Source organism: Pezoporus occidentalis, unplaced genomic scaffold (genome assembly GCF_034315485.1).
Source record: "Pezoporus occidentalis ecotype Australia unplaced genomic scaffold, CSIRO_AGI_Poc_V1 ctg4, whole genome shotgun sequence".
Taxonomy (NCBI): domain Eukaryota; kingdom Metazoa; phylum Chordata; class Aves; order Psittaciformes; family Psittacidae; genus Pezoporus; species Pezoporus occidentalis.
In genome coordinates this window covers 4,657,761-4,729,474 of record NW_026915724.1, presented here as the reverse complement: position 1 = coordinate 4,729,474, position 71,714 = coordinate 4,657,761, and the positions used below count along the sequence as shown (strand labels likewise).

The window sequence follows — 71,714 nt, the reverse complement described above, 5'->3', positions numbered from 1 at the left end:
GATCCATCAGGACTGTCTGTGTCCAGCAACTGTCAATAGAAAATCAATCTTTAGGGCAGTAGACCTTAAAAAAGAGGAGGATGTAGGTGTTATTAGCTTAGATGTGTAACCTGAATACATGGAATTCTCAATGGCAATTACTGTGAATAATTATCTGCTTTCTGTAGTGCTCTGTCAAATACAAATTGAAAGAACGGTACAATCCCATTACACTAAAAGATAAATGTCTCAAAATAAAACAGGTTGAGCAACTAACACACACACTGCCACATTGATTTGTATGTTCACAGCATATGCACAGTCCCTGATCTTGGCAGCTGTTAAAGGTTCACTTAAATCTATATGACATTCACATGTATTTAATTGTCCCAATTTACTGTCTTGTCCTTAGTGAAGTTCTCTCCACAAATACCCAGTTTAGTAGAGAAGAATTAACAGCCATTTCCAGGACAGGAGAACTCCCAAGTCAAGGATGTAAACGGATGACAAAGATAAGGATGCTTCTTACAGAGAACACATAGCAGTGATGCCTTTTTTGTGATTATGCTTAAAGTTGGAAGTGTTTGACAGGTGGAGAGCCTGTATTTTTCAGAGTTGAAGACATAGGAGACAATCTGGTACACAAATATGAAATGGTGGAAGTGAATCCATGGGCTGAAAACAACAACAAACAAAGCCACTCTATCCTCAGATTTTTCTCCTGTGGGTTTTAACCTAGGTGTTATTACAGTTCAAACATAAAGTAGATGAACCCTTCAGACTGGTTTGTTGCCCTGTCCTATTGAAATAAGTGAAAAGGAGGTTTGTTTGCAGAAACAAAGAAATAGGTCACTACTACTGGCCAGGAATTACTTTGAGAGGAAGCTTTTTCCTGAACCTGATGTAAAATCATTCACAGGAACAATGAAGATGTATCATCTACTAAAAAAAATTGTATATATTTATATATATATATATATATAGATATCTTTTTTTTTGCCTTTAAGAAGTATTTGCTTCTAGCCATAAACTCATTAGCTTCTATCATGGAAAATGCATAAAGTGACTTTCAATTAACTTTTGTCCTTCACTAATTTTACAAGAAAAATAACAACAAAACCCCCCAAATTGCTCCTGAAGACTGCCCTTTCTGATCTGTATTCCTCTTATTTCCATAAAGCTATGTCTGATGTTATCTCTTTATGTACAATACCGGCAGCCCGAATCCAAAGCTGCATACCATGAATCATGTCGGGACAATGCCAAAGCCTTTTCCTTTATAACTTTGCTGCATCCAGCTCTGGCAGTAGGTGTCAGCAGAAGCTAACCGAGTGAACCCAGGAACTGCCATGCTACACGGATGAGACATCAGTGCTACAAGGCACAATTACTTTGTCACTCTGCTGCCTTTTCTCTGACGAATCAGAATAAAGAAAAACACAAGGTCCAGCTGCTGAACATCCCAGATGATTGTACACGCCTGAGCAAATAAAATAAGCAGGACAAGTTTTGCATATGTGCTGTTTTATTAGCATAGCATGGTAGGGTAGTTCACAGGGCACATATTGATAGAGAGGAACACTGCGTGCTAAAGAATGATGGGGAACCATGATGTGCACATGGGGAACATGAGTGTCTGCTCTGAGGTCCAGAACTCATCAGGAGATCTGCTCAAATAACCACAAAAAAATAAAAAATAAAAAAAATGGGGGTGAAGAGAAAGCAGAGGGAAGATCCCACTGTGGTGTGACTTTACCACAGAGCTCTGCATAAGGTGGGTTCAGGGGATATAATTTTAAGGGGAGGATTTCAAATTAAATCAGACCAAGGTCCTTCATTACCACCAAGTTCACTACTTAAATTAACACATACCCCCTGGTAAATGGGTACAGTGGGAAAAAGATGGCTAACAGGTAGAAAGTTTATGAGAGATTCTGCTGATATAGAAGATGTAAGACATCCTGGGGGGAAAGCTTTCTAGATTTGAATCTGAGAAAATGTAGCTGAGTGAACAGAAGTGGCTAACAAGTTGCACAACTGCTCATGATTAATAAGATAGATAAAGAAAGACAATGGACTTTACTAAAGCTCTTCACGTTGCTAGGTAAGTTTTCATGGGAACAAAGCAAAAATCAAAAATAACTCTGAAAAAATCAGAGGTTACGTGTGCCCAAACTATCCCGATCCAAGGAACAGTGAAGTACAGAAAAAACAACTTGATTAAACGATGACATTGACCCTCAAACTCAAAAAGAACCATACAAAAAATGAAAAACTAAATCAAACTACCAAACCAGAAAAATGTGGTAAAAAATAATCCAATGTTACCAAAGCAGAGAATAAGACACAATTAAGGGGATATAAGGACATTCTTCAAATGCATTATTACTACAGAGAACGGTTGACAGTGCCAAAAAGTAGCCTCTTTTCTCTCTGTGAGAGCAGGGCACATGCATGAGAAGAAGTGATAACTGTCTTATCTTGGCATTTGTGAGTTTTGGTATTCTCTCATTACACCTTACAGTCAAGCTAGCAGAAAATGCACTAATCAGATGCTGCTGTGCTAGACAGAAAAGACATGATTGTAACCATGGCATGTGCAGAGCAGCTGGTCACCGCCAAACTGTAGAAGAATATCAGATGAGGTTATGCAGGCATCTGTCCTTCATCTGTTCATTAATTACATGCAAGATTATACTTATTAAACTTGTGGGAAACAGTAAGCTGGAATGGTTGCAAGCAAGCACGTTGAGGGGGAAATATATAGTTCAAAATTATCTTGATGAGCCGGTGAAATCAATAGGATTAGAAATCAGCATATATAATATTTCATTCCCACTTACAATCACAAGATAAGGGAGTAAATTTATTGGAAGCATGCTTCAGAAAAGCTCAGTGAATCACAAACCAATTGTGAGTCAGGCGTGTCATACTGCTATGAAAAAGAAAGCCTTTTAAAAGATTTGGAGCATGAGCGTTAGAGGTAAGACATAAGGATCGACAGACAACTTGCAGCAAGTGCAGTGTGTGTTGGTACCTTACTTCAAGAAGTATGTGAACCATCAGGGAAAAAATCTAAGCTAGATGAACAAAAAAAAAATCACGGTCTAGAAAACAAAAAGACACGAGAGAAAGAATGGATGTCCTCATGTAAGCATGCAAGAGCTAGGTAACTGTGGCTGGTAGCATGCATAGACTGGAAGGAAGAGTCAGGATTTCAGTGAAGAAAGATGACACAAAATTAGAGGATAGGAGAAAAAATATGACAGAGCTTATATTGTTTCATGATAAATAATCTGCTTTATTTCCAGCCCCTTTCTATCTTTGCGTCTATCACTGATGAACCCACTCCTCTGACAGTTGCTTACCTCCTGTTTACACCAGGAGCAGCCAGCCCAGCGCTCAAGGTGAACTGTGAAATTTAGAGGAATGTTCCTGATGAACGCAAAAGCATGCTGACTATGTTGAAAACTAGCAAAAAAAGGCAAAATGAGAATTTGAGAAAAAGAGACTGAGAGCTTACCTTCTGTATGTGAGTTAGCAGAGCTGAGAGTATCAGCTAGTTTTATAATAACCTACAGCTCAAAGAATGTTTGACTAAAGCCATTACTCCTCCCAAGAGCATTAGTCCCAACTCATCTTCCAAACCACTTCACTGGCTCTATGAGCTTCTTCCCATGAAGGAAAAATGAATTAAAATATGGGGTGGACTAAACAAATTCAGTGAATCAATGAGGTAGTGGAGAAGGAAGGAGATGCACGTGGGACCTCTGGTATGAGGAGACAACATAAGCAGTCTCTGGCAGGGTGGAAAACCCCAGCTCTGCAGAAAGGGAGTCCCAGAAACCCCTCTTCCTTGTGACAGTATACTAGACCTCTGGAAGAAGGCCTCAAGCAGGTATTTTTCCTACAGTTGCCTGAATAAGATGGAGAAGAAACTAACTGCACCCAAGACTTTGCTTTTCAAACCTAGGTATAGGAGAGACAGTGGATAGTTTCCCCAAATAACTCTTTAGAAGCAGGCAAGATCTGAAAATATTCTGAAGCTAAGAATGTGGCATTCTTAACATTGGCTTAGGTTTATCTTATCCCTACTTTAAATATTATGCCTCAGTCACTTCCTAGGACTCCAGACACTTCCTAAATAGACCTGTTGTGAGCAGCTATCTCCTACCACATGTGCAAAAGGATTTCTCATAAACTTCCAGCAGTTCTGACTAGGAAAGAAGCTACCTCACATGTAGATAGCTACCAGTGTTTGAAACATGCTCTGCTATACATGTACCAGTTGGTTAGCACATCTGGGACATTCACTGTGTTCTTGCTGCTGGAGCTCTGCAGGAGTTGATTACAAAATGGATGCATTTAGAATGGAGTTACAGCACATTACAGACCCCAGGGCTTACTGACATAGGTATCTCTCCTTAATTTGCCCCGTTCAAGTATCCCTTTGTTGTACACCCGCTGTATTTCACTATGCTTATTTCTGTGTGCAAGTTCATAAAAACAGTGCGTAACTTCAGGTCTTTCCCAGTTTACCCTACAGAAGAGATTTCATCAGTCTCCTTAATCTGCTTTCATCTGTACTGCATTACAGTGCAGAAAAAATCACAGAACAGAAGGCAGTAAAAGATGAGAAAGCAGAACAACAAAACTGAAGGAAAAAAAAACCTTATTTTAAAGGTGTACTGTCACTATCAGCTGGGCTGAAAAGTGTGCCTGTGTTGATAAAGAGTGAGCACTGAGCAACAACGTTTCTGATTTATGCATATGTAAAAAAGACTTCTCATCTGTAAACTGTATTAACCCCTCCACTTCACTTAGGAATTGGTAACTTAGTTTACTTAAAGCCACCTACTCTTGCCCACTCAAAAGGCTCATTCTCTTCTTTTAAAGACTTTACACCCCAACTCTTATATTAAGACAATTAAGAACACACCCATTCATTTGTGGTAGGTTTTGAGATTTTATTTCTGGGAAAGCTGTTGCCTCATCTTTGGTACTTCCTAATAGCTCATGGGAAACATCTGAGGTTGGGATTTTCTTGTTCCCCAAGATGACAACCACAGCTGGAATGAAAATGAAAACAGAAGAAACAAAAAATCCCACTTCATTAAATAAATCTATCTTCTAAGTGGGATGTTTTTGTACACTGAAACTGGTAAATTAGTTTAATTTTAACTTCTTGGAGACTTTCATTGATACATCCCATGATGTGGTTTTTCCTATATCACTAAAATTAATCAAAATACCCTTTTATAAAACTATCTTTAGAAGCAAAAGTAGACTTAGGGCCTCTAAATTAATGTTTGCTTAATTATTACATGTTGCAGTGAGTAAGATGACTATATTTCCTCTCATGTTGTCTTTGCTGTATCCTTTCATTTACTGTTTAGAAGGATCTAGATATAATAATTATATACCACTCTAGTATTACATGCCCTACTGCTTTTTTTCCTTGTGTCTTTTTGTAGAGAAGTAGCTTCTAATTCTTACCCAGATATCTGAGAACTGTCATTTATTAAAGATAAATAGTTTTATTATTTTTAAAGATATTTACTACAGATTTAAATAATAGACCGTTTTCCATTACTTCAGTTAATTCTGCTTGCAGAAGCTCTGTTAGATGCTGTAGTCAACGTGACTGGTGTTTCATATGACAAACAGTTCATAGCAGCAGGGATCCTGAATGCAAAAAATGAGCTCTGCTTTGTACACAGAAATTAAACAGGCTTGTGGTATGAATGGATGAATCGTACAGTGTATCCAGTAACAAAAGCTGAAGGGCAGTGAACCTTCTGGTCTAATTAACCTTGAATTTTACACAGAACACACTTAAACATTTGTAGCATAATGTGCAGTTGATTAAGAGGATACAATAAAATAGTAACAAATTTTCATTTTGGAAAGAGGAAGAGAAAATGAATTGTGCTTAGTAGCTAGAGAGAAGATCCCATGCTTAACTGCTTACCTCTCACCATTTCAGGAAAAGAACTGGACTTACTGAGTTGAAAGCTGCTCCTAGTAAGGACCAAAGTAACAGTGGTTTGATGTCCTGAGGTATCACCCACAAACTTGGTAGTATCTTTTTCCTACTCAATTTACCAGTATTCACTTTGTTTCAGGATTAGACTGCTAATCACCATTGTTTAATAACAACTAATACTTGGAAATACAACTCTGTTTTCACTTTGGAGGTGGGCACCTTACCTGAGTATCTGTCCGTGGTGGACTCCAATTCTGCAAAATCTGATCTAGATTTATTCATGAGACTGACAAGTACAAACTACTCTTTTGTACGAGTACAAAACTCAAAGCATCCGACAGTGTAGGAAATACAACAAAGTAAAACCAACTTAAAATAGGTGGCTGTGAGAAGGGTGACCTCCACTCTTCTCTACCTGTTCTGATTTGGGTGTTGATATGAAAGCCTCATGGCAGCGCTTTGGAGAAGATGATTTTTCCTTGGAGGTGCAAGGGGAGTTAGATAGGGATCCCCAGATGTGATTTGGCAATGCAGTTTCAGGAGTTCAATAAGACATTTAAGTTGCTTTTTATTTAACATTTTCATTAAACTTTCAGCTTAATTGCTGTAGTCCATGTTTCAAATGTTCAATAAAACATATAAGTGTTATATGACCTTACTGGGGAAAAGTAAATTCAATACCTACACTTTATAAAGCTCTGCACTTATAAGAAATACAAATAGTTAGCTAACCCCCTGAAGACAAACTTTATCATCCCTTGAGGAAGTTCTTCTGAAAAATGGGTATTTCTATGCCTGAAGATAGGACCTCTTCATGAACATGGATTCAGTGGCAGATGAATGGCATGTCAAAACAAGCCTTTCTCATGGTACGTAATCATTGATTTATTTCCTTGCTAGTATGTAGCTGTGGGGATCTAACTAGCCCGAGCGTGTACTGTCAGGTCTGCTGAACAGACAATCCTAGGTGAAAGATTGCCTTATATAACTTTCTGCTCTCTCCTTTAGAACTTCTTAACTTTTTTATTCCACTTTTCCTTAGCCTATCCCTATTTCTTTTCTGCCAACTTTGGCTCATAGCCTGTAGTGCTAGAAAACTCACTATCAGTCTACATCAGCTAACGACCATTTGTCTTTGCAATCTTTCCTTCTGAAGTTCAGCCCGCACTATTAACGCAGCTTTTTCATGTGGGCGGTGGCAGAAGTAGGATGTATGGAGGCAGAGTTGCTATGGGGAAAGAAGTGCAAAGGGAAGAAAGGTGGAGACATGCAAATAGGTGAAAGCAACAAAGACAATGAAAGAAGGTAATAGCAAGGCAGAAGTAATGGTGACCTCGCAAAAGATGTTTCCCACTTTGGTGTTTCACAGTAAGGAGGAGAATACATCATCTCCACAACTACTCAGTTACCACACAAAGTGTTTACCCTGACCTCAGTCTGTGCACCAGAAGACTACTGATGTAGATAGGAGTTGTTATGCTTTAAAAGCAGTATGTTATCATCATAGTCTGTTTTTTCCCCATTTTCTCCTTGTGTGTTGCTGGTGCTCCTAGGTGAGCTGTTCAGACATTGACCCATGTGTAGTTAAACAAATAAACCTGTCTGCAAGGATATGTGTAAGAAAAGAAAACAAACGATGGAGTAAACAGATGACAGAACAAATGAGGCACATCTATTAGCTCTGTTTGTTCAGCAGCAGGACTGAGACTGACCCTTTAAAGATTTTCTAGGTTTAGTGCTTCCTGTTATGGATGAGGTAGCATTAGGGACTTTGAGTGTGTACTTATATTCCTGCAGAGGAATACCACAGTAAGAGGAAAACATGCTGCTCCTACAGGGTAGTTACAGTGGAAGAAAAGGCTTACTCCAGGGGCAGGTAGATTTTAATTTGTTCCTTTCTTTTTAAGAGGCTTCCACTGTAGGTGAAATTTCCTTGTACTGAAGGGGGGTAGTTAAGATTCTCACTGATATTTACATCTTGTGACATGGCTGTACAGGAGTGCAATAGCCTGAGTAGCAACAGAAGAGTCTGGTGCAGAGAAATGAACTTGGAAAGAGTGTGAATTTACAGTCTCCCAGGGGCTCCACCACCACAGCAATGTAATGGAGGGGCCAGGGCTGCATCTGCAGATTAATGTCTAGACTAGGAACTTTCTCTCAGGCTGTTGGCAAGCCAACCCATCACTTGCAGGAGGACCATGTCTTTCTCAAGACACCTAGTTGGTGAAAAACTGCATGTGAAGCTGGAAAAATGGTCAAAGAAAGATTTGTAGTGGTTTTACACACATGCAAAAGAACCCCAAAAACAAAACCAAAAAGGACTAGAAGAGACTTCCAGTGGTTTAGCCTCCTCTACTGATGACAGCTGCTGTTTGTGCTTTTCCTTTTGGTTTTCTTCAATGTCCTTTTTAAGTGGCAGGAAAGAGTTACATATTATTGTTAGATAACTAAGGTGGGTTTCACTTTAAGTGAATGCTTTTTATGACTTTTAATTTTAGACAAGGAATAAGCAATACAAGAATACCTTCTTAGAGCTTTGGAAGTAGAAATCCTTGTGGCATTATGGGATGAGCAGCAACAAAACTGAGTACTTTACCCGCTGTTTAAGAAGTACAGGAATGTTGTGATCAGGTTATAGGTTACTCTGGAGAAGGGAGAACATTTTTTGTTCTATTTTTGGTTTTGTCCTAACAAAGGAGAAAACCTTCCAAGACTTTTTCCTCATTCAGGTTCGGTCAGAGAAAAGGGAGAGAGTTTAATCCAATGTGGAAACAGTGTTCTAATACTGAAAGATTAATTCCTGAAAATCAGGCCTTACAGGAAAGGTTTAGTTGCGTTAATCACTTTATCCCAAGTATATCATATGGCAATAATCTCTCTTGTCACTTCTTAGCATTACTTCTGTGTAACAGGGGTGGATCTTTCGGATGGGTCAAATTGCATAACCTTTTTGTCTCGAGATTCACCTTTTGGAAGCTGTCCTGAAAACAGTTTTCTGTGTGACTGTATTCTAAACAATTACACATGGAAGATGGGTCAAGGACACCCACATAGACATAGTATTAAATGCATGCAAAACTTAAGAGAAACAGGTGGTTATGATTATCATAGAATCACAGAACAGTCTGGGTTGGAAGGGACCTTTAATGGTTCAAACCTCCTGCAATGAGCAGGGACATCTTCAACTAGATCAACTTGCTCAAAGCCTCATCCAACCCAGCCTTGAATGTTTCCAGGGATGGGGCATCTACCACCTCCCTAGTGTTTCACCATCCTCATTGTAAAAACTTTCTTTGTTATATCTGTTCTGAGCCTACCCTCTTTTAGTTTCAAACCATAACCCCTTGTCCTACTGCAGCAGGCCGTGCTAAAAAGTTTGTCCCAATCTTTCTTGTAAGCCTCCTTTAAGTACTGAAAGTCCTCAATGAAGTCTTCATGGAGCTTTTTTGTTTCCAGGCTGAACAACCCCAGCTTTCAGCCTTTCCTCACAGGAGAGGTGCTCCAGCCCTATGAGGATTTTTGTGGCCCTTCTCTGGACCCTCTCCAACAGGTCCATGTCTTTCCTGTGCTGGGGCTCTAGAGATGGATGCAGTAATCCAGGTGAGGTCTCACCAGAGCAGAAGGGCAGAATCACCTCCCACCACCTGCTGGCCATGCTTCTTGTGATGCAGCTAAGGATAGTTGGCTTTCTGGGCTGTGAGTGAACACTGCCGGCTCATATCCAGGCTTTCATCCACCAGAATTCCCAAGTATTTTTTGTCAGGGCTGCTCTCAATCGATTTATCCCCCAGCCTGTATTGAAACTGGGATTTGCACTTGGCTTTATTGAACCTCATGAGGTTCACATCAGCCCACTCCTTGAGCTTGTCCAGGTCCCTCTGGATGGCATCCTGTCCCTCAGACATGTCACTGCGTCACTCAGGTTGGTATTGTCTGCAAATTTGCTGAGGGTGCTCTCAATCCCACTTACAGAGTCACTAAGGAAGATATTAAAGAGTACGTCTCCCAGGGCAGACCCCTGAGGGACACCACTTGTCACCGATCTCCATCTGGACATTGAGCAGTTGACCACCCTCTGGATGTGACCATCCAGCCAATTCCTCATCCACCAAACAGTCCACCCATCAAATCGGTATCTTTCCAATTTAGAGAGATGGATGTTGTGGAGGAGCATGCCAGAGGCCTTACAGAAGTTCAGATGCATGATATCTGTAGCTCTTTCCTTACTGACTGGTGTAATTACTCCATCATAGAAGGCCATCGGGTTGGTCAAGCAGGACTTGCCCTTGGTGAAGCCATGCTCAAATCACCTCCCTGTCCTCCATGTGCCTTAGCATAGCTTCTAAGCTGACCCGTTCCATGATCTTCTGAGGACATCAGATTAACTATGCCAGACCATCAGACTGAGCTCTTTGTCTAGGATTCACTTTTGCCCATACTGAAGTCTGGGATTTTTTTTGCATCTCAGGATGCAAGGGCTGTTGCCTTTCTCAGCAGCCTCTTACCTTCCTCTTCTTGCCACTCAAAAATTTCACCTGCACCCTGTCTGTGCTGGGAACAGCCTCCCTCAGCTCACATCCCAACTCTGAGGCCTTCCTGACATTCTCCTTGGTTTGTGAAGACTCCAGGCTTGTGCCACCTTCTCAGGTGTGCCATGTGGGAGGACCTCCCCTGGTCATACCCGGATCCATGGCTCTCATACACAGAAGCATTTTGAGGCAGGACTGCACAATTTCAGGGCGGGGTGTGGTTTTCTGTGCTTCATGCCGTGGCAGTATGTAGAGAAGCAAGCATGGCAGGAAGCAGGGGAGAAGCAGCCAGAAAACAGACAATAAACGTTGCTTGAAACAAACTGATAACTCTATTTTTACCACATCCTGCTGCGAGAAAATGAGCGCTGAAAGTGATTATTGAGGAAAAAAGGCGAAATAACGCCTAGAAGACAGAAGGGGGACGGTCCTTCTGCGCCCAAGCTAACGGCTCCAGCGGCTCTTTCCTCCACCCAGCCCGATTAATTAGTTTTCGCTGGCCAGACGAACGAAACGCTGGCATCGAAAATCCATCCTCTCTCTGTGCCAGGGTGCGACAGCTTTGCAGTTGGCGGGGTGCTCCAGGACTGTGAATGTAGCTGAGAACAGCGCTGCTGCCAGGCACTGTCACCCCCGAGACCCGCTCCCGAGGCGCCGGCCGTGCTCCCCGTGGAGAGCCCTGGAAGACCAACGGGCGGTGGGAGCACGCCGGTGATCCGGCCCTGAATCCCGTACCGCAGCGTGCTCCGGCAGCCGCGGGCCGCGCAGCAGCAGGCGCGGCTCTGTCCCTGCCTCGCCCCGGGGCCCTCCGGGGAGCGGGACCGGAGAGGAGCGGGCCAGGGCCGGCGCCGGCCGCGAGTCCCCGCCTGACCCCGCGGCAGGCGTCGCTCGCCGCTGACCGGGGGGGCGCTGGTCGGCGGGGCCCGGCTGCGACACCCACAGCGACACCGACCCCCTCACACACCGGCAGCGGCCCCGCCTGCGCTGCGGGTGGGGCGAGGGGAGCCTCGGAGAGCGGGAGCCGCCAGCACCGGAGCTGCGGCGGGAGGAGCGCGGCTGACGCGGCAGAGCGAGGGCAGGGGAGGCAGGAGGAAGAGGCCCGACGGAGGAACGGGCGGCGGGACGTACGGACAGGCACCCCTCGGCCAGGCCCTGCCCGGCCCGGCCGGCGGGAGGGAGGTGGGCAGGTACGCGGGGCCCGGCAACGCAGGTGCCGTCGGCCGCTCGCAGACGGCGGGCGGTAAAGGGGGCGCCCGGGGCCACGGAGGGTACCCTCTCCCGGCGGCAGGGCGGGACGGGACACGGGCCCGTTTGGCTCCCTTGTGCCCCCGATTGCTTCTGTGGAGTGCGGTCAGCGTGGTGCTCCCTAGCCTTCTGCGGGGGCGGACGGACACCCGGAGAGGGATCGGGACTGTTCACGCAGAACACTGATCCATGTAGGGGGACGGCTCCAGTTGCAGGGATCCGGTCCCGGACTGGGGGCAGAGTGCTCACAGATGGATAAACAAACACAGAGAAACTTGAGCTTTTCTCCTCAGCTGGTAGAGACTTAGATACTCTATTTTTTATGCAAAGAAGTTGCGAAGTCATTCCGCATTTCGTATTCTCCTCTTTTTTTTCCCTATCCCTCCCTTCTCCAGCGGTGTTACTTGCTCCTGCTGGTACTCTCGCCTTGGTGTTTTTCTGCATTACTCTGTGTGTGTGGTTATATGTACTACGCTTCATTTTGCACGGCTGGCTGGGTGTGGGAGGGTTTGATTTCTGGGCTGCAGCTACAGACACCACCAAACTCCAGTTAACACTGCTTAATTCCGTATGGACAGTAACGCTCAGCTGGAAGCAGGCGGTTAAGAGGTAAGGGATGGCGTGGCATTGAACTCAGAGCAGCTGAAGGAGCCCTTTTGCAGAGAACCCCTTCCCCATGCCCTAGAAGGATGGGGATACTCTGGTTCCCTTTGCTTTGTATTTCGCAGAGAAAAAGCAGTTAAGACAGTTCAGGTCTGCAGTCTCTCTAGTTGTGTCTGTGCCAGAGAGGCAAGAGCTGGAACTGCCTCTTTACCTCTTTAGACGTCTTCAATGAGAGAAGGTTGGAGGCAGGGAGAAAATGAACATTTTCCCCTCCCATGCAGAAGGAGTTGCAAAGTACCGGTGCTTTGTGCACAGCGCTTCTGCAGGGAGTTAACACATTAGGCAGAAATTCTTTACTGTGATGGTGGTGAGACACTGGCACAGGTTGTCCAGAGAAGCTGTGGCTGCCCCATTGCTGGCAGTGTTCAAGGCCAGGCTGGATGGTACTTAGACCTACCTGCTCTAGTGGAAGGTGTCCCTGGATGAGCTTTAGGGTCCCTTCCAACACAAAACATTCTATGATCCTGTGATTCTGTGAAGGTAAAAACCTGTCACAGACTTGGAGGATTTGCATTAGGGGAGAACTAGCGGAGCTTGACAGGGTATCCCAAAACACCCACCTGCCTGACTTTGTATTTGCAGGATGTCTTTGGCTTAGTTCTTTCATGAGCGTTGGTCATTGCCCTTTGGCTTCCCCTTACTGAGACTTACGTGCTCCTGTAGAGCTGGATTTGGTTTGTTATTGTTTTTTTTTTGTCTGAATAGTGCCAGGCTCTTCCCCTTAATTTTGGGGAGTGTATGAAGAGCAGGAATATGCATGAGTTAGCTGTAAAAAACAGCCTGTGATCTCTGTATTTGTAGTAAGTGCTACTGCTTCTTTGTTACATGCTCTTAGTGTTGAAATAGCATTGACATTTATAATGGACACTCAAATGCTGACATCCCTTGCATTTAATTTCTTTCATGCTAATCTAATAAATTCAATATGTATTGTTATCTTAAAAGAGGATTAAACATTTCCTGAGGGGAGGGTGAGTTACGCAAACTGGTGTATACATGGGCTGCATCTCAAGTGCTGCGAGACCTGGAATTTATGGGTTATGTTGTTCCGAGGGGATCTTCATTTGATAATCAGAAACTGACAGGAGTTGTTGCTTTTTTTTTACTATTGCTGCCTGCATTTTCATCCTCTAAGGACAGGTATCTTTCTAAGAAGCATGACAAAGCTGCTTATCCAAGACTTACTGAGCAGAGGTCTTCAGAGGACCTATGGGGAACGTAAATTGTGTGGGTCCCGGCCCACTCTGCTTACGAAATAATGTATTGCAAGGAGCAAGTAGTTCAAGTTTTAAGATGTGGGCACTTTAAAACTACTACTCTGTTAATTTTTTTGACTTGTTTAAAGTGAATCCACAAGTAGGTGGATAATTTGACTGTAATGGCATGTGTTTAAAATAGTGATTGCTGGGTTTTAATATGCAGAATTGTTTCAGCCTAGCTAGCTGGAATAGCTGCAAGCCTCTGAAGCTGACTTGACCCAGCAACAAGATATTTAAATAGGGTATGCTGAGAGACAAAAATAAAGTATATCAAATAAAATGCATAGGTATTAGCAAATAAAAACAGATGCAAAGCAACTCTTGTCTCCTCTGGGATCTAGGATTTATGATGGAAATAATCTGTCATTTTATAATGCTATGCGTGCTAATTGCAGGTTCACGTTAATCATCAGTGTGTAAGAGGGTATGTCAAATCCTATTTTCCATCCCATCCATACAAGATAAGCTCCTAATAAGCTGTGATCCTTCAGCCACATCCACACATGAGCTCTCTCTTGAGTTATCCTGCCTATATCCCACGTAATTTTCCGGATGGTTTCAGTTTTATGATTTGCATGCAAGGACTAGGGCAGTTTTGTCCCACGGCTGCAGGCCATTTTATACAAAAATGCCCTTCATTTCTGTGTGTAAATTGAGATCAGCCTATACATATTTGTACTTGTAAATGAATATTTGGTTTTAGATCTCTAATTTGTCACTTGGAAAAATGCTATTTTTAAGGAGTGGGTATTTTCCCAAAGAAAGGTCAATATTGATTGGTTTTGTGACTTCATTTCTGGTCATTCCTAAATCATCGAAGACTTACATTGCTGTGAATTAGTTTTTACTGTAGACCAAAGGAATAGAAACTAGCGAAAGTAATCTATGTATTTATATAAACTGAGCTGTAGTAAAGCAATATGTTGTTTTTACTTCAAGTTAGCACTTGGAGTGTTTATATTGAAGGATTTATTTTGTTCCAGTTTGAGTAGTATGCATATGTTAAAATAACCTGCAAAGCAAACACACTTTCCAAAGTAGAGCTGAAGGCCTTCAACATACTGTGAGAACATTCTAATATGTGTTAATCAAGTTCTTGCTTGAATTCCTGACTCTAAAGCAAAATTAATTCCCTCCCCCCAGGTCTTCCAAACTACCTAACACAGTCTCTGCCTGGCTCTGGAAGTGTCTTAAACACACTGGATCTCCCTCTTTAAGCAGCAAGTTCTTAAGCGCCTTATCTAGAGCTGCTGCAGTCGAGGATCAAAGCCCTTAGGAGATGGAGAAACTAGGGCACCTGGCAAGCATGCTGTAAACACACACGGCTGTGTCTCCAAATGCAGCTGTATAGGATTTGATTTTGAAACACTGCCAGGAGAGGAGCCAGTGTTCACTTTCCTGGAGAGCTGGTGGTGGTGGGGCTTGTCTATAAACTGTGTTCTAGTAGTTGAAACCTGGGCTGCTGGTCTCTGTGCCCAAGGGGTTAAAGCCCAGATCTGCCCCCACCTCTGCAGCTGTTGCATAGGTGAAGTAAGTAACTGGGAAGACATGCTTTTCCCCTTGCGTTTACCCTGGGCCATCTCATGGAGGATGCAGCAGGTTGCCTGAAGCTGACATGAAGAAGCACCAGAACCTGACTCTTGCATGAGTTTGTGTGTTCCCCTGGGAGGAGGGCTGGGATCTATTGCTTGGTGCTGCTGCTAAGACTGCTACCAAAGGTGAAAATTCCCATGTTTCGAGAGAGGAGCAACATTTGGCTGGCTGCTCCAGGAGAAAACTGTGCCCAAGAGAAGAATGGGCTCTGAAATCTGGAGTAGGTGGTAACAGCTGTTGGTAGTCCTGGCTTAGGAGTCCAAGCTCTGAAAGTGAAGTGGGGCAGAATATCCAGTGTTTTCTACCAGAAAGCCCCATTTCCAGTGCAGGAATCTCCATCCTTAGCACCTCTCCCAATGTATTTGTGTGGCAGCAGGTGCCAGCCTGGGAGCTTTGTGTCATGCAAGGTTTTTAGGTGGTGGTGTAACCGATCCGTACCCCACATCTGGATGTTAGTGACCTGGCCTGTAACTCCATTCCCTCACCCACATCTGTGTTGAGAGTCTGCCTCCCTAGCCTTTAGGGAAGGAAGAAATAAGGTTGTATCTTCACGTGATCTTTGCACTTGGTCTCTCAGACATCCTCTAGGCATCATCTGACTAGAAGGAGCTTCCTTATTCCCTCATATTTGAAATGCTTTGCAACTACAGTGTTTCTTTGTTTTAGGGCAGGAAAGCACCTGGTTGGAGGGCGGAATGTGGACAGGCAAGATTGGAATCTAAATTTATTTCAAAACTCCTTTATTCAAAAAGATATCACATCTTATTTCTTGGCAGTCTTGTTTAAACTCTGGGGGTGACTGGCAAGCTGCTCATGCCGAGTGCCTTGCCAAGTACTATTGCAAAACACTGCCACTGCAGAAGTTGTGTAACTTTACAGACCGTTATGTTTCTCTTGGAGTAAACCAAAGGGGCATCAAGTTCTGCTCCTTTGCCCCTGCTGAAAAGCAAGACTGACATGTTTCCATTTGCTTATGAGGCACCAGCATGCTGCTTTCCTGATGCCACCTCTTCCAGTTGCTGCAGCCAATTTTCCTGCAATGGGACTTCATCTCTTGTTCACTGCTGTGAAAAAACTGAGGAAACAGAACTAAATAAAATTTTTTATTGTATTGTTAACTGCAAAATACTTTGGAACAGACACCAGACCAAGGAATGCTTTTCCTCTCATTCTGGACTCAATGTTGCTAGTGTGGCAGGTGCATCAGAATAGATTTGCAGTGTCTCATGGAGTTATACTTCATATTTGAGTCCTTAATGAACATCTCTGGAATTGAAATCACTCCCAAGCATTTCTGTTTGTCAGTATAATACAGGATGCTAAATCTGATACCTAAATATATGCAAACTGTGTGCCAATTTTTGAGATCTTGTAACTTTTCTGTTTGCTGTTAAAATAAGGCACTGGTTGGAAACAGTTCTAATTTTTCAGAAACTGTCTTGATAGCTATGTCAGGGCTTTGCATCATTAATCTTTGCTCAAATCGATATTTTAATGAGAAATTGTAAGTATTTAGAAGACTTGTGAAGATTATTGTACTGTGATGTTGCATATAACATTGCATTACAGTGACGTTTCTGGATTCAGCTAGGGTAAGATATGTAAGTGCCGCTTAGGGCTAAACATCTTAAATCATGCAGTTATTCTGGTTAGAAGGAACCTTGAGAGGTATCAAGTGTGACCTGCTTGAAACAGGGTTAACCCTGAGTTCAGACAGGGTTTGCTTAGGGCTTTGTCTAGCTGGGTTTTGAGCACCTCCAAAGGCTGAGGCTCTGCAGTCCCCCTAGGCAACCTGTCCTGATGGTCAGTTATCCTATAGTGATTCCTCTTCTTGTGCAGTGTCTCAGAGGCGCTGGGAGGTTCATGCTAGGTGCTCCTGAAGTCTTCTCAAGGCTAAGCGAGTCCAGTTGCCTCTGGCTCATCTGCTAGAGCATGTGCTGCAGCCCTTGACCGTCTGTTCTCTGGCCTCTGCTGTGCCCTGTTTAGTTTCTGCTCAGTGCAGGAATGTTGGACATCTGTATTTACTGGAAATGTACTCAGTGTGCAGGACTGACAGAATGTGTATTTAGATTATGATAGTTTAGGTTTAGACTTCTTGGCATCTTAGTGTTAGGTATTTATGAACTGGGATCACTATCAAGCCCTAAAATACGTTTCATCTTAAGTTTAGTAAATAAGTAAGGACTGAGCATGCAGAAAATGAACAGTTTTACTTAAATGTGGTGGAATTTCCAGTTTATGGTACGTGTTTTGGTTTAATGTTGGGAAGAGCATGGAAGAGGAATAGGAGGTAATTAAAAAACTTTTTGTACTGCCTTTGGATGGGATTTAACCATACCTTGCAAAAGCAAGATGCATTAAGTCTACGAGTTTGGAATGCTACCAAAACCCACAAAACAGAGAAAGCTTAGAACAGTCAGAAATAAAAGCTACCTGGCAAAAGTACCCAGACTGTCAAATGCCTGAAGACAAATGCATCAAAGAACTTCCTCCTTGCTGCAGTAGTAATGGTGCATCTTGACTATATTACAGAAAATAAATAATATAAAAAGGCTGTGTTTTCATAAAAGGTAAGTAAAATAGCACATAGCGTTAAAAAGTATAGAGATGTTTTATGAGCGGTAAGAAGTGAGACAGAAGGGGGTTATCTAGAGTCAGAGTAGATGCTGACAGTCTAGAATCCAATGTGCCTCCTCTTTTTTTTTTTTTTCTCCCCCAAATACCAGGCCTTCCTGTTTCATTTAAGTAATGAATCTAACGGTGTTCATGTAATCTAGTACTCACAGTAAATATCTTGTAAATAACTAATTTGGGTTGATCAGTTGTTCTTACAAGGGGTTCTGGATTTTCAGACTAGTATGGAAATAGTCAAGCAGCATTTTAATACTAAACCATCTGAATTTCACCCTCCCAAATGAGCCCTTGGTAAAAGAATAGCAGAGTATGGCTACTGTACTCTGAAATTGTCAATTGCCTTGGTGTGAAGTGTTTGTATCAAGGACAAACTGTGCTGTTTCAAATGAGGTTTTACATCTTGTGTATGTGTCTACACACATTATATGTAACTCTGATGGCATATGCTAGATAGATTGGTTTAACTTCACTTTTCTTCAGAATTTTTTGGAGGTTGGCTGGCTCTTCGGTCTCTTTTCATGTTAACAAATATGTTATGTGGTGGATGAATAGGATTCTTTATAGAATTATCTAAAACCAGGCACTGATTTATATGAAAACAAAGGGGTTCTTTAGAGCTGAGTTCAAGCTGGAATTGCCATGAATCCTAGAATTATTCTACATTTAAAAGAGAGAACAGTGATGCACTTGTACTTGGGCTTTGAACAGCACAGAACTGTTGACCAGAGGCTCGGTGACCGCTGAGCAAATCTGTTTAGGTTCATTTGCCAAAGTTTCCAATCGTACTTTTCTCTCCTTATACAGATTATGACAGGCAAAGCTAAAAAGATGCTGTAAGTTGCCCTGATCAGTTTGTGTGGAGGTATTCAAATTGTTCTGCAGTGTGTGATCAAAAGATTTATAAAACCTCGAGTGCTCTGTAAGCAATCTGAACACATACTTCTCTAGTTTGGTTTGGGGTGTGTGGGGTATAGTGCGTAGCAGCTAAACAATACCTCACTTGTTTATAAAAAGCCTTGGGAAGAAAGAGTGAGAAAGAAGAAAATATTTACAGTAGTTTTCTACCCAATTAAAACCAGAAGGCAGACTGACAAGGAAAGAGTTCATCTACCGTCCAAGACGGTAAGTAAGTTCTGCTGCTTGGATGTTAATTGACACATCCAAGGCAATGTAAATTTAGCCTAGATGCTTGACTTGACCTCACTAATTCAGACAAACTTCAAATTCATGATGTATTTGCTTTTGGTCATAACATCCGGGTGTTTAAGCACACTTTATGTGAATTGGCAGAGGCTATTAGAAATTTATAAACTGCCATAAAATGTTAGACTTGTGGAGTACTTCACCAGAATGTGTAAATAAAGCCTTCTTGACAGCATAGCTCTGTAACGCAAGCTGGCTAGGATCCTCAGATAAAATAACTCGTTAGGTTTGATGCCCTTAGCTGTTCTCCCATTGATTAATTACCTGGGAACAGAACCAGAACTCTGTAGCTTCTCTCATGTGTTAAGAGATATCCAGAATTTCTGTGCAAACATTTTAATTGTATTTGTTGGTATTAGTTGAGATTGTTTATGGGTTTCTTCTTCTCATGTTTCATGTGTGTTCGTTTATAAAGAATTAAAATAGAGCTGGAAAGAGGAATCTCACAACACTGACAGAAATGAAACTGTAAACTTGTCAATATGTGCAAAAATCAGTTTGCTGTTTTACATAGGAGCATCACTTGAAGTGACCTGAAAGAAATTTTACCATCAACCACCCAGTCAGAACCCAGATAACTATTCAGGGAACCATGCTGGATCCATGGTGTGCACAGAGTAAGAAACAAAACAGTCCTTACCAAGGAAACCAAAGGTGCCAGATACTTAGGAAGCTACAGAGCAGTGCCTCATAAGGAACACATGATGGCCTTGCAGCTCAGAATCTAAACAGGCATGCACACACAGATGTGCACAGTTTGACCCTTCTTTAGGAGAAGAAAGTGGCATCATGGAATTAAATTATGTTGTTAAGAAATTAGGAACGGGCAGTGAGAAACTGGGATGTTTTTTTGTCTTGGTTGTTGCTCTGTGACTCAGCAGCTGGGAAGGATTGATGGCTTGGGTGCTTGGTCCTTTGTTTTGGTTCCACTATTTTTATTTATATGAGTCAGGAAGTCCCTAGACAGGTCCTCATTTAAAGAAAAGGAAGAAAAGACAGATTACTATCAATTTATTTTAAAGCAAATGCAGTTGTTAAATGAAAACATTGTGATGGTTTGTTTCAGTTTATTCACAAACCTACCAATGACATCCATATGTCACATCAGATGTCAGTTAAAATGGTCAATATGCTGTCTCAAAAGAGTCAGTGCTTGGTATCTAGACACTTAATACTGTCACTCCAGTCATGCTCGCTGCTGCAAAGTATTTACATCTATCTTAAAGAGTTGAGACAAGCAGTGTTCTGGTCTGCTGTAGCTGTGACCCATCCTGCTTGCTCTCTGCTGTATGGATGCCACCGTCAGTCCCTGGATTACTCAGGTTTGGCTTAAGGTGAGTCTGTGTGACTGAACAGTTGAGTTGAGGAGCCTGCTTTTGAAGGACGTCCCTCACCACATTTGAGTTCACTTTGCCTAGTGATATTGGGGAACATGAGCTGGATTCTTTTCAGATTAAGTCAAGAGTGGAAGACGTTCTGCAGGAGCGCTTTTAACACCTACTGACCAGGAATGGGTGTCTGGTGCACAGTACCAGGTTAGAGCTGTTTGAAGCAAAACACACAAACCAGGCTGCACCAACATGTGCAGTAGTATGGATGCCGAATCCTCAAAATCACTTGCTTTCCCCTCTGTGCTCATTTTAAGCTCATTAGGATTGGTCTATCCATAACTGACTGAAGAGGCAATTCCCTTCTTTTTGTAGTAGTCTTCCAATGTAACAGCTACCCTCTAAGAATTACCCCCGTACTACAGCTAGCTTGTCCATCCCACCTCCCCATAAGTCACATCTTCTATACTACTTTGCATTCTTATTACTGTTCCTGGGTACCTCTCTAGTGGGACTGCATCTTTCGCAGGTGTTCATACAAGACACAGTAAAGAAAAGAATAGAAGAAGAAATTTTTGTTAAACGGATTATACTCCAGCTTTGCCCACCAACACTTTTTCTTTAAATCTCATATCTCATAGCAGCGTTTGTCTTTCTTACAACAGCATGGTATTTGTCTCTTACAACCCGCTATAGTCTGCTGCTTTGTTTCCACCCTGTACTTCTGTCTTTGATGTTTCCTGTCTGCGGGCAGTATCTTGTACGTAACCTGCTACATTTCACTCCATCCTTCCAGGTCACTACTCTGTCCTGGCAATGATATATTTAGCCTTTGTTTCTCACATCTTGAACTAATACTTATTCTTCCTGCATCTGTAGTCTGATCGTTAAAATACCTCAAGGCAGTTTCAAAGCCTTACTAAAGGAAAGATGTGACATCTTGACTTCTCTCCTACCTATCTGAAAGGCCTGTCAAAGGAAGTTAGTGATGAGATTTAACAAATCTCTTTTGGCTGCTAGTTAGGTTATGTTCCAGGTGCTAATTACTTTGTTCAGGATTGTTTTCCCCAGGAGTCTGAAGTTAAACTGACTTATCGGGTCACTTCATTTTGTTTACTTGCTTGGGTTTTTTCCATCATGCACATGTGTACACGCTTTCATTCACATTCTTCCTCTCTGCCTCTCTTCCCCCTGAGTTCTTACCTGTCATGGCTATTATTTATGCTACTTACTGCTTTAATCTGACACTCTTAGTGAAGACTGATGTCCCAAACATGATAGCCTTCTGGATGTCATCTCTCATCAGTTTCTCTGTATTGACTAGGACAGCAAGGTTTTTTCTTGCTCTTAAGCTATAAACTTATTGCTAATAAGGATTTTTTTGTTGTTGCTAGTAATTTTTTTTTAATTTGCATTCTATCTTAACCATGTGGATTCTCATACCTATGTATTTATGCAGGCTTGATACTTATTGCCAGCAGTTTGACCATGTTCTCACATTCTGTGTCTGGCCTGACAAATAAATCTCGTGCTACAGCTTCTGCTGTTTGTTTTTACAAGGCACAAGGACAGATTATCCTGCTGTGTTGTTTCCTGGAGAAACTCCTGCTGCTTTCCTATCTCTCTGTAGTGTCTCTTGTGAGGTTTCCTTTCTACCTGAGCATGTTCATATTTGTCTTCATTACATTTATGAATTCCCTCTCCTCCCATTTCATGAGGTTTAACCAACTTGTCTTTTGAACTGGTCGCTTTCCATTTATTTGTCTAGAAACAAATCTAAATGGTCTGCTGCCTTCTGTTACTTAAATTAATTTACTAAAAATTAATTTGCTAATTTCAAAATACAATTATTTTTATTATTTATAATTTTCAAATTAATTAAATTTTGCTAATATTGAAATAAGCGAGAGTCGAAACAACAACAGAGCTTCGTGTCAATTTGTGAGCCTTTGTTCTTTATACCATGTGGCTATCAAGATACCGCATGTTGTTTGTTAGATTCCCATTTCAGGCTTTTCCGGTGTATTTCCAAGTTGCTAGCAGTTTGATATGTAGATTTGAGATACTAACCAAACAACCCTGGTTGCCTTTGTCATTTAAACTGATTATCCCTGTTAGTGCAATGGCTTGTTCTTGCAATGCTCCAGGCTCTAACTGTCTACGGCACGTTGTCTGTCACGATGCACATGCCGTAGTGGGAAACATCAATTTGGAAAATAAAGGCCTTCAGATTTACAGAGCTGCAGAGCAGTTTGGGTTGGAAAGGACCTTAAAGATCATCCAGTCTGACACTGGCTCCATGTCTGATCTGCAACCTGAGCCTGTCCATGGTGGGTCTGGACTTCGTTCCACGAGCTGCCAAGACTTGTACAAAGGTCAGATGCTGAATGCAGACTCTTCCAACCATGGATTTATTTCTGCCAGTTGTTACAGAGGCAAAATTTGTTCCTGACCAGGGTCTTTAAGAGCTAGGAATAGAAGGATTTTGAAACTTTAAAGGATTACTGTGTGGTCAATTGAGCACGGTAAGAGGGGTGTGTGCAATAATACCTATCTCTATAGATATGTATATTTACATTGTTATCTTGGTCATTAGCAGCCACTAGGCACTTGAAGCTGCATCAAGTCCACACTACACTAGTTGTCTTGTACAAAATTAATAAAGATAACCTCTTTTCCAAAGAACCACTGAGGTTTATTCCTGTCTGGTGAGGTATGACAAGTCACAGCTATAGTGTGAAAAGGATCCAGAACAGAGTGGGTGACAGTGGCATTTGAGTGTGGGGAGAGCAGGAAGAGAGCTTGTGAGCAAAGAGCTGCACCTCTTGGTGGCTGAAACCCTGTGGGTTTCCTCCCATGAGGCCGGGTTACAGAGAACAGGGAAGTGGAGAGACAGGATGTAACATGGTAGACACACAATATCCTTCTAAATAAAATTTATGATGCAATAAAAAAATAGGAAGATATTTTTCCTTGTTCCCTGCTGCCTGTTATTACTCTTTCCAGTGTGCTTAATTGCCTCCAAGCTTCTGTCTGTGCTGATGGAGAAGGTGCCCAAAATAAAACACTATTTAGGGTTTAATATAATAATTAAGCAAGGCTTTGCTGGTTTGTCCTGATCACAAAATGCTTTTTAAGGCTTCTGTCTCCTTTTCTCCCATTTGCACAAACATCTCCATCCCAGTAAGACTTCCTATGATTCTAATAATTTATTTGCAGCCGTACCTATCCTGTACCTAATCGGAGACTGGCTTTAGCAAACTAATTCACTGAGCATATTGATGCGTGCACCTAGATACTCCTTGGGAGCTCTGATCTCACTGGGCTTGGCGAGTGGTCTTCCAAACATTTGCATGTAACGTGGGGGTTCTGCTGTTGCTCTGTGCAGACCAGCATTCAGTGTATTTTCTGACTTGATAGATGCTTCTGAATCAATCAATGGAGGCAGATGGGTGAAGGATGAAAATATCTGTAATTATCCCAACTTTATTTTAATGGAGGTACATGGTGAGGGTTCCGTGGCTGGAGATTTGTTGGAGGGGGTCCAGAGAAGGACCACAAAAAATAGTCAGAGGGATGAAGCACCTGTCTTATGAGGAAAGGCTGAGAGAGTTTGGGTTGTTCAGCATGGAGAAGAGAAGGCTCTGGGGAGACCTTACAGCAGCTTCCAGTGCCTAAAGGAGGCTGTAAGAAAGATGGGGAGAGACTTCTCAGCAGGGCCTGTTGTGACAAGATGAGGGGCAATGGTTTTAAACTGAAAGAGGGGAGATTCAGAATGGACATGAGGAAAAAATTCTTTACAATGAGAGTGGTAAAACACTAGCACAGGTTGCCCAGAGAAGTGGTGATGTGCCATCCCTGGAGACTTTCAAGGCCAGGCTGGATATGGTTCTGGGTAACCTGATGTGGTTGAAGATGGCTCTGCTCATTGCAGGGGGGTTGGACTTAGGTGAGCTTGAAGGTCCCTTCCAACCCAAATTATTCTATGATCCTATGATCTGCCTGCCACCCCAGGCTCCCAGGGGAGGTGACTGCACCAGCAGCGCAGGCGTTCCCTGTGGTTACCAGTCATGCTAACGGCTGCGTGCGGGTAGGCATAAATGGGTGGCAAACAAAGGAAAAAAAGAGCAGCGTAGGCCTGGGAGAACCACAGTTACATAAAGGTGAACAATGAAGCATTATTTCTGAAGTGGGTATTTTGAAGGGCTGTTACCACAACCCCTGTTATATAAATGAACAGCACATTTGAATCAGAAGCAATTTGGTGTAGAAGCCTGTGAGTGATTCATCCCAAACCTGAGGAGAAACAGAGCCTATGCAGCACGGGGGGATTTTTGAGCTCTTGCACGGCCTCTGGTTCAGACTGAATGAAAATTTTCATCAGTTATTCCAAGGGTGGAAGATAGTAGCACCCTCCGCCAACGCCACTCCTATTAGCATCCGTTAGTGTGGTGCATATTCCAGTCTGGGTATCCTCACCTCCGCTGGAATTGCATCCAAACAGATACTGATAATTAGTAATTTCCTGATCATTGTACAGATCCTGCACAGCTCCCATATGCAGTAAATGCAGTAACAGTGTATTTATTGAGTGCTTCAGTTCATGAGATGTACATCTTGAGTTCTCATGGCTTTACAAAATTCTTTATCTTCTTTCTACAGCAGAGTTTTTTCTTAATACAAAGATTTATAAAAATGTTTAATGAATTGGGTTGACACAAAGATTGCCATGTGATGAGAAAACTTTGGCATTTTGGTCTTTTGTGTTCTGATGCAAGCTTAAGATTGTGCTGTCATCTACAAAAATTACTTAAATTTTACAGCATTGTTGGAGAAAACTGTAGTTGGAATAAGATTTATTCTTGTTCTCATGCCTTAGAGAAAGAAACAGAGTAGCTTGGATTTTCATATGAACCATTTGACTAATTTGAACAAAGACTGCAATAAAATACCATGTCTTTTAAATAATCTGGTTCTTATTGTCCCTTCAAATGGCAGTAGGTACATCAAAGCTAAATGTCAGTAGATACAATTTTGTGATAATTTCTCCTACTTATATTCATGTTCCATGCTGTAACATTGTCGTGGTTTAAACCCAGTCAGGTAACTCGTTCACTCACTCCCCCCCCCCCTTCTTTTCCTCCCCCCCTACTCCCAGAGGGACAGAGAGGAGAATCGAAAAGAATGCAACTCCCACGGGTTGAGATAAGAACAGTTTAGTAACTAAGGTATAACACAGATCACTACTGCTACCATCAATAATAATAATGATGAAGGAGGTAACAAGGGAAGAGAATACAACACCTCAGCACCAGCCAACTGATAACTCGCCCCCCCAAGCCTGACCAAGCACCGACCGATACCTCTTCCAACCCTGCAGTCTCCCAGCCTTTCCGGGTAACTCCCAGTTACATCCTGGGCATGACGTGCTGTGGTATGGAATACCTCTTTGGTCAGTTTGGGTCAGGTGTCCTGTCTCTGCTTCCTCCCGGCTTCCCCTCCTCCCTGGCAGAGCATGAGGCTCACAAAGTCCTTGTCCAAACCAAAACATCCTTGTTATCAGCTCTGTTCCCAGGCCTAAAGTCAAAACACTGCACTGCACCAGCTACCAAGAAGGAGAAAAATGACTGCTACTGCTGAACCCAGGACAAACACACAGTATCTTTCCTTGTTCCCTGTGGTCCTTAACCCCCAATAGCATAATAGCTAACATAAAAAAACTGCTGACCTGAAAGATTAAATACTGCCATGTTCGTTCTTAAGACTGCATAATGGAACACTGGTCTTGAGTTAATATAGAGATTAGATGGATTTATTTAATAGTTGTTTATATGTCTTATTCAGGTTTACAATATTTTATTAACTGGCTTCTGCTAGATTGCCATATTACAAAAAATTATGTATTACTGATATATCTCTGTATTGTTGAAACCCACTTAATAGTTCAGACCCACATAAACACTTAAAGCACTGACCCACAGCTCCCAGGACTGAAAATGAAAGTATTTGTGCTTGGAGAACAAAAAGAAAACAGGCTCTGTAGCTGGTAGATGGAAATAAGTCTTCTCTATAGAACAGCGGTAGGTTGGGCATCTGGCAAACATGAGGAAACAGCTAGATAAGTAAACAAAGTAAGGACAGGAAATAAAAGACAACATTTTGCTTAAATCTCTGTCATTTTTTGATCATGAGATAAAGCTGCTTGCTTTGGTAGAGTGTTTTTTCAATTGTTGCTACCTATCTTCTTCTCCGAGTTGGTGTGTAACAGTGCTCTGGTGGGATGCATGCGTCTTTTGACATAAACAATTTGTAACAAATATTAAGATGACCAAACACTAGTTTATTCTGTAGATTTTAGGCAGCCTTTAAAATGCTGATGTTTTGGAAGAAGGCTGTGATCCTTTTGTGAGGGGACACACACTCACCCCAAACTAACACCATTGTTTAGTTTCGTTTAAATAGAATACCAGTATATAGCTTGAAAATGCAAATATGATGCTTGTGTTCTTGCTCATCTATACAATTTGAGGAAGAACTCTCAGTGTTCTGGGTAAACCCCACCTACCTAACACTGTGTGCCAGAGCACTTGTTTACCAAAGCATGTTTGTTCACCCAAGCCTGTATTTGCAATTCTAGTAGAACGTGCTGTAGCTGGGATTCAGGAGGCTGAATTAAGAAACATCCATACAGAATTACTACTTGGAGAACTTTTTTCTTTTATACTTAGCTTAGCTTTGGTATAGCTTCCTGCACAAACTGCTCAGGTCTCCTGCAAACTCAGATACTTGACCTGTTTTATAGAACTGTATTTATAAACTGAATTCCAAAGAGTCTTTGTGAAGAGAAAATGCAGGTCTTACAGTACTGTCAGTACTTACAGTACTTACACTTTATGAGCTGTACTGGATAACTTCAGCTTCACTATGTTTAACAGTGCAGTAATTTATAACTGTGTTGTATGCATGCCTGCTGAAACTAGTCCCAGAATGTGTTAGCATATACCAATAAACTGTGTATTTGATGTGTCAAGCACATATGTTGCTATAAATCTATAAGACAGACAGCTATCTTTGTCCTTTTATTATATATGTATTCACCCTTAAAGAACTTGGTGGTTAAGTCAAGTCCAATGAACTTATTTTTCCTTATGTTCTTGGAACCCATGTAAATCTTCCATGCTTCCATGGAAGCAGGTGGAGGTGGCTTGAGGCAGTATGTACACTGTTCATCTCTAAGATAACTTAAAACTATGGTAAACTAAGCTATTGGGAGCTTAGCATTCATGCTATTATTCTGCTCCTGGTAGTTGAACTAGTTTGTAGAGAACTAGTTTATGGAGATTTTGCTTGGGTTGCTGCTCCAGACTGCATGCTTGCAGTGAGTTAGGGTAGGTGTAAGGCAAAATAAAGAGATCTGGGCAATGAGTACTGGTGTATGTCCATGTGCCCTCAGTTAATGGTGCTTATCCCACCAACATGGCTGTAGCTGGATGACATCTCCAGGTGGAACCCTGCCAGCTACTGCTTGGATAAGTGAAGAGGGTGCAAACATCAGGGATTGGGCCAGAAGTGAGCTTTGTTGGACAGTTCATGTGTACTTCACCATTAACTTCAAATGCCTTGCAAAAGTAATTTTCAGAAACTAATATTACATTGCTTTGTAACAAAAGACATTGTTCAATTTGCTCTGAGAAAAAAACCTACTCCAAAATGATTGATACAGCAATAATAATACATTTTGATGTATGCATGAGGGAAATAAAGAGGAGGATGAAGTGAGAGAAATAGAGATGCATGTATTGAAAATGCAGATGTGATAATCACTGTCTGATACTGCTTTTTTATCTTGAAATTCTACTGTGCATTTATGCAGTTTCTTCCAAAAATTGCTTGCCTATTTCAAATTACCCAGGAGGTAGTAGTTAGTTACAACATAGTGTTGTGCAAAAAGAATTAATTTTCCTAAATACATTTATAAAAATATACAGAGGCCTCAGCTAATCAAAAAATGTAAACAAAGAGAGCTCTTAAAGGAAAAAAGGGTAACTCATGGCCTTACATGTCTTCATGTTTTCAATTTGTTTTCCAACTTTTAAAAGCCCATATAATGCTTGTGGTAGTAAATTGCTTTGCGTGATATGTGTTCTCTAATATTTGTGTATTTGGTTAAAATGTGAAACTGGTTATGGTATGGAATACATTGGTATCAAGCTGATGAGGAATGTCTGTGCTATGTCTAAGGTAATACATACAGCTTTGCTACTGGAATGAATCATTGGGGTTTCCTTCACACCACCACTCAGCCCATTATGCTCCATTTGCTACCTCCAGATCTTCATGAGCATCAAGTACTTGCACGTAATGAGGTGATGGCCAGGTCCACCGTTTGTCCGTAGGTATTGCTTGAAACAGGTTCCTTCTCATTGCAGAACACTGTATATGATATAACCAAACATGAAGTATATGAAGTACAGCGAGAAATCCCTGCCTTCGAAGACAGGAGCTCAGATATAGCAATCCCTGCATCTCAGGAAAAAAAAAACCTTTGAAGAAGAGTAAAATGAAGTTGTGGCAGTGTTCAAGGCCAGGATGGACAGGGTTTTAAGGAACCTGGTCTAGTGGAAGGAGTCCCTGTCCATGACAAGGGGCTGGAACTGAATGATCTTTAAGGTCCCTTCCAACCCAAACCATGCTACGATTTTATGAAAATCAGGGATGTGAAAGTGGCCTTTGTGAGGGGAAAGGGGGGCATTCCTGGGCAAAGTCTTTGATACTGTGTAAGGAATGAGGGCTGTGCTTGGACCAAGATGGGATCTGTAAAACCTGCCATAAATCTAATGTTCTCCAGATATTTCTCTTCTGCCTGGTGGTGGTACCAGGACAGAAGCTAACTGTTTGCATTTGTTTTGGAGCTCTGGATACTCAGCAGACAAGTAAGAGTCACTGTTCAGGCCAGACTGTAGGTGTTAAGAAGTTCCACATAGGTCTGCTGAAGGTTCAGACTGCAGATACTGTTTCTGGGAAGGACCAGGTATATGTGCTGTAAGCACTGACCAATGTAAATGTCAACATACTTAAGACAAAGGTGCCATCAAACTCAGTGGGACTTCCCATGTAATTGAGAGTATTTTATTTGCTACTTACTACAGTTTCTCTTGCCCAGAGAAATGCTCAGCTAGCTGTTGGCTTCATCATCCCGGCGTGTAAATGCACAGCTGAATAAACTGAAAGCTTAATGTATTTTTTAACAAAAACCGTAACTGCTCTGAAGAACACTGGCAGGGAATCTTTGTTCCAAGATACACAGCAACATAACTTGTCATACATGTTACTCTAGGTAGGGATAAACTCACCTTTTTCATCATTTAGCTTTCTCTCTTTTTCCTTAATTCCTTGTGACACTGCTGCTTTTGGCACAGTGCTTCCTTGTGTGCTATTGTTCATCTTTAGTATATGCTTCAATTGATTTAAACCAGTTTTCTTCTTAGCTTCTGTGAAGAATTTCTTTGATGTGGTGCTGCTGTCATTCTTCTGGTTCATGTTATTCATACTCTGTGATGTTTGTGAAATTATGCCATTTATTACAGTTTTCCTATAGCTTTTCATTATTTTGGCCTGTGGTGTTTGCTATGCTAAATATGAGTCCATGTAGTGTTGTTGTAGATCCTGGTTTTGATCTTCACCAGCCTCTGCGCTCCAAGACATTCTTCTTGTAATACATGGGTTGTCTTCTTTGTGTCTGGAGTGCTGGAAAACTGTCCGTTCACTGTGAATGTTGTTCAGGGTTGGGAAGCCTCATTTTACTTGCTAAGTTCTTATGATTTGTCAAGAGATTATACCGAATCTTTCAGTCATACTTGTTTAGGTGGCTTGTAGCAGTTTTGGGTGGGTTGGTTGGTTTTTTTATGAGAGGAGGTTTAAGTATATGTTTGCAATGAATTGGTCTTTTAAGTATTCATTTCATTCCTTCAAATTGAAAGACTGTAATCTGGAGACATTTTGTAGTTGATGTAGCATACAAAAAGAAGTACAGAAAAAAAAACATTTCCCCTGTGCAGCTCATATAATACTGAACCATTATTCAGACTTCTCTAATTAGCACAGGCACACAACTATGAAAATGAGTTAAATGAAAGCTATTAATATGCATATGTGCATGAAGTGTTACAAAACCAGTTTTGGTAAAGAACGGTTACCTGGTGACGCTTGCACGTGCACTGTGAGGTGTAAATCTTGTCCAGCTAGCATTTCTTCCACAGTTTTAACCCTCAGGCTTCCAGCTAGATCACTTTCCCACTGAGGAGTGTTTTCTCTTATTTGATTTTGTCCTCGGTAGCCCATGCTTTAAGGTAACCTCATGCATCTACGGAGTTTACCAGAAGACTGTTTTCTCCAGTACATGACTCTTGGGCGTCATGCTTTGCTGCACTGAATGCCTGGTCCCAGCTGGCCCATTCCCAAGCCTCTTCAAAGTCCTGTTCATAAGCAGGCAGTGGGTTATGAACATAGATTAATTAGCCTCCAGAAATGAGGCTGGGAAGCGGTGTGAAAGTAATAGATAGAAAAAGGGTGGGTGAGTATCTGTCTTCATATGTTTTATGGGGTCTTTGTGACTGCTAGAATCCTGGATATTAGGCAGTATTTGCCCTGAGTTGTGGCTGCATCTTTGTGAGGCTCCATCCATTGCAGCCTGAGGCTTTCCAGAGGGTGATGTTTTCAGACTGCTCAGTGCTGTGTAGGTGGATACAACCTGCCTGGAGCTGGGTTCTTTGATTAAAACAATTGGCACATGCAAAGTTAACTACAATGGCCATCAGTTGTTTCCCAATTGAAGTCTTAAGTTTAGGGGTTTATAGGCTAAATTCTAACAGTAATTACTTTAAAAGATCACTTCCTATCTATTGCAGTGTCACGTTAATGTCTTTTGGAGGACTTTAAACTGACATGCATGTGGTTTAACTGCAGTTTCTGGTATGTGAGATACTGTCACATAAGAGTTAGTTGTTGATTCTAAACACCGTCTCATCCTAGTGTCCAAACATGATGACTCTATTGATGGTCTCCTATGGGGTGAGGAGGTTGTGTTGTCCCTGATTGTGAGGAGTAGGACAGAATAAGCTTGGTAGGCTGAGATAGTCTTTGAATATGCAGGAACTGAAATGGAAAGCTGTGGTGGTGTGGTGTTTGAAGCTGGTAGTGAGGTAATGATTTTGAGGTGTTGCTCAATTGACCTACAGTGTTTTAGCAGTAACTAAAAATATTGGACTACTCTTGTCAAGTGGTTTGGGTTGTGCTTGTTGTGTGAATACTTGAATATATTCTGAAGTATCACAGAATATACATTCGGAACTGTGTTCACCAGCAGGGCCCCTGGCTATGTTTAAACAAAGTGGTTTGCATTCCTGCTTGTCCTTGTCTTGCAACGTACTTTATGCTGTGTTTTTGCCTGTATAGGTCTCTTGATATTGTAAAATTAGACTCGTGATCTTTGATCAGGGACAAAGTTTTCATAGTAATTTAAGGACATTTCCAGTAAAACCAGAATCTAATTGTTTGGATTGTTGCTACCTGCTTATACTAGACTTGGAGAAACATGTTAAAGGTACCATGCATTTCTGTGATGTCTTGCATTTGCAGTGGGTTGAGATGGGTCCTTCATTTCTCTTTCTTCTTTTCCACCCCTACCACCCAGTCACTGGTATTCTTCAGCAAACACTTTAAATATTTGGGATGACAGCGCAGTACCTGGATTTGTAACATTCTTTAGAAGCGAAGTACTGCAAAGCAGTGGAAGAGAGAGTCTTTGTGGGTATTACTTGCCCTGGAAACATAAATGGGATATGCAAGGGAGTTCCTGGGTACAAAAATGTCAGAGTGAATGCTGACCTTTAACTTCTGTTAAAAGGCAAGTTGAGTTCCCTGTGTTTCTGTGTGTGCTATGTAGTTAAACCACCAGGTATCCACCTCCACATTGGAACATTATCCTTTAAAAGCTCATCAAGCAAATCTGTAAATTAGGATTTATTTTTTTTAGGACCTTAACAGTGTTTTGCACAGTATGATGCACTAGGCAAATTAACATGCTGCGGAATTCAGTCAGGCAAGTAACAATTTAAGGATAGGTACCATGCTGCTGCCTTCTGATTACTTAAGATTGCGCACAGCTCCAGAACAGAGAGAGGGACTGCATAAAATTAACCATCTGACAGCCCAGTCTTTGAGTTTTTAACTGTGAGAAAGGACAGCCACTCTTTGTTAGGAAGTTCAGGATTTAGATTGTGTGGCCAGGTAGACAAGAGTTAAATCATTCTTAGGCCAAGGTCATCACCTCGGGTTTCCTAGGTTGAGGCCCTTCTACTAACTGTAAATGAGCCCAGTGGCTCCATTGAGCTGATCTACTGACAAGTGAATGATTAACTGAAAACTATCAGCCAGACAGAACATGAACCCTGCAAAACAATTGTAAAGTAAACAGCTCTTGAATACAGATTACCTGATTAAATTATTTGCCAGTAAATTCTGACTGAAGTTCAAAAGTATTCTGCTCCGGGCTTCACAAGAAGTGCTAACAAAGTTTCCTCAAAACCTGTGAATGTAAGGCAAATACCTTGCCCAATCTGAACAAGCAAGAGAAGGCTGTTGCTACAGTGCAGCGTCTGGATCTAGCAGTGTCTACCCCAAAACGCAAAACTCCAAAATCATGAAAGGGCAGGTTAGGAGAGTTCTTCATGTCTTCCTGTGCAGGCTGTACTGAAATGAAAGCTTATGATGCAGTTGACTTGTAGCCTGTGTGTTTTCAGTTACAACATGCTAATGCAAACACGTATTTTAAATAGGCTGCTTCTCTGGTTTGTTCTGGGGGAGTGCTTCGATGATTGTCAGTGCCTGACACGAGTCAGGAATACTTGTGCAGCAGGAGTGTTCAGAAACAGGATCTTCTGAATTACTGCTTGCCAGATACTTGCCAATACCTGTGATTGTTGAAATAAGCATCATCATGTCTCGTCAGGCCCTAATGCAAGTCTTGTGAAGACATGCTTGTAGAACATGGGGCTTCTCCATAATCAGTATTTCCTGATGAAAACCTGTGGGATCTTGGGGGCACTTGGGTGTTAACATCAGTTGAGACAGTGGAATGGTACAGCGTCTTTACACAGCAGTGGAAAAACTGAGAATCATTTCAGGTATATATACGGAGGAAGATAAAATGGCATAGACTTTCACCTCATCCTGAGCATTACCCTTTGTATTAGATACTGTTTAAAGACCATAGCAGACCCTCAATAAACACAAGGTTTTAACTCACTGGGCGCTGTGGCCTGCTCTGTTAAACTGCCTGCTCCCTTCTGGCTGTCCTGCACTTCTGTATCTAGTTGGTGAAATAAAGTGGGAGTGATACTGCTGTTGAAAGACCTTTTTCTTCTGGAACTTGTATTTTTATAACTGTGTTATGGCCTCAGTCTGCTCAGAAAAAACTTACCAAGTTACACTTTGTTTTAAGAGGGCTGGTTGCATTTTAACTGGTGTATTGAAACTTAGCCTCCCATTTCAGAGCATGTAGAAACACTGCCCTAAAGAGTGGTAGGCATTACACAAACCCCTCTAATTTTTCTGCTAATGCTAATTCCTTATGCACATACAGAAGAAGGGGAGAGCATTCATTACAGCAGCTGGTTGGTTTAGTGACAGCCTTGCCGGTGGGTTGTCGGCACCCCTGCAAAGCACCGAAGAGTTAAAACTGAAGGCCCGTTTGTGGGCAGGGTTTTGTTTTGGGTGTTTCTCAGACTATTTTTACCAGAGTGGCAGCTTGGCTGCTGCCCCGCTGCTGATTTTTCCAGCGTTTCTGCGGGGAGCCGCCCAGCAGAAGCGGGAGCATCCCCCAGGGGCTGCGGGGCGGGATTGAAAACTCATGTTAAAGGAAACTTAGAACTTTTCATTACAAGGGGGGGGGGGGGGATAACCTCGCCTTCCGGCCTCGGCCAACAGCCCTGGGCACTAGGGTGCCCCGGCCCCGCCGTGCGCCCTGGGGCGGTGGGCGGAGAGCCGGGCCGCAGCCTGGCGCCGCGGGGGCGGCAGCGGCCGGTAGCTGGCCCCGCGGACGCGTCCGTCAGTGGGCCGGGCCGCGCTCATTCGCCTCTCCCGGCCACTGTGGGGCTGGGTCCCGCGCCCGCTGCCCACCCTCCCCACCGGAGGAGTTAACTGGGGGTTAAACGCTGCCTCCTCTCGCCCGCCCTCCGGAGCGACGGTCGCACGTGCGGGGTGCGTGAGCGGCAGGCGGAGGGAGGGAGCGGGGAGCCGCTGCTGAGGCACGGGGGCTCACCGGGCGCGCTCGCCGCGGTGGCGGCCCCGCTCCCGGCCCTCTCTCGGCCTCCTCTCCTCGGTGGAGCCGCCTCTCGCTTTTCCGCCAGTGAGGCCGCGTGTGCGTTCGCCGGTGGGGTTCCGGGCGCAGGGCAGATGGCTGCGCCTCGGGGCGGGAGCCAGCGGGGACAGCTGCTGCAGGAGCAGCAGCGCGGCGCTGCCGCCGGACCGGGGATGTGCGAGACTGGTAACTTCCAAAGCTGAGGCGCGGTTGTTGGGGTGGCGGTGAGCAGCGTGGGGCCGCTCCCGAGCCGTGCCAGGGGCAGCGAAGCCGGTGGCCTTGCTTGCGAGGAGGTAGGTGCAGTGTGGTGGCCGCGCTGCTCTGGTAGTTGCAGGGCGAAGGGCATCCCACGGGTGTTACCTGCACGGTGTTTACTTCTCTCTCTGCGGGTGGTTCGCAGGCAGTATGTAGCCGGTGTTTTGGAACAGTGCAGCGAACCTGAGAGAGAATACTGCTTAGGTCTTGTCCTGCAAAAGTAAAACTTTTTAGGCAGTGCTGTCTTGCAGGGATTCAGGTACCACTGAGGAATTTAACTGTGTGGAGGTTAATCAAAAAGTGGTTGTAATACGTTAAGGATAAAGCAGTTCTGACAGCTCGTCTTTCTTAATGTTTGCGTGAATTTTCGTCCTCTAGCAGCTCTTAAAGGTGTAACTGCCTTGCTTCTGGATGTGCAGTAATTTTGCAGTATGTAACGTTCATTTCTTAATCCCTTTTAAACTTAAGATAACGTTTTTGTGCTGGCAGTGCATTTCGTTTCAAGACAGTAAGGTCACTTGAATGCCGTTATGGTTTTTCCAGTTACTTGGCACTGGAGGTTCCTGTGAAAATCACTTGCGGCAGTACTCTTGTGGCTAAGTTGGGTTTGTTATATATAACGCTTTTCAAACATAATCCCAAATTCTGTTTATAGACGCGTGCAGAATGATTCTGTATTCTTAAAGGCTGTTGTTACTGTGTGTTTGTGTTCTTTAAATATTGGTGGTGGTTCAGTGTGGGTGTCTAAATACGGTTCTGATTTTTTGTGTTTGTAATTTGTTTGAGTCTTCATGTGCGCATCAGTGTTTAACGATAAAAAAGGAAGGTGTGTATGGAGGAGTGATTTTTTCTGAAGGTATTAAGATTCTTCAGATTTCAGGAAAAAGTGTTGTTAGCTCTTGGAAAGCATTTTGGAAAGTTCACTGTTAATGTTGTCAAGGCAGTCTCCGTCTGTGGTATTTCTAATAAAGCTAGAAACTGACCTATTTCTTAAAAGGTATTTTGGCATACTAGTTTAGGTCAGAAATACGGCGTGCTCAGCTTGCACATGTCAGTGAGAATCGCTGGTTGTTTTAATCCCCTTGACAACTTGAAAGCTGAAAAAGTAGGCACTAGTGGTTATGTGATGATGATGAATTGTGGTACAGTTGCTTTACAACCTTGATTCCCACCTTTGTAAATTACAGCCTCGCCACATCTGACCTTGTGCACCAAATTCCGTTCTACATGCATAAACAACTGTGCTCTGAATCCTTACAGAATTGAAACACCTTCTTACTCTGTGCAGCACCGAAGTAGGTGAGAGGTCAATGTATGCTCTTACCTGCAGGAGTTTGTAAACTGTCCTTGAAGAATGGACATGAAATACTGGCTGTGGTTGCACTGATGTAATGTGAGGAATCGAGTGCCAGTGAGCTGGGCATGCAGTTTGGATATTGCTAAGGGCTCTCTTACTTGCCTTTTATATTTCAACATTTAAGTTGTTGCCTTTTCATTATCCAGCAGCTTTGTGGTTCTAGGCAGTGTGTATTCTGTAAAGCACAGACTTCAGAAGTGTGTTTTCTGGATTGTGAACTATAGCTTGGATTTACATACTTCATTATTTTAAAATCCAGAAATACTCTCTTGTACAGATTTTACCCTTTTGCCAGTTATAGTACACAAAATCCAGTAACTTCGTCCATGTTTGATGCATTAGAGTAACATCAGTCTTAAATATATCAGAACACTCCTTTGTTTAGGTAGTGAGACGGAGGATAGTTGGTGACTTTTGTTGAAGGTCATGTAAAAAAATGGGCAGTATATGTGTAAATGAAATTTGGCATTCTATCATTTAGTTTTCACGGAAGGACAAAACGAGGCTGGGATTATTTGCTTTGTGTTTACTGAAGTGTGACTGCCTTCTCATGTAGAGCTGACCATGCTGCCGGTGACGGGTTTGTAAGACCTCTCAGAAGTCGTTCACAGCGCTTTTCATTTCTGCATCCTTATGCATCTAAATTTGAATGTGATTGGACCTGGTGTGTAGGAAGGCTGGGGAAGCATGCCAGGAAATGTGCAGGTAGCAAGTTTAATGCAAACTTGATTTTTTTTTTTTTCTCCGTATGCTCTGCTGTTTGTGTAAGTCATACTGTCTGAGGCACATAGTAACCTTTCCAGATAAGTACGTACAAAGGCTAAAGATGAAATTATGATGGGCCTGCATTCAGGATTGAAAGGCGGCTGCCTCCTATTGGCAGTATTTGTTCTTTAGACCCATTTTATTACTTGGGGGTTTGCTTACCACAGCAAAGAACCTGTGTTCTGTCATGTAACAAACATGAATGCAAATAGAGCCCATCCAAGCCACAGATCTTGTTATGTGCCAGTTAGGGTAATTTACTGGAGCTTAGTTTGGGAGGTGGGGCAGATGGGATGCTCTCGGGTGCAGTAGAACTGTGGGAAGGAAATGTTTGCATGACTTCTCCAAAGTAAGTTTGATAGAGGCAAAAAAAAAGAGGTACTCATTTCTTTCCCTTGATTGAGTTTTCACTTTACCTGCTGTCATTTTCTACAAGTAGGAAGAATCAGTTGCCTAGGACTTTGCCCACGCTGCTGCACAGTAGTGGTTTGCTTTCCAGAGTGGTGCTACTAGAGATTTTAAAAAATGCAAGGTAGTGGGTGGGTGTGTAAACAGGGAGCCAGTGGCTGAATTCTCAGTTCTCCTCAAACTGTAGTTTGAAGGGAGTGTGGAGATACGCCAAAGATTGGCCAGAGCATTTTGTTTTTTCTTAAGATGGACTATTTCTAGAGGTCTGTGTTAGTGGTTAGTATTCTTGTGTTGTCATGTGGCCTGTGTGAAACCTCTGTTCTTCAGAACCTAGTTATTCAACAGCTTCTGGCCATCCATCTCTCTTTACAGATTACTTCCTGGCTCTCCTAATTAAGTGTTTCTGTTGTGTTGGATTCTGAATATCTTGTCTGCTATTTTCTGTGTATCAGATGCTTGTCTGGTAACAAGAGAGTGGGATATGCTATTTCACCATGCAGAGGTTGAGAAAAAGTTGCTTTTCTGGGCTTTCTCAAAGATTGTGTAATGTCCAGTGATATGTTGAGTCATTATCAGGATATTTGTGGAGAAGACTGAGGAAATTATGGAAAGTATGCCAAAGATGATACTTTCTCTAAAGTAAGAGGAAATACAGTTCTGAGAGAACAATAGGATGGTCTCCTGTATCTTGCTTTCTGTTTCTTTATAGGCAGGTTTCTTCTGTAATTGGAATCATGTTCAGGTGGGATTTTTAGCAGCTGGTTATACTGGTGACTCAGTCCTAGAGTAAGTCTTTCAATGCAGGTGATTAGTGTATAGGGAAATGCCTGTTCTGTTGCAGTGAGTGCGTATGGGTTCTGGTGATTCTTCCAGGCATGTCTGCAGGGAGGCTGTCCTTTTGAGTTTTTGACTGTTCTTGTCTCTGCTTCCCTTGGATTACTCAGAGTCAGAATGAGTATGATAGCTGATTTGCACTGGCCTCAGAGGTATTTAAGGCAATTTGGCTACAGCTGGAGAGGCAGCTGGTGAGAGCACAGCTTCCTGATCTAGTTTTGAACATTCTTGGCAGAGATTGATGTGTAAGCACCCAGAGCAAGGGTCTTTGTTATATAATTGTATAATCTTCAGGCCATTACATTTTAAAAAAGAAAAGAAAATTTCAGTACAGAATAAAACAATCTGATTAAACTTAAGAAACCTTTTCTAATGCGGTTTTATCCTAGTTTATGTAGAAAGGACTGAAAGGAGGTTGCCATGTATCCCTAAACTATGCAGTGTCTGCCTGTTGCATGTAGCTATTGCAGAGTTGCACAAAATATTTTGCCTTCAGGCATTCAGAAAATTATTCGTTTGTGGGTATAGTACATCCGTATAAGGTCTCACAGTGTCAGTGTTCTGTTATTGTCGTGCTCTTACTTCAACAGAGGCAAGGGTCAGCCTGAAATTTGACATTGCTGTGGCTTCCTGCAGGAAACAGTGAAAATACTGCTTGCTTTTTGACAGCCGCCATGGAGAGAATGGACAGTGTAGCTGCTGACAGGCTTGAAACTGTTCCAGGAGGATTTGTGAGTTTTGTTCTCCTCTTAAGCAATTGTTTGTGCTTTCCCCTGTTCCAGGCCTAGATACTGCAGCAACTTAAAAGTTATAGCTGTTTCTGAGCAACGCTGGTGTCTTCAACCGTGTCTTCATGCTCTTTCACTAGTGCCCAAGTATGATTTAAGGGGATTTATTTTGCTACCTGTTTCTAAAGTTCCTTCTGTCTGCCTGTTACCAAAGTTGAAGCCAAGGGCTATTTGGTTTTAGTTAGAGGAAAAGCTTATAACCAGAGGCAGAGATTTCTCAGCTGACAAGTGTCAGTTTAATTCACTCCTGTCTGGCAACCCTCAAGACACTGCAGTTTGTCATTTTGATGCTGTGGCTGAAAATACAGCTCTACTGTTTGCTATCTGTTACTACTTCACACAGTAAACCATTGCTCCTAAATTACAGCACAATAAAGACTAAGGCAAATCTATCCCCATTTCTACAGCCAGACCTACAGTTCAGAAGATACAAGAAGCTCTCAAGAGCTGATATGCTTGTGGCAGATAGAAATTGAAAGAAAGGTCTGATGCTCTGGAGTTTAGTGGCGAACTGGAAATGTATTTCTTCCAAGTTTATTGGGTTAGCATAGTGTTGGTGATGTAAGCACGACTCAAAGGAGATGCCTTAGGGAAAGAAAATACCACAGCCAGTGATCTTTGAGGCAGCTTAAAGAAAGAAATGTGAATGTTGCAGTTTCAGCTTCTTGGCTGATTTATTATTGTTCTTCTCCCCTGTAAGATGAATAAACTCTTCCTGAATTAATCTGGGTGACACTTCCTGCTTTTGTTTTCTGTAGATCTTTCAACTTCAGATCTGAATTAAATCTTAGTCTTCTGATATTCTTTGGACTACATCATTTAATCCATACTATTCCCATACTGGTTTTTAAAACTAGGACCCTAAGAATGAAAAATGAGGTACAGCCTATATTGTGAGAATGAGTGCAAGCATATTAGGAACCTTTGTAATGAATGTCACTTTACAAGAGGAGAAAGACAGTTAAGTGATACTACTCAGGGAACACCTAATCTGTTTTAAAGCTTTACTTGTTTTTCTGTGATGAGCAGGAAGACGGATAAAACACAGGGACTTGTGCTAAGTTGCTGGTGCAGGACCCGAAATGGCTAAAGGTTGACATAAGTGCTTAGTAAAGTCTAAGCTTAGTGAAATGCTTACAAAAGTGGTGCCTATTTACTGTCTTAGTGGGCTTCTTACGATGGAGAAGATCACAGTTAACCTTTAGATCTTAATTTGAGTGTGTGGCAGTGGGTCTTAATGCCATGCCAATATAAAAATGCGGAAAATGGGAAGTGTGCCTTGTTGTGATAAAGCTTTAACCATCATTTGCCAAAGGAAAAGAGAAACCAATTTGGAACTTAAGGTTTGGAACTTAACTGACTTTGAGCTGTGTTATAGTCAAGTAAAGGCATGGGAGTGGAGAGTTTAACCCTGTTCAACCTTATAGTTGCCTAATCAGTGAAGTAGGGAACAACCAAATTGAAGTAAATTCAGATGTAACAAAATAATTCTCTGAACATGGTGCAGTATGGATGATCTAGTATTTAGCTGTGATTACAGTGATTTCAAACACTCTGTTTTATTTAAAGTCACCAGATTTTTGAAAATTACTTAATTTTTAATGGCTAAAGGAGGAATAGCAACATGAAGTTTGAGCCAGAGACACGATCTGACAGGAAAAATAGTCAGTTGACTGATCAAGACCAGTTGGGTATCAAGAACAAATCTTTTCACTGTATTCCAGGGGCTTTGGCCTTCATGCCAACATAAATATGGGTGTCTCTCTAACAGCAGAATTACACTGGATTAGTCTGTGCTTTTTGGAAATTTATGATATGAAATATACAGTTCAGTTTTATACTTCCCTGTTTTAAGAAAATAGGGAGTTAAATGTTGATCTGGGCACTCCTTTCCTCTGGGTGTTTTGAGGAGAACTGAGGTCTTCTCTTTCTAAAAACTTTTCTCATGTTTGTAACTTAGTCAGACGCAGAAGTGTTCCAGAAGCTGGGCTGCAGTCACTGGATGGCCATGCATGTCTGAACAGAGGGTTGCAGCTATGTAGTATTAGCTTTGGCTGCTCTTAGGCAGTGCTGAAGTTCCTGTTGTTTGCCCTGGGGTCCAGTAAAAATTTGGTAGTGCTCAAGGCAGGTGTGTAGCTCAGTGAGTGAAGGGGCATCTCGTCAATACTAAGCTCTCTGCCTTTTAGATGGCTTTATCTTCTCACTTGTGCCTTTTTCAAGTTTTGCAAGGAAGTGAACTTTAACTTCCACTGAAGGGAATGGATGACCTTACTGTTCTGCCAAACCCGGAGTATGGCAAGTATGGGGGAAGAGAGGGCAGAGCAGGTAAATACCCAGGCAGACACATGATGCTGCTTTGTCCCTCTCTAAAATTCATGTGAAAAAGTGATATTTTCTCATGTTGTCTTTCATCTCTGATGTGATAATTAAATACACCTGCCATGTTCTGACAAATCTGAAATGCCCCCTGGTACAGGCTTCTGCAGTTGAAAACCTTTGTTTTTGAAGTAAAATGTTGTGAATGTACATGCTCATGACTCTTCTCAGAGGTCTGATACCAGTTGTCATCTTTAATTGGTTTTGTGTTCAAACTTTGTTCCTTCAGAGTATTGTCTGTAGTAGGCCCAAATCGGTTTCTAATATGTCTGCACAACTCAGTGATATGTTGGTGTTTTTTTTTTTGGGGGGGGGGGGAAGGGTTCACTTTTATCTGCAGAGAATGTGAATTATTTCAGTGAAACAACGAAGGACCACAAGCATGAAACTGTTTGCAAACTAATGATGATTATGACTGTATATGTGCATATTAAAGTGCATTTCCTGCCAGGAAAAGTTCTTGTCATGCAGGTTTTTAGCACTGAGTTAAGTATTCCTGTATTTAACTTTCCTTTTATTTTCACTTTAAGATTACATGATGGAATTCACATTTTCTCAAGAAAAACTGTGTATCTTGGATCAATACCGTTGAAGATACCTTCTGATTACAACACCTGAAGCAGGGTCCTGTAACATTCATCAGAAGAACATATACAATGGATCACAAAGAAAGCTGCCCAAGTGTTAGTATTCCGAGCTCTGATGAACACAGGGAGAAGAAAAAAAGATTTACTGTAAGTATGGAAGTGTGGAAGCACTGTAGGTGAATGCAGTTTGTGGATATCTGTTCACTTGCTTGTGTGAGTACTGGCCATAGTCCAGTGTGAGAAGTTGTGAATGTTTTACAGTGTTGCCTTCTGCAAAAGGAATATGGCTTTATGAATTTCTGGTGGCTTTACCCCCAAGGGGCAGCATTTTCTCATACATAAGCGTCCAGCTGCAGGGATAACATTTTGGTACCAAATCAGATGAAATTTGGTATCCTATGTGATTTTTCATGTGCTTTGGGTTGGTTTCTGTTTGTGGTTGGGGTTTGGTTTCTGTTTGTTGTTGTTTTAATGGCCATTTTTTTTAACAGATACCCTACTATACTTCTGTGTGTGTAAAAAAAAAAAAAAAAAAAAAAATTTTTTTTGAAAGCCTTTTTTCTGCCTTCTTTCCTGTTTTCTGATTGTAAGCTTTTTCCTGTCCTGTTCTCATTTCCACTCCTTGTCATTCCCCTTCCTCTTTCTTTTTTTTTTTTGCGTCCCAAAATGACTTGCTTTCTGGAAGTGAAGTCTTCCCATTCTGTGGGGAAACTCTTTGCATTGCATGCTGAAAAATAATGTACTGTGGCATGGATTTTTGTTTTGCTTATATTTATGTTGGGATATAAATACAGCATCAGTACTTCCTTTAAAAAGTTCAAACTGTTTCATTGCTCTTGTGCAACTTCCTCTAAGCTTTTTTTTTTTTCTTCTTCTTTTTTGAGTGAATTAGTCACTCTTCAGATGTGGAATGCAAACACCCTTACACTGAGCTGCTGTCTGAAGAATGCAACACACCAAAGATTTAGTTTGAGATGTATATCTGCCCTTCCTTTTCGCCTCCGTTCCTCAGAGAAGAATAATGCTGTTTGATTTTACAAGATGTAATTTGGGGAAGGAGTGTGCTGGTAAAGGGAACAAGCAAAAGAGCTTTGGAGCTCTTTTTTGCATGCAGGTGAAACTCAAACAAGCAGGAAAAATGCCATAGAAGTCTAAACTTGAGCAAAACAGGTTTGCTGTATTGCCTGCCTCAGTGTTGGCAGTTCTGCTGTTAAAATGTGCCAGTGTGGTACATTTTTGGTACATACTAGTGTTGTGATTTCCAGGTCATTTTACCTAGAGATCTGTGTGACAACCTTAGAAGCTTAAAGGCACATTCTTTGGGTGTACTTTCTTGCTACAAGCAAGAGTAGGAAACACGATGAATGAGGAGTTGAGGGTTGGAAAACAGAATTGAACCCAGCCTTGCACTGTGTGGTGAGGTATGCTTTGTCTTGCTACCTTCTGCTTTTTACATCAGGGTGTAATTAACTTGACTAGAGCTGCTTTTCACAACCATGCTTTTGAGTATTATCACATATATTCTAGGATTTGATAATAGAAGTGAGGGTCATACTAAACTTCATGGTAGGAACTCTGAATTCCAGCATGTGCCTGTCAATGATTTTACTGTGTCTCTTCTGTTGTAGCTGGAGCCCATCAGTACTGCTTTTGGTGAGGGAGGGACGTGGGAGATAAATAAGTCAAGCTTCTCAGTTTTGTCTTTGGAAGTGAACTCTTCATTGCTCCTGAGCCTTTTCATAACCTTTTATTGAATATTTTATTTATTTTTCTTAAATAATGCACACTTTTGATGTATTTACTACCAATATTTTTTTTCTTGACAAATCATTTCAGTGTTTGAAGGTTTTGGGTGTTCTGGCTCCTTTTTGCTTCCACTTGATTTGTAGTTGCTAGTCCCTGTGTGTATCCACTCTAGTTCACTGTCCTGCCTTTTTTCTGAAGATTCCACATTCACTTTCCTCATAAAAAGACCAAAATCCTTGCTTGATTTGGACCATATCTGGGCATATTAATTGTTGTGCTGCTCTTGCTGCATAGTAGGTCGTTCTTTGTCTGTCTTGCCAAATAGCATTGTTTTGGATTTTGCTTTTATCACTGTGCTGTTTGATGTCTGAGGCTTAATTTTCTCTTCTGACCTGTTCTCATTTCCCTTCATTCCCATCATATGCAGGCTTATTAACAAATCTCTTTCAAGGGTGCTGTTGTCTGATTAAATCTGGAAACTGTCTCAGACCTGTAATGTATAACACTAATCCCTAGCCTTATGGAAATTGTAGAATTGGGGTTTTTTTTTTGGTGGTGTGTTTTTGTGTTTTGATCTTTTTGGTTGTTGTTGACACTTTAATAGTTCCCTTACTTTCTCATGCTTGCCTTCTTGATACTGGAAAACAGCCTGCCTTTTTTCTTATCTTTGTTCTATACAAGCTGAATGTTTAATCCAGAAACATGAGCTACCTAAACAGAGTTGAATCCTTTTTATTTCAGTGACTTCTTTTGTGAAGAGATCAGTCAGATCCAGAAATAGCTGGACCCTCTCCTGTCTATATCTGGGAAGGTAGTTTAATGGAGATGATTGTTTTGGTGGTGTTTTCAGAAATTCGGTTTGGTTTTCTTCCTTTCCCTGTTCTCAAAGCTTTGGGTTATTTATCCACGTTATAAGGTGTGGATGCATCTGATGGATGTTTTAGGAGTTTTCTCAGACTAGTTTTGATTTAGAAGTAATCAGATGTAAAAACATTATTACCTAAGTAAGGCTAGACCCTTCCAGCCTGCCTTTCTGGAAACCAGCATTGCACATCTCTCTCAGTCATTACATAGGTGGAGCTGAGAGTAGTAATACAGCCCAGAGATGTTACATTTTTGGGTTTTAACAGTTTCTTTGTTATCATATGTGTTCTTACCATTTAGTGCTTCCCTAACTGTTGAACTTGCAGATTCTTCTTCGTTGGGTATGCAAGAGCTTTGGTGATGCTGTGAACTGAATGACCTCATGTTTCTTTTATGCTCTGTCATGTAAAAAACCGTTGACAGTGTTGTAGTTCTACAGCTGTTGTAGCTGTTCTGCAGCTAGCTGCTGTGAGAACAGAACTGTTTTGAGTTTGCCACGGAGGTGGATCATCATCTTGTATCCCAAGTTGTGCTTGCCTGTGCACTTTGAAGTCTGTGCATTTTGCCCTGCTAATTTAAGAAGTCCATGAACTGCTTCTTAAGCTTGTTGGCATTGGTCTGCCGTGAAGTCATGGGGAGTGAATATGTTGGTGTTTGAACATTATTTGCAGGACTTGATTGCTGTCTAGATAGCTGAACGAGGCATCTAAGTTAAGAAGGACAGTACTTAAGTCTTTGCAGTGGAAGCTTTTACTCTTTCCAGTCTAGGGAGGCTTTAGAAGGTGTGTAGCTATGTTTTATGCTACTGCTTGTTGAGCAGTGGAAGGGGAAGCTAGTTTTTGAAGAAAAGTCTTATCACTGTCCTACCGGATGCTTCTGTTTAGCCCCCTCTGTTCTCCAGGGGAGACTGAGAGCAGCTTATTTGAGCAGTTAACACAGCATGAATGCAAATTTCAGGCTAAGGAACTGACAGTGGTGGTTGCCACTTCCACTGTGGGAGTTAAAAGGAGAGAGGTAAGCTGCTGCTGCAGAACAGAAGGGAGACCAGGATATTGGTCATGTTATCTGCATCAGGAGTTAAAAGCCTTCTGCACTTACTTTCTTGCTCTGTCCATCCTCTTCCCAGGAGGAATAGCCAGGTTCCTTCTATAAGTACAGGAAGGTGGAGAAGGGAGGTCAACTTGCATAAGACACAGTAGCAGCCTGCTGGACACTCAGCTATCAACCAGATCTATGAAGCTAGGGACTGACAACCTGAAGTCAGCTGACAAACTGGAGACCTCTGTTGTGATAAGATTTGATTGGCCAAGCTGTTTAGCAGATTCCAGCAGCTCCTCTTTTGATCCCAATGCTGTGTGTGGTGTGATCTGACCTGTGCTATATTTCAGCCATGGTAGTGTTTTCCCCTCCTTCAACAATTGTGTCATCTTCCAGGATCCTGATTATTAATATGTTTTCAAGATGTTGCAAGGAACAGTTACCTTTATAACTGCCTTCCATATGTGCTTTCTCTTTGTTTTGGTGAAGGCAGTCTTCAGTGTTTAAATGCTTTACTTCCTTTAATATTAGGTTTTGTTATGTATTATCAGATTGTTAACAAATTTCCTAGCAAATCTTTATAGACTGCTATCTGATGGCTAGGTGTTCTTGTTGGGTATGAGCTAATTTATGAAACTCCATTACATCAGCTTTGGTGTTAAGTTTTTGCTTGCCTGGTGTTACAAAAATAAATCTGTAAAATCCCAGACTCTTCCAGTTTTTCTAATCATTTGTGTTGATCATTTGTGACTTAGCTATGAGAAATATATGGCTCAACAAGTATGCTTACACATACATTTAACGACCTTCCCTTATTTCCACCACAGGACTAAACCTGGTGGGTTTTGTTCACCTTTGTTGTTGCCTATAACTTTATCTTTCTTACTACAGGTTTACAAAGTGTTGGTGTCAGTTGGCAGAAATGAGTGGTTTGTCCTCAGACGGTATGCAGAGTTTGATAAACTGTACAATACGGTAAGCAAAACGCAAACTATGAAAACATGCCAGAATAGCACAGAATAACTTTTGTTTGCAGTGTTTTGGTTTGAGTTAATTCCCTTTTGAAGAGTTTGAGTCAACATTTGATAACTGTAGGAGCCTATTGAAAGAAAATGACAGGGTGGGGTTTTTAAACTTTGGTTTCTTTGAATTTCAAACTCAAAATCCACTTATCTGTTGACTTTTTTTTTTTTTTAATTATTGCTTGGGATCATAGTGTAATGAGAGAAACCTCCAAATTTAGTTTGTCGAAACATCTGAAATGTGCATTTGTTCATGATTGTAAAAAGCACTGCAAAACCCATACCATCAAGATAAATGAATCTATAAAATAAGTGGTTTACTTTGAAGTACTGAAAGCTGTGAACAACTCCTTGTTTTTTGATATAAACTGTTCCTGTCTGCGGTAGGAATAGTTACAATAGCCAAATTTTGTGGCAGTGGTCCCAATGGAATAGGGACTCTCCATCAAATAAGTATGGTTTTGCTGTGTTTGTTGCTACAAGGGGATTTTCCCCCTTTTACATAGTGGGCAAGTGGGGCACTGACTTGCTCAAATGTGTAGTCCATGATGTGTCCTGTGTCCCTAGTTGTCTCCAGTTTTTTATGTGTAGAGTCTGTACCTTTTGCTTTAACAAAAAGAGAAATGATTCCTCTGTGATCCCCACAAGAAAAGATTACCAGCTGCGTATCTGTGCCTCCTTTTCCCATCTGTTGCTCCTATGGGAAGTAGTCAGGCTTTTCTCTCTTCTGCTTCCCTGTACATGGATTTATATGTGGCAATGGTATACAAATACAGGCAGTGAGCTTGGAGTTGTCTTACCAGGTCTGAGCTGAAGTCAGCCTGGATGCACCATGGTGTGCTTTGCCTGCATCTTTTGCAAGGGATATGAAAACAAAGCATCCCCTTTTCTATACCTGTAGGGTGAGTGTTGGTGATCCTGTTCCCTTTGCCACGTTCTCTTGCCATTCAGATTAGCGTTGCTCTGCGGAAGCTTGTTCAGCACTGGTCTTTCTAATGTGCGTAGGGGTGGAGATCCTGGAGAAGCGTAACCAGGAGGACAGAGTCCACTTTCTGTTCTGTATAATTCATATAGTACACCAAGAAGAACTTGTGCTGCTAACTGGAGGAGATACTGATGTTTCTAAGGAGAGGAGAATTGCTAGCTACTCTATTAAAAAACTACTGTCTTGAAGAGAATGTGGGTAAGATTGCTCCTCTGAGCTCTTGAAGATGAAGCAAATGTAATCAAGGCTTGGCAGATGTCAGGGTTTTTTTTTTATAAATTCAGTGCTGTTGTATGCAATCTTCTGGTCAGTTTTACCAAGTGTAGAATATAATCAAATTATCAAGTGCATCATTGTAAAACAGGCTGTTCATCTATTTACAATTTTGGTTTAGGGGTAGGCAACTTGTGTTTTCTAGAGCTTTAAGAATGTTATTTGGGCAAAACCCAGAGGCCTGTACCCCAGCCCATCTTAAACCTTATGCATACACCTCTATGCAAGCAAGCAAGAAAAAAAAAAACAAACCTGAGAGACTTGAGGAAGGAAGTAAAGAGGAAAATAAAACCAACATTGAAATGCTAACCTGTGTGTTTTAATCTGGGGCAAGTGGAAAATCCTTTCAGCAATATTGCAGGAGATAGCTACAATAATCCATAGCCTTTTAAAATGTGATGGCCTTTGAATTTAAAAGGGTATGAGTGGTGCAAACAAGCTGAGTACAGATTGGGGTTTGTTTGTTTATGCTCTTTTTACAAGTGTATGAGTAGAGAAGATGAGAGAGAAGAGCAGAATTACTAATAATCAGATGTTCAAACTGTTCATCAGAAAACAAAAAAAAATGCAATTGTTTCTATTGATATTTAAGCACACTCCAATTGTATGTGTTTTGTTTTCAGCTAAAGAAGCAATTTCCCACCATGAACCTGAAAATTCCAGCTAAAAGAATATTTGGAGACAATTTTGACCCTGGTAAGTTACTCATTTTGTCAGTTTTTTTTTAAGATGAGAATTGATCTATTCCAGCCTACAAGGAGCTATCTTAGATGAGCTTTACAGCAGTCCTCAAAACAGTGACTAAACCAGAGTTTAGTCATGCCCCAGTCAGGAGCAGGAACCAGCGTAGGAAGGTATTCTGCTTGTGATTGTGAGCAAAGCATTGCTTAGTGGCCCCGAACCGCTCTTGCACTGAAGGCTATAGCTCCTCCCAACCCTCCCGTATTCACTGTTCTGAACTCTCAAGGTGTAATCTCTGTTCTGTGAAAGCAAAAGCCAAACTGCAGACTCTTCTAAACATAAGCCTAGCAAATTTTAACTTCCTTTGTGTGACTTTACCTGTCCTCTCTGAAAAATGAAATAACTGAAGGATTTATCTTTGAATGCTTTTGAACTCTCTGTATCTAAATGTGCTTCCTTGTACAATTTAAATGAAAATGAACCTCTTCCTGTTGTTGTTCCACTTAGAGATTCCTGTTTGATGTTCACACGATGTGATCCAGTTAACAGTGATAGGTCCCAATTAAGCTTGTTCTGTACACATCAAAATACTCATTTGAAATCACTTCTACTGCACTGAATTAACCTAGGTGGCACCACTGATGAATAAATAAAAAGGCAAATGGGAAGGCCAAGGCTTTGCTCTGTGTGTTTATACTCTTCATTCAGGGTATTTTTCCGTAAGGGTGTTCTTGATGGTCATTGGGATTCTCCCACCCTCCCCTGGCTTGCTAATGTGGTCAGACCGAGTCTGTAGTTTCACATCCTCCTCCACCTATTTCAGGCATTTGGTTTTCTCCTTTGCAGAAGAACAAATAGATCCAAAGGTGTTGAACTCTTGCAGTGTGTTCTTTTGGGCTTTTTAGAATTCTTTCAAACAAACAAAGTTTTGACAGTTACTGTTAATCATCTAGGTGCTGACACAAAACTCCTTTTTATTTTCTATTAAAATAATCAAACGCAAGTATCCAAGCTCTGATGGCCTCTTTTGATGAACATGTGAATGACTGCCGAAACTTCTACACGGATTGTGTCTAAAGGGATTTCTTGGTTTGGTTTCTGTCCTTTTCTCTGACCTTGGGGTTTTCAGAATCGGCAGAAGACCTAGTAGTGTGGTGCAGTCTGGGCTGCTGTACAGCCAAATGTACAGGTGGATTTACTGGAATCACATTTAGGAAACTGCAGTTTAAATGGCGGGGAAAGAACCTAAAACTTTATTAAAACTATATATGTAAAGCAAAGTCCTCAGACTTGTTTTACATTTCCATGAACTATGCTGAAATCCTTGAAGCATGAGAAACTGAATAGTTCTTAAGATGTTTCTTGCTGGGGGGCAGGGTGGAGATAGAGCCATGATGCTCTTTTAAATAATTATCTTAACACTAATTTAGTGGATCTTTGATGTAGTGTTTCTGCTGGCTTCTGAAATGTCACATATTTTACAAATGTTGAAAAGGTATTTTACCTCTGTCAGTCAGTGCTTGTGCTATTGTCAGTCCATGGATTGTACTATTGCCTTGGAGTGCGGTAGAGAGAAACTTCCATATATCCCTCTTCCCAAAGTCTTCCAAAAATACTGGTATAACATAGGTTGTCATCTCAGTGCTTCATTTTTATTGTCACTTAAGTTATTTCAAAATTAATCTGGGTTTAATGTCAGAAGTAGGGCAGAGGGAAACCATTGAAACCAGTCAGAGTACAGAACTAGAAAATGACAGAATACATTTGGAGCTGACGTGATGCAGGTGTTTTATCTTCAACATTGTGGGTAACTCTGTAGACTTAGAGTGGCTGATGGTACCATACATCTACCATACCGAAACTGCTGATGTTGGTGACTCCCATAACATCTTTGTGCAGCTTTATCTTCCTGCTTGATGTCAGTAATTTGGGATTATTAAATACCTGAACAAGGATTGAGGGATTATATCCCTGGAACAATGTAAATATTTTTTTGTAGTATTTGAAATACAGCTTTTAATTGAAATTGAATTTTAATTTAAAATTTTAACAGTGGTCAGCAATTTATATATGACAGAGTTACCTTAACACACAAATAAAATAGGCTTTTTCCATACAACTTGTTGTTGACATGAATAATGAAAGACAAGATTATCCTGTTTTGCACTTTATTTCATGTTAAAGAGTTTTAAATCCCTTGTGTATCTTTCCATATCGCTAAAGGAAAGTTATGTATCTTAAGCTTTAGGTGAGGGTGGAGATGCTGAGGATTGCTTTTTTAATATCAGAGATGATGTCCAAGACAGAAAATAAAGCATTTTATTTAGTTACCTTCAATGGTTCCATCTGAGTTCCCGCTGGCGGGATGAGCTGTGCAGCTTTCCCACTGCCATACATATATTATGGAAATGTGCTGCTTGGTGGGACTGTTCTTGTAAAAACTTGATTTGTGCAGCTTATGCCAGGTTTTGCCTGTGTTTTGTGGGTTTCAAACAGAATAGGTCCTGAAGGGCTCACCAACACAACCAAGGCTGCACAGGTTAGCCTACTGTGCTTACACGCTGTTCTCGAAGCACTTCGGTACAGTTGTAATCCAACTGACTGTCTACATTTTCTAGTAGTGTTACAGAGAAACTGAAATTTGTTCTTTCACCTCACTTGAATGTGTTAAGCCTGTGATTTTTCACATGTAGAACCAATCCTTTTCTTAACCAGTCATGAAACAGACTCTTTTTTTTAATTGCTGTTTAAGTCCTAAAAAACCCCTACGTTTGAAATTGAAATCTTTTACACAAGCTGACCGATCATTCTAATAAATCTATCTTACTTTTTTTTTCTCCAGATTTTATTAAACAGAGAAGAGCGGGACTGAACGAATTCATTCAAAATTTAGTTAGACAGCCAGAGCTATGCAACCAGTAAGTAGTTTCATTTCTATTTTATAAGGACTGTATAAAATACATGAGGTATCAATACAAAGTTGAAAAATAAGTTATCTGGTTAAAAGTATGTAATTTTCATGTTTGATGCTCTTAAATAAACAAACTTTACTATGGGCTGATGAACAGTAAAAAAATGTTTTTGTTTTCTGAAAACTGATCTACAAATAACCTGGGAGGCAGTTAATGGATCTTAATTCAAGGGGAGCGGATTCCAGTGTAAACTCTGTTGCTGTAGGGCAGGTGTTTGTTTTGCCCGTGGCTGTCCTGTTTAACAACTCTGCTGTCACTTGCTATTAAGTCACTGCCTGAACTTTTTTGTTAGAGGAGTTAGTGTGTGTGTTCCAGAACTTCGTAAGCATTTTAACAAAGTAGCTTAATCAGCTTGCTTAGGCGGTTGGGGGTAACCAAGCTGCCTGTCTAAAGCAAGTGAATAAGCTTGCACATAAACTGTTCCATGAGAAGAATTGCAGGTGTGTTAACCTCCATCAGTGTCCTGCTGGTGAGTGATGGTATGCTGGAGTCAGCTCCAGTTAAATTTGAAGGATAACACTTCCATATGTGAATTTATCTGGGGGCTAAACTGCATTTTCATTTTCATTTAAATCTGTACCTAATAAATTTAAATCTGTGCAGCTTTCTGTGTTGCTTCAACTGGTAAAATAGTAAAGCTCTATGTTTGGCTTTAGTGTTGAATAAATGTCTATAACACATATGCTTTGTTTAATCAGCCTGTGTGTACAACCTGTTAAACTGCCTGTTTCCCACAGGAAAGAAAAGAAACCTTGAACAGTATTTCTGCAGCATGCAGTCAGCATATTTTTTTTTTCCAATAAATGAACTATTTAAATGTCCTATTAACCCAAAATGTGTATTTTCTTTCTTTTTGGGGAGAAAGGAACATTTTATATCTTTCCCCGTGATAAGTGTAAAAAATTTTGCAACCAAGTCGTTATGGTGGAATAATTTTCCACTAGAACAAATACTGTGAGGTTTGTGGTTGTCATAGTGTTCTTGGGGAAGATGAGAAAGCACTTTAAAATAACTAATTATTGAAAGCTAATCTCTTTTGTTACATTAAGAAAGGACGCTGGTTTCACTTACCACAGACCCCTTCCCTGTTTGATTGTCAGTATGTCCAAATAGTTTGTTTCAAAACCTGATGTATTTGTTCTCCATAGGTAAAATGGTACAATGTTTCTGTGCACACCACAGAATTGTAGGCTTAAAAAAAGAAAAGAAAAAAAAAGAAGCCAAACCTCAAATTCACTTTGCCATTTTAAATTTTGTGAGCTTTTAAAATTGTTTTACATTCAAATACATCTGTAGCTAGGTCGATGTTCTTTAACTTTGCACTTAGCCTGTTTGATCCATTAAAACTAACTTAAACCAGTATTAAGGAATAGGTCTTATGAAGTGTTTTGGTGTTGTTGAAAGTATGTTCAATAAAAAGCTTATTAGACATAGTTATCCAATAAAAACAAAATAAAGACTGAATTTGTCTTGGTTTTTTAAATGTGCTAGAAGATGCTCAAGGAGTATGTGGTGACTGAGTCTTCACAGATAGTCAGCATCCTTACTTTCTTAGACTGCTTTGCTTTAATGTGCTAATTAAATTTGATATTAGCAAAAATTGCTTATGCAAAGTTAATTATGTACAAGGAAGGGGGATATGCATTTTCACACAACTTCAAGGAAGTCCACCTTCCACTACATCTTTTAAGCATTAAAACCAGTATCAGGATGTCGTATTTTTAACTCCTGCCTAGGAAAACTGTTTCACTAAAAGCTGGAGGATCGTTGCTGGTGATGTCCTCATTTCTTGATGCGAAGGCACCTGAACATCTGAATTGAAAAGCACAGATATCAGATTCAGTTTGTCCAAGATCGTAATGTTTATATTCTCTGAACTTTACAGCACTGTTTCAGGGAGAGGGGTGGGGTTGTTTGTTGTGAGGTTTTTTTCTCTCCTTCAGTGGACTTGGTTCTTGGGTCCGGCATGTTTATGGGATATTGCATTGAAGCCACACCTTTCTGCCCAGTAATAAAACCAGCAACACCCTAAAAAATGTGTTAGAGTTATTAGGGAGACCCTGTGGCAGTTGATGAGGATTTTCCTGCAATGGCTGTCAGGTGGAATACAGGACAGGATGGATCATTGGCTTAGACCTAATTGGGAATTAAGAGGACTAGCTTCAAGCTGCATTTACGCAGCTAACTGTATTTGACAGAGAACTTGTTCTTGTGGATAGAAAGCAGATGCAGAAGGGGTAGAGATCTGATAATGTGCTCTTCTTGCTGAGGGATATCGACTAGGAGCTGGGAGCTCATTACTTGTGAGCATTGTGAGGCCTCTTAAATCACTGAGCATCTATTTAAATTGGGCTGATAGCCCCCTCAAAGGTAGGTCTTCATGGGAAAATTAATGAATATAATTGTGAGAACACTTCCAAAGAAAATCTGTTTGAATCCAAATTTATAATAGAGGATGCATTAAAGATGTAACATAGTTATTTTTAAACAGTCCAAAGTAGTGCCTTAATGAAAATGAGAACATTTGCATAACACTTGAAGAACTCAAGGATGACAATACCCTGCCACCTCTGTGGGGAAGTGAGGTATCAGCTCTTTAAGTGAGAAGCTGGGGTCTGTGTTTGTTCCCTAGAAGAAAATTGGTGGCTGGATTTTTCTGGTTTCTGAATCTGAACCCCCTGGATTGTAAGATCTTGCAGTCCACAGTGGGGAAAGTAAGCCTTGCATTACATTGGTTGTGCTCTTTTAAAATGTTAACTGTATGTTATGGCTTTTTAAGCCTTTGCTTTCTGTAAAAAAGGTAGCAGTGTTTTACTGGACACCATTAGTTAAAAAAAAGTGTCTTAAATGTTCTGTCACTGGCAGTTAACTTTACCGTTTTGCTGCAAAATCTGTGTGACTTCTGGGGCTTGTTCATATTTCTGTGTGTCCAAAATTTTTTGTGTGACTTCATATGTTTCTTCAGGAAGACTAATGCAGAATTACTGTCACAGAAGGAGCTGCATATAGGTGGAGCTTGACATCCATTCATGATCTCAAAGAAAATCTATAAACTAAATTTATCCAGTCATAAAAATCCAAACAAAATCGACTTTTGCTGGTGGTATATGTACAATGTATATTGAGCATCCCTTTTAAACTATTTTCTTGATCCTTTTATTTTCCTGTGGGGTTATTTTAGGAATAGTTCCAGTGTATTTTAAAATACATTGAGTTAATATATGTGAGCTATTACATCATGAAAGTCCTACCAGTCTATATAGCATGTATTGGCATGCTGCAGTCTGGGCTAGGAAATGAAACATTTTCTTTTAATCGCTACTCTTTTTTTGCAGTGCTTTTAAAATTGCGAATGTGAACGATGTAACATTGATCAGTTATGCTCATGGCTGCCTGCATTGTGGAGATTGAATGCTCTGCAACTGCACAGCAGCCTTTTACTGTGAATGTATTTTTTTACTTTTATTTTTTTTTCCCTGCTGTGAATTCAGTCCTGGATGAAGTTACTATAGTAACTATTTGAGCTGTATTACAACATGCTCCATTAAGTCAGCCACTTGTCCAGAATAATTAATGCTGAAAGGTAATTAAGATCTGGTTCTGTTGTTCTGTCTAGTGAAAAGTGTTAGCCATAACTCTTTACTCTTGATTTTATGATATCCAAGGATTCTGAAACTTGAATTGCTGCATCATGAGCCAGTATTACTAGAATATTCAAACCACAGTGATTTTTGTCTTCTGTGACTCAGAATACAGGAGAGGCCCTGAAATAGATCAGAATTTGCAGTTCTTGTAAGATGGGAAGAATTAAACTGAAATGATAGTGGGAAAATCGTGCGTACAGCCTTGTTCTTGAAACCTGAAAGGCTGAAGGTAACAAACAGCTTTCAAGTAGGGTTTAGGAATATAGAATGTGGGCGATGGACACTGGGAACCTCAGATAGTATAGGACATTAGTTGGGTTCAGTAATGAGTAGTGCTAATATGATATACAGGAGCTGGGGATATGTCAGAAATGGTTCGTCTCTTGCTGCTGATCCCCACTTTCCCTAAGTGTTGAGGGTGAAATGGATTGAAAATAGCAAAGCAAGTATATCTGTTTCTTACATGTAAAATAGAGTAGTTTTATGTACTAGGGATAAGATGAAAGAGCAGCTCGATAATAAGCTCTAGTGCTTTGCTTTTACTGAATGGCTCATGCAGAGTTTCCTGAGTGGCTGCCCCGAGACATTCTCAAAGAACTTAATCTCTGAAATTTAGGTAAGATTTCCTCCTTGATAAGCAGGCTACCTTTTAGTGAACTGATGGAACTCAATAGATTTGGTAATCTCTTCAGGTGGTATATAGCTTGTATGTGATATCCATTTGTTTAGGCATTAATTTTGCCTCACTTCTAGTACATTATGTTTTACTCACTCACTGGTTAAGAAAGACATTACATCCTTTTGAATTACTGTTGAGTAAGCTTTGCTTACTGGAAGTGGGTTCTCAGAATTCTTTTGCTTTCCCTACATTCTCCCAGTTCTCCTCCCCTGGCCCTCACCAAGGCAGCAGCTAGAAACCAATGCTGAAGTTTGAAAGGCATCCCCTTAAGTACTGTGGGAAGCCTGTAGGCTCTTTTGCTGGTTCCTGAAGGATAGCATTTGTGTCCTGCAGCTGACAGGAAGGATTTCCTAACGTTGTCTTGTCAGTGACCAGCCAGAATGCATTCTGAATACAAGGTCAGCATCTTCCACGTAAAAGTGAATGGGGACAGGAATGCAACGACCATGTATCTCTCTTTGGGATGCAGACTACACATTTCATACTACATGATGTTGGACTATTTCATTGACTTTGGAAAACTACAAATGGTTTTAAACCCCTCAGTTTCTTGAAAGACAGCTGGTTTCCTGGTGGTTGCTGGCCAGTTAGAACTCATGCTTTCTTCTAACAGTTACCTTTTAATGCTGTTCTGCAGAGCATTTCCTTGTGAAGTCTTCACATACCTATACTTTAATGTGTCTGGGTTTTGCAAGGGAAAAATTTTATGTGCTGTATGCAACACATTCAGCAGTTCAATTATGTTGTTATAAAAGCATTTATTATACACAGTCCTTAATTGCCAGAACTTAATTGCAAAACTTTGTGATGAGTAACTCCTCTGTATGCTGCTGTTTAACCCAGTGCTTCCTATGGTTATGGCTGAAAATCATGCAGATTATCGCTGTGTTAATGAAGTTAACTGTGTTTCTAGCCCAGATGTCAGAGCATTTCTTCAAATGGATAACCCAAAACACCAGTCAGATCCATCTGAAGATGAAGATGAAAGGAGCAGTCGGAAGGTAACAACAGAACAGTCTTCTAAATTTTAGCTATTTGAGAGCAATCTTAGGTATATTATATACTGAAAATTACTAGTTGGTTTCACAGTAAGTCTCCTCCGTGCTCTTTGAAACAAATCTGTTCCACTTTGGGGTGTAAGATATTCTTCTGTCATATGTGAACCACAGAGAAGGGGTACAAGAGATTGTGAGTTTTGTCTTGCTTCTTCACTACTTGTTATATGGGTTGAAGAAGCACAGCTTTAGTCATAGCTTAGCTATCACAGCTTTTGCAATCTCTTCAAAGATTCTTGCTAAGAGTATCTGGCAAGGAGCAGGGGAGATTAAATGTTTTAACTTTTTGTTTGCTTGGGTGTGTTGGGTTTTTTTTAAGAGGGGGAGAAATATGATTCAGGGGAAAAAAAAACAGTCTTCCTAGAAGTCACTTAGGAGCAAGGATGGGTTTGATTTCATTTCACATATAACACTGTGGGATTTCTGACGCCTCTCTTGTCACAAAAGCCGCTATGTGGCTAGGTGGATTCTTTGGAAGTTATTTTACAGCCTCTAGAAACAGTGCTGTTTGAGAGAAGGAGTATTTTTAGGAATATTTTAAGCCATATTTAAGCTTGTTTTCTCCATGGCTTACTTCTTGACATACAGATACAATCTTAGTACTTTTCTTATTCAGCCTTCTTTAAAGGTGTAAAAGTTGTCATTTTGGTCTGTGATCAGGTGTTCCCTGAAAGTTCCACTTCCAAAGATGCCAGTCTTTGCTGCTTTTTTTTGTTTTTTCTGTAAGTGCTTGACAGTACTGTGAGCATACAGGAAAGATCTAATTTGAAATACCAGTTTCCTTGTCCTTTGAAAGGTATTTTAGGTAACATGGAATGATCAAAACCTGCAGTCAGAAAGTTAATGATGTGTTGTGCCACACCAGATTCCAAAATACAAAGAGGGCTAATGTAGAGTGGCCTAGACCATACTTTTGATAGAAAATTCACCTTCCCATAGTTAATGTAAATGACGAAGCTGAAAAATAAGGAACAAAACCAAGCCTTCAGAACAAACAAGTCTTTCGTATTGTAGCTTTTTAAAAACTGACCAGTATCATTCTGTGATTGGCTCTTATTGGTGAATAGTAGCACCCAGTGCTGTGGTCACGGAATTCTCTGCTTCTGGAGGAGTACTGGTTTTGTGATGCCTATGAGCTGAGCCTGTCTCCAGGTAACTTGTATTTGAATGCAGTTTATCCTTTTCTGATAAAGTCCGAAACCACAATGAGAGTACAAATACTCCTTTTCAAATAAAAATAAAATTGAGAAAAATTACCTAAATGGCAGTGGCTTCCTCCTCTCCCTGTAACTTACACATTGTGTCTGGGTGCGTACTGGGTAGGATTCATGTCATCTCTGAAACTGAGCTAACCTTTACTGTCAGGATAGAGCAGGTGGGTAATGCTTTTCTTGGGGTGGGGAGAATGTTCACTTTTTTTTTAAAAAAAAAACACTGTGTCTTTCCTTATTTACTCCTGCATAAACGATGTATGGGGGTTTGAAATCATTTTATTGCTAAGATCTATGAAAATCTAGAATAAAAGGTAGGAAATACATTCCTAGAGCAAATACAGAAAGGGTTCATTTCTGGATGAGGAACAAATTGTTTGTTGAAATGATTGTAAATTTAGTTCCCAATCTTATTCTCTCTGTCTGGATACAGTTATTGTATGACCTTCATCTTTGAATGTGATGTGCGTAGAAATAGTTTGTGACAAGGTGATGATGGCCGGATACTTCAATTTACAAGGATCCTAATGTGGATGTTAGATCTCCTTAACAAGTGTAAAGTATGGATTGAGCAAATTAGTGGAGTGTTTTGAAATTAATATTGGTTTCTAAGATAACTTGGAAAAAAAAAATATTAGAAATAAATCTCTTTGTCTCTCCCACAGAATATCAACTCTACCTCACAGAATATCAACTTGGGACCATCTGGAAATCCTCAGTAGGTTTCATTTCTATTGAATTAAAATATAATTTGATTTAATGTAAAATTTTTATTTCAGTGACATGTACTGAGTTTAATTTTAAACCCGGCAAAGTTAGGCTGAGTGTAATTGTGAATTGTAATGAAAGTTCTTCGGGCATATGCCTTTATTTGTTAATTTGCACTGCTCAGGAGGAAGCAAAACACTAACTCCTGTGCTAAATAAGCAACCATTTTTACAATTCTTTTTCACCTTCAGATTTTATTAGTCTGCTATCCTCCTACTTCAGAATGCTATAGCAAAGATGACCTCTCTGTCTTGGGAGTGGTCCAACAACTGTTAAGAATGTGAACAGCTGCTGAAACAAGTTTGGTTTCATGTACGGCAAACCTAGTTACTGCAGTCATAACTTGCTTCGCTGGTGTCTTCTGCAGAGTTCTGTGCTTTTCTCATCTAGGAGATGACTGCTATTTTGGTTTTGCTTTCGTCACAGATTTGTTCTGGACTAATAGCAGGAAATGCTTAATAGATTGCAGTAAGAAATTAAGAGTACTTCCCTTCAGGGGAAATAAATGGAGAGGTGCATGGTGATGTAACTGTTGCTTTGGAATTTGAAAACATGGATAATTGTTTTGCTGACAAAAATATATATGAATTGTATTTAGGAAAGAGGGAATCCTGGGAAAAATGAAAGGAGTGGTGGTGTGGGAAGTGGAAAAACAGAGTGAATTATTCCTCAAGTACCTCCCTCCTCTTGCTGTAATTTAAAATGAGGAAGGAATGGATGGAGGGAAGGAAGGGATAAACAGAGAATAAATAACAAACCTGGTCCCTTCTTCCTTCCCTTTGTAAGCTTGAGCCCTTAGGAAATGAGAAATAAGCTCTAGGAAAAGTCATGGGGAAATGCAGACTTAAAAGTTACAAGGAACTAGACTGCGGAGAATAAAAGAACAGTCTTGCTGCTCCTTTGTAGCTTAACCGTAAACTTACAAAAGAAACTCAAAGGGTGCAACTTGAGCACTTTCCCTAGAGGAAAATGAAATTGTAAAATGAAGAGGAGTCATTCTCTCTGAGTGATGGTCTGCTGATGTGTGGGTGTTAGGTGGAATGAAGAATAAACGAGGGTGCTAACAGAGTGTTGTTCTTGCATTACCACATGCTACACTAGATTGCTGGACAGCTGTAAAGCTTGTAATTTCCTCTCAGATCACCTGTCTTTGTTCCTAAATATATTTCAGTGCTAAGCCAACAGACTTTGATTTCCTGAAAGTTATTGGGAAAGGCAGCTTTGGCAAGGTGAGTTTTCTTATTACTGTGTCTTATCCTGGTGCAAGGATGCCAGCTGGAGTCTTGTGCATAATGACTGTTGGCTAGAGATTTGGCTAGAGGTTTTGGAAGTGGTATCAGTCTAGGGTTGCATGTAAACTGTATTATTTGATCCCTCTTGCTGCTTTTTTAAAGCTCTGACATTTCTTACCTGGTGTGGCAGTTGGCTGCCTCAGTCACTTGTCTGGAGTAGCAAATGGGAGTGTTTCCCTTTCTCATTAAGAGGAACAGGGATCCTCTCCCCCAGAGAGGAAGGGAGGTGCCCCTCTGCTTAGGCAGCAGCTGGAGTATGAATCGTGCATTTCTCTTTGTTGGCATGGGCTGTTTTGTCAAACCCCTAATGCAGTGGACCCATTGAAAAGTTAATTAATTACTGATACTCTACAAAGATGCAACAGAGAATCTCTTTTGAAGTCTTTTTTTGTTGGTGATTGCATTGGTGGTTGACGGTATTGGAGGCAAAGAAAGTGTATTGTAGAAAGCTAGCATGAATACTTCCCAGTTATGCTGAACTTGTGGAATTATTACTAATAGAATATGAACTGCAACAGTCACATTTCTTCATTTGTTCCGAATTTCTCAGGTTCTTCTTGCAAAACGAAAACTGGATGGGAAATACTATGCTGTCAAAGTGCTGCAGAAAAAAATTGTTCTTAATAGGAAAGAGGTGAAATGTTCTTTCCCCACCCACCTGCCTTTTTCCTTTAGTTACAAAAATATTCCTGTTTTCTTACTGATCTTTTACTTCCTTACAGCAAAAACATATTATGGCTGAACGTAATGTGCTTTTGAAAAATGTGAAACACCCATTTTTGGTTGGATTACATTACTCATTCCAAACAACGGAAAAGCTTTACTTTGTCCTGGATTTTGTTAATGGAGGAGAGGTATGTGGTAGTTGTGTTTGGGTTTAGTCTCTCTTCTAATTCTCTGGGGGAGGGATGGAATGATCCTTTACAATGGGTGCTCTCTCTCCAAATCCTATTATTATCTGCTATCAGTACAGACTTCTGCAGCTATATGGACCCTATTCCTCTTCTTGTCCAACTCTATTCCCAAATTTATTCATGATTGTCAAATGCAAATACTGTATTTTATATATACTTAAGTTTACCTTTATTATGAATTAATCTTATGTTGTTACATTTTTCACCGTGTAAATCTGTCTTTTCCTTTTGTATCTGCATTAGCCGAGATGCCAGTATTTTGAAAGTAGAAGGAAGGAAACTGGCAACTGAATTTACTACATTGGTATTATTGGGACCTTTGAGATTATTCTGTAGCTTTGTATGGTCTAATTACTTACTACCAAATAACCTTAACCTCAAGATTCTTTTCCTTGAAGCAGTGCCATTAAGTAACTTGAGGAAAACCTTGTGAAAGAAATGGAGGAAGTATATATGTGTTTAAATAAGATGTTCTGGAACAGCTTGTCTTCAGCTAGGGGTCTGTTGCTTTCCAAAGCAGCCGCCACTTCTAGGAGTGATCAAGAAACTTATGTATAAACTGGTTGAATAGCCAGTACACGTAAGAGAGTATAAAATGTTCATTCCATTCCTTCAAAAGGTTTTGAGGGTCTTGTAGACTATTAATACCTGGGCCTATCTAGGAAATTAGTCGTCACTGAAGAAAACATCATAGTGAAAAATGATTGTATGAACAGAATAGAGCTGTGTGTCTTGTCACTTGCTGTTTTCAGTTTTGCTAATTTACTGGTGTAAAATGTAAACACTTCAGAAGGTCTTACAGGTGCTTAAAGCAGAACAGGAAAGGATAAGACAGGATACTGTTGTAGATGATGAAACTCCAGTAACTGGAAGAGCACAGGGGAAGGGGTGGAATTTATGTAGTTTGTTTCGGCATATCTCAAGGCTTCCTATTGTGTTGGTGCAGCTGGATATGCACAGACAAATGTTAAGTATGCTGAATAAACCAGGATGAGATATGAAGTGCATTATTTTGTATTGATGGTGGCCTGCCATCAGTACTTACGGTGTTCCTAGAGCTGCTGTTCTGACCCCTTTAAGTGTCAGAGTTGGGACAAGATGGGCCTTCCTCTTGCCTCATGGACTGTCATCCTATTTAAACTGTATTAGCAAGCTCCTGGTGTGCTCTACTCTGAGTTCCTGCCTACAATTTAGTTTGGCATTCTTCCAGGCAAACTAAAATACAGTGCAGAACAGCTTTCAAATTTGAATGAAGTGTTCAGGAAGCTCTGAGGGCTTTTTGCTATTTTTTTCCCAAACTTTGTAGGCGGAAAACAGAAAACTTCTGTTTTCTCAAAATCTTGAGAAGTTGAATGGGTTGTATAGTTTAATCTGTATGATTATGATTAATCTTTGGCTAGACTCCCATATCTGCTCAAACTGTTTGAAGCCAGACAGCTCTGTGTAGTTTGTGGATTAGCTGTCAGCTTGGAGTGTACATCTCCCAAACTGAGGTACATCTAGGTGATTACAAAATACAATTCTACAAATACTTACGTACAAAAATTTGAATGCAAGCATATGCAGAAATGGAAGATTACTGATCTGACATGCCAGGTTCTGTCCTGTTAGGAGGCTATCTTGTATCATTGGATCTTGCAACTTTTATTCACAGCCTAGTGGTTTACTCTAGTTCCTTTTGGACTAGTCTTGGGTTTAGGGGACTGTCCTTACATGTTTGAATTATCTGTTCATTTCTGAGAAGAAAGGAAGGGAGTAAAGGTATGACAGAATCATGCAGCAAACCCAGTTTTATTTCATTTTACTTAAAAAAGTGGACAGCTAAATAAAATTATGTTTTATTGTTAAAATTACATGTTATTAACCTGATTTTTTAATAATGTTTTTATTTACTTTATGCATATTTACAGCTGTTCTTTCACTTGCAAAGAGAACGTTCCTTTCCTGAGCACAGAGCCAGATTTTATGCTGCTGAAATAGCCAGTGCACTGGGCTACTTACACTCCATAAATATAGTGTACAGGTAGGTTTCTGAACTGTATCCTTGTCCTGCAAAAGTTCAAAATGGCACAAATTAGTGAGTGAAAACCACTGTATGCAATTATTTTATGGGAAGCTCGAATATGACAGTTTCACCAAAACCTGAAGCTTTCAGCTGAAGAATGAAACTGCTTGCCTCTGAGGCTCTTGTGTTAGTGACTGCTGCTTTGAATTAATACATTTGTTTTGGTTTGTTTTGTTATAACAGGGATTTAAAACCAGAAAACATTCTCCTAGATTCATTAGTAAGTATACATTATTATTTTGTTTTTCTGTGTTCTCTCACAAAACTGACAGTGTGTATCCACATGTTGAACAGGTTCTGGTTTTAAAATACCACTCTTTTCTTAAACAGGGTCATGTTGTGTTGACAGACTTTGGACTTTGTAAAGAAGGGATTGCAAGTTCTGATACCACTGCAACTTTCTGTGGGACACCAGAAGTATGTTGACGACTTCCGTGGGTTTTTCGGCTAGTAATTAATGCCTGTTAACTATTATTAGTATTTGTGTAACTGGAAGATCCAATACTCTGTACTGGTGGAGGTTTGCATTCTTCTAACAAGCTCTTCCATGAGACCAAACCAAAGACAAGCTTCCTGCAGATGTGTTCTTTGTCCTTTTTACTCCTACTTACTACCCACATCCCCATAACTCATCTCTTCCTTCCTCCCTTTTTTCAACCCCCTTCAAACACTGTTTCCTCCTGTGTCTCCTAACCACTGGCTAGACACAGGACAGTTAGTCTGTGTAACAGCTGCAACAGATTTTCCAGTATGAATCTACTTACCGTATTCTGCCACCGACTTTGAGTAAGTTTATAGGGACTTAATATCTGTCTTGAGCAAATTTTGCACATGCATGGAACCTTTACTTGCTGACCAAGTTTATTGAACTCTGTCTTTTTACTGAGAAAGCTACACTGAAAAATTTAGAATCTGAAGGTAGGTCTTCAACACGCATGACGGACTCACTGAAGTGTTGGCGGCTTTGATAATTTGATAAACATACTTGAAATTACAGCAAAGGCCTTTGAAGGCAGTGGAAGATTAGTGAGGAGTAGTATTTAGCTGAAACATTTGAACTAAAAAGAAATAAGCAGTTGGCAACATATGACAACTAGTCCTAGTTATGATCAGAATAGGTATACATAAAGCTTGAGTGGTAAATGTGAACTGAAGCAATATTTGAATATTTTAGAAATCTCAAAGGACAGTGCATAGAACACAGGTAACTGGATCCGTTTCAGAAAATCTGAGGGGTTTTTCTCATGTTCAGAGGCTTAGTCTTCACACTTACCTTGGTCTTACATGAATTGCAACATAAGAGGGTGATAATGCTGTTGCTTCCTATGCACTCTTAAAAATAGCAAGACTAAACAGAGCAGTTTTGTATTAGTCTTTATAATCCAAGATTTAGATTTGAATCTTTCATAATCCTGCTAAAAGCGTAATTATCTTCTCAGTGTTTCTAACCACTCAGTCGGATGACATGGTGAGTTCCAGCACCTAAAAATCTCAAAGGAAGTTGTGAAAGGTTAGCAAAAGCTGAAGTAGTTGATTTCAAAATACTTCAGCTGCTTTTCATACTTTTGCAGAGTCATCTATAGACAAATGAGTTTACAGGGCACTCACACATACAGAAAGTTGGAGAAATACTGATCTAATTAAACTGAGTTTCAGTCTGTGCCTTGTCTGACAGTGCTATTATCTATTTGTAAATTAAATTTCAGAATGTGGATACTAGAATGATAGAAGTGAGCATTCTGTTGTTTTGTGAGGTTAGAAATTGTGTGTGCTGTAGGTGAGGACTGAGATCATAGAATTACAGAATGGTTAGGGTTGGAAAGGACCTTAAGATCATCAAGTTCCACCCCCCCTTGCCATGGGCAGGAACACCTCACACTAAACCATGTCACCCAAGGCTCTGTCCAACGTGGCCTTGAATGCTGCAAGGGATGGAGCGTTCACAACTTCCCTGGGCAACCCATTCCAGTGCCTCGCCACCCTAACAGTAAAGAGATGCCTCTTTATATCCAATCTAAACTTCCCCTGTTTAAGTTTGAACCCATTACCCCTTATCCTGTCACTACAGTCCCTAATGAATAGTCCCTCTCCAGCATCCTTGTAGGCCCCTTTCAGATACTGGAAGGCTGCTATGAGGTCTCCACGCAGCCTTCTCTTCTCCAGGCTGAGCAGCCCCAACTTCCTCAGCCTGTCTTCATACAGGAGGCACTCCAGTCCCTGATCATCCTCATGGCCCTGCTCTGGATTTGCTCCAACAGCTTCGTGCCCTCCTTACGTTGAGGACACCAGAACTGCACACAATACTCCAAGTGAGGTCTCATAAGAGCAGAGTAGAGGAGCAGGATCACCTCATTCAACCTGCTGGTCGTGCTCCTTTTGATGCAGCCCAGGATACAGTTGGCTTTCTGGGCTGTGAGCGCACACTAAAGCAGGCTCATGTTCAGTTATCAGCCAACATCCTCAAGTCTTTCTCCGCAGGGCTGCTCTGAATCTCTTCTCTGCCCAACCTGTAGCTGTGCCTGGGATTGCTCCGGCCCAGGTGTAGGACCTTGCACTTGACATGGTTAAACTTCATAAGGTTGGCATTGGTCACCTCACAAGTGTGTCAGGGTCCCCCTGGATGGCATTCCTTCCCTCCACTGTTATGAACTGAGCCACACAGCTTGGTGTCATCAGCAGACTTGCTGAGGGTGCACTCAATCCCACTGTCCATGTTATCAACAAAGATGTTGCACAGGATCAGTCCCAACACCAGCCCCTGAGGGACACCACTCGTTACTGGTCCCTGGTTGGACATTGAGCCATTGATCACAACTCTTTGCATGCAGCCATCCAGCCAGTTCTTTATCCACCAAGTGGTCCATGGATCAGATTGATGTCTCTCCAGTTTAGAGACAAGAATGTTGTGTAGGACCTCACAATTCACGCCTTCACTGAGATGTGTACTGAAACTTAATATAGGTCATACAGTTTTTCAGAAATTATAGATTTGAGGCAGAATTAGTATCTTCTCCTTTCGTGTTTATGTATTGGATGGGGAGCATACAGGAAGCTGCAAGTAGCTAGTGTGTTGAGAGATGTTGCCTCTGCAACAGTGCAGCAAGCTGTCAGAAATGTAGAACAAGTTTCATAATAGAGGTGGTAGTTTGGCAAAACAATAGTGTGTGGGAAGTATTGTTTCAGTTGGGAAAACAGCTCTCCTGCTTGGTAAATACCCAAATGGTGACAAAGTATTTGCCAGGCTTGTTGAAGGACAAGATAAATACTTAGCAGTCATACAAAAGCAACTTTCCCTGAAGGTGTTTAATGTGATGTGATTAAAACCTAGGTTTTATTCATGCTACCCTAATGCTCTAAAAGACTTTTTTATTTATTTTTTATTTTAGTATCTTGCACCAGAAGTCATTAAAAAGCAGCCCTATGACAACACAGTAGACTGGTGGTGCCTTGGTGCAGTTCTTTATGAAATGCTTTATGGGCTGGTATGTACTTAAGGGGGGGGGGGGGGGGGCAGGAGCTGCTTCCTTATCCTCTCCCTTTATGTGAAGTAACCCTGGCATGTTGTTAAAGATGCTAACTTGAAAAATACTGATAAAATACACTTAAATGGATGAACAGTTACTCTTACTCTTAGCATGGCACATGTTTTACTCTTTTGGATTCTGCATTGCCTCTTGATGTCCAAAATTTTACTTCCCAGTGACCTGCTTGACATGAACTCAGATGAAGACAAGTAATCAGAGGGACTGCTTGAGGGAATGTGAGAGTAAACTTGAATCAGCAGTGATAATACCCAATAAAACCCTCCAAAATTATAAGTAAAATTTTGCCAAATACAGGAATAAATAAAATACTTTTTTTTTTTTCCAGTTGGGTCTCCCAGGTTTTCTCCCAGCTTTTCCACTTCTTGCTGCAGCATTAGAATTAAAAAATCTTACTGTGCTGCTTCTACTCACTCATATGTAATTATTCCAGTAACAATCTGTTCTGTTAGTTTTCTGTGTTTCATCTCCCCCTGCTCCAGGACCTGTTTAAGGGAGATAAATTTGGGTTCCACTCCCAGGTTCTTTTCAGGGAAGTTCAGTGGGAGCTTTGAAACTGGATGGCATCTGTGGTTTCTTACACGAGTGTGAGAACATGTTAGGAGAAGAGGAGGTGGGTGGGGAAGCTATCAAGCGTAAAGGTCTGGCAATGGTGGTGACTGAATTAGAAGTTAGTGTGTAAGAAGAGGTAGATTTTTTTCTTGACTGCTAGCAGTTTGTATTTGTTATAGAATAATTCACTGCATTTGGCTTCAAATTCATGTATAATTTTTATTTTTTAGCCTCCTTTTTACTGCCGTGATGTTGCTGAGATGTACGAGAATATTCTTCATAAACCCTTAGTTTTGCGCCCAGGAATCAGTCTTACAGCCTGGTCTATCCTGGAAGAGCTTTTGGAGAAAGATCGGCAAAACAGACTTGGAGCAAGGGAAGATTTTGTATGTAATGTCCTAATTTATCAAGCCTTGCTTTGTTTAAAGGGTCATCACCAAATTTACGTGCACAGCACAGGTTTAATAGTTAGGAGATAAGAGATTGCTCTGTTATGTCTGCCTCTGTTTTCCTACTCTATTTCTTCATTAAAGACCACAGTGTGGTCGAGCCCTAAAAGCTGTTGGCAATAAGAGAGAAATGATTGTAATGGGATAGAAATATTTAGAGCTTGGTTGCTGCTGTACCAGCCAGCAAAGGAAACACAATTCCATGTGTAGTAGTCACTAAGGTGTACTAAGGTAGGTTTCACTGCAGTGAAACTGGGAAATAATCAAAAGAAAAGGCTGTTCTCTGGTAATGTCAGTTTAACCGTCTGCATGAAACAGTCTTCAGATAAAGAGAAACACTAGTAGTGTGCAGGCAGAAGCTTGGTTTTAGCCTTAAAATCATTTCAAACGTTTTCCCAGTGTAACACAAAGACTTTGTTTGCAAGAAGGTGATGCGAAAAAGTACAGTGTCTTCAGAACTGTGCAATGAGGCAACATCTAGAAGCAGTTTATCCAGCAATTATGAGATCCTCACAGTCTTTGTTTTCAGTTTTAACATTAGGTAGCCTGCTGACCTTGTAACAGAGCGTTTGGACTATAATATTGTGCTTTCTCACAGCGTGGACCAAGATGAAAGGATAGTAGCAGCTACTGTAGCTGTTTGCTGCTTCAAGTATACTGCAGAGTTGCTGAAGCACCTGCTTCTCAACCAATGATCTGCTTAACAAAAACTAACAAAACTTTAAGGCAAGAGCAGAGGTACTAACAGAAATTGTGCTTGCTCTGAGGTAGACTTCAGGGTGGTTGATTTTAAGACTTAAAAGCAGAAAATACAATCTTGAAATCAGTTTGCAGAGACAGGCTAGCAAATTTTAATGGCTGTTTTACCAACTACAGCTTTTATTGCAAAGTAAACTGTGAATAAACAAACTGAAGAAGGACTTCCTTATGTGCATGCAGTCTGAAGTAGTATTTACTATGATGCATGGGATGGATTTCTGAAATATCTAAAATCTTTATTCCTTACTGCAGCTTGAAATTCAAAAGCACCCATTCTTTGAATCTCTCAGCTGGACTGATCTTCTTCAGAAGAAGATCCCACCGCCATTTAATCCTAATGTGGTAGGTACCTGCTTTTAGCTCATAGCTGCCGAAATTCTGCCTTTGCGATCTCATTTATTTGTGAAGAATGTTTGTTTCAAAATGGTGAAGAATGGGGAACCCCCCAGTGCCTTTTGAGCAGTCACAATTTTGAGCATTGATACCATCCTTTTTTACTTAAAACTCAGTTTGATACATCACTGTTTCTTCAGCTGCTTCCTGTCAAAGGACTGTCATTTTCTGTGGGTCTGAAGACCAAATAAGAAGATAGAGTCTTCACTTTTAAATCTTTCTGAAAGACTGATTTCCTGCTTTTTTGTAGTTGTGCAACCTTGGTTGCAGCTTTTCTTTATCTTCCTGTCAGTTTTACACTCTTGTCAACCTGTGACTGCTTGTCCAAAAGCTTGGGGGGGGGGGGAAGGGGAGGGTGGTCCAGTGGAAAGAAAGTCCTTAAAGTCACATCAGAGTATTGCCTTTAGTTGAGTCTACATCTGGTTTGTGAAGAAGCCTCAGATGTCTTGTCTCTTTTTTGTGTGAACCAGTATTACTGTTTTTGCTCTGAGGTGTGTCACTGATCTATTGTAATAACAGTACCATTGCTGGAATTTTAACATTTAAAGTATTATTGATGGAAAGGAGAGAAATGCAATTTGGTGTGGTTTGGGGTTGATTTTTGCCTTCCTTTTCAGGGGGGTGGGATTAGCTTTTGCATCTTCCTAACAATCAGTTAAGACAGACATATTTTTTTGTATTTCCCTGGTTCATTAGATCATAAAGGTGTGTAAGCTTTGGCCTAAATTCCAGTCTAAAAGAAACAATCAGGCTTTTAATAGCTGCTTCTGGGGATGCTGTGGTGTGCTTCCTTAAACTTTCTGTGCATGAACAGGCAAGAACAACATAGATAGCCTCAAGAGTTAAATTTGAAAGCACAAGCACAAGTTTAAATCATAGTATTAACATAACAGCTGATAGATCTCTGATTTTTAGGTTGGACCAGATGACATTGGGAATTTCGATGCAGTGTTTACAGAAGAAATGGTCCCATACTCCGTCTGCGTTTCTTCAGATTACAACATTGTTAATGCCAGTGTCCTTGAGGCAGATGATGCATTTGTTGGATTTTCTTACGCACCACCTTCTGAAGATATGTTTTCTTAGGAAGCTAGAAGCCATGGTATTTTGGAAGTCTTGGGGTGAACTGAAGTGTTAGGGTTATGGACACATTCCAAAATAGCGTAACTAGTGCCTCGTTTTGTATGTAGGTTTGAAACCTATGAACAAACTTTCTCTGCTGTATAGGAGGAATTTGGGCATTTTGGATGGCTTTGTGGGGGGTTTGAACTGTTTGTTTCTGCTGCAGAAAATATTTTTTAAAACCTCTAAAAAGCATTCTCTACATATATTTTAAGCAAAAAACACTGACTGTTCTCCTCAATCCCTTCCAAGTTTACATTCACACCTAATCTAAGATTTGGCTGGCACAAACAGCAGCAAATTTAGTAAATTTATAAATGCTTTTGTACCTATTTGTGCTTGAATTGTAACTATGCAAATTGTCTTTTGTATATCCTGGTTTAAGAAAGGTAAATGTTTTCCCTGTTATATCAGTTTGAAATATATGTTAGTTTACCTGTCAGCACTTAAATTAGGGGTTAATAGAAGTTAAGACCCAGGCTCTTAAAGGACTTCTAGAGAATGAAAAATTGGTCATGTAAAACTGGATTGTTGCTCTTGCACTTGCTGCAGTGCTGTTCACTCCACTGGATTATCTAAGGTATTGGGGATAAGTCAAAGCAAGGATGGAACAAATTAACTGGATTGGTTTAGTAACATTACTGATCATGTGTTCTACTCTTCTTTCCTCCCTGAGATAAATACATCTGTATTTCAACTACATTAAAAATATTTTTGGTTAAAACTCTGCTTTTCCAAAGATCTAATCTGCAATAATCACTGTTACTTTAAAAGGCTATCTTGCTTTGACCTTTCAGGGGTGGGTGGTGGGGGGACCATGCCAAATACTAGGGATTTTTCTCACGGATTTACGGTTTGAAACACTAATATGTTCCAAATTGATTGTATTTTAGCAGTCATAGCTACTTGTCTTTGTGTTCCAGTTTGCACCATCTTTAAATCTTCACTTGATATTAGGAGGAAAAAATGTAAATTATGCTGATAATTTTAAAAATGTGAAAAGCTGTTGTACTTCTCATAACATACACGTGTATGGACAAACGGCTAACTCTGAACAATTTCTGTTTAAGGAAATTTTTTTAAACAATGCAAATATTGACTGCAGTTACGGTGTATAAATGCCTATCACAGTAGTAGTTTTATTATATATACTACTTGTAAATAACAACTTATTTTTGTCTGTTACTCAATGTTCTGTGGTTTTTGTTCGTAAATATATTCTTTTAAATGCCTTGATTTGAGAGAAGTTTGCTAAGACACTGATGAGTAAAAGATAAGTTTCGATATCTAAATCATCTCATTTTTCACAAAGAACTAGCTAAAAGAAATGCTATCCATATTGCATGAAGGTCAGTTTAAAATTGAGACTGTTGGGGAAAAGAGTGTATCAAATCTTAATTCTTTTGAAATTAATGTTAAAACAACAGTGAAACATTAGACAAGTGGAAACTGAAACAGGATTCTGTGCTTATCTGGAGGAGTATCTCCTATAGAACTGTGATCTGCATAGTGCTTAAGTGATGCTGAGTTGCTGCTGAGT

At 40.8% G+C, this 71,714-nt stretch overlaps 1 protein-coding gene across 3 annotated transcripts; it reads left to right on the top strand.

The window, feature by feature from the left end:
- Nucleotides 1-11,451: 11,451 nt before the first annotated feature.
- Nucleotides 11,452-71,359, top strand: SGK3 (serum/glucocorticoid regulated kinase family member 3). Of its 3 annotated transcripts, none has more exons than XM_062633255.1 (17): nt 11,452-11,681; nt 42,092-42,295; nt 46,688-46,771; nt 48,700-48,772; nt 51,600-51,675; nt 56,966-57,053; nt 58,984-59,036; nt 60,258-60,315; nt 60,929-61,012; nt 61,101-61,232; nt 63,203-63,315; nt 63,541-63,577; nt 63,688-63,774; nt 66,744-66,839; nt 67,682-67,837; nt 68,912-69,001; nt 69,968-71,359. In XM_062633255.1, exons 2-17 carry the CDS (start codon nt 42,218-42,220, stop codon nt 70,136-70,138), a joined length of 1,476 nt encoding a protein of 491 aa, XP_062489239.1. In that variant the 5' UTR covers nt 11,452-11,681; nt 42,092-42,217; the 3' UTR covers nt 70,139-71,359. The 3 variants fall into 3 exon arrangements, with proteins under 3 accessions (XP_062489239.1, XP_062489240.1, XP_062489241.1); XM_062633256.1 differs by lacking the exon at nt 11,452-11,681 and adding an exon at nt 34,524-34,678; XM_062633257.1 differs by lacking the exon at nt 11,452-11,681 and adding an exon at nt 34,976-35,071.
- Nucleotides 71,360-71,714: the final 355 nt, after the last annotated feature.

Bases quoted from the DNA above. Each gene is read 5' to 3' on its own strand.
- SGK3 (XM_062633255.1), top strand. From the start codon at position 42,218: ATGGATCACAAAGAAAGCTGCCCAAGTGTTAGTATTCCGAGCTCTGAT. The intron at 42,296-46,687 runs GTAAGTATGGAA...TTCTTACTACAG, and splicing joins AGAAGAAAAAAAGATTTACT to GTTTACAAAGTGTTGGTGTC. The intron at 46,772-48,699 runs GTAAGCAAAACG...TTTTGTTTTCAG, and splicing joins TTGATAAACTGTACAATACG to CTAAAGAAGCAATTTCCCAC.